At 42.5% G+C, this 56,005-nt stretch overlaps 2 protein-coding genes across 2 annotated transcripts; both read right to left on the bottom strand.

Annotated features, from left to right (window-relative positions):
* Positions 1-1,695: 1,695 nt before the first annotated feature.
* sin3aa (SIN3 transcription regulator family member Aa) lies at positions 1,696-19,060 on the bottom strand. Its single transcript, XM_080476178.1, has 21 exons — positions 18,937-19,060; positions 16,180-16,396; positions 15,660-15,839; positions 13,895-14,001; positions 13,309-13,603; positions 12,978-13,226; positions 12,726-12,878; positions 12,386-12,538; positions 12,172-12,261; positions 11,593-11,711; positions 11,289-11,499; positions 10,972-11,088; positions 10,644-10,882; positions 10,261-10,444; positions 8,901-9,480; positions 8,427-8,596; positions 8,167-8,340; positions 6,335-6,427; positions 5,994-6,088; positions 5,663-5,855; positions 1,696-3,641 (listed from the first exon to the last, which is right to left on the bottom strand). Exons 2-21 carry the CDS (start codon positions 16,363-16,365, stop codon positions 3,411-3,413), a joined length of 3,819 nt encoding a protein of 1,272 aa, XP_080332304.1. The 5' UTR covers positions 16,366-16,396; positions 18,937-19,060; the 3' UTR covers positions 1,696-3,410.
* Positions 19,061-24,016: 4,956 nt separating this feature from the next.
* Positions 24,017-52,715, bottom strand: ptpn9a (protein tyrosine phosphatase non-receptor type 9a). The gene is made up of 13 exons (XM_080475117.1): positions 52,108-52,715; positions 41,702-41,845; positions 37,322-37,411; positions 35,262-35,386; positions 34,392-34,497; positions 33,624-33,734; positions 32,737-33,053; positions 31,546-31,633; positions 30,240-30,309; positions 29,360-29,438; positions 28,340-28,490; positions 27,063-27,270; positions 24,017-26,655 (listed from the first exon to the last, which is right to left on the bottom strand). Exons 1-13 carry the CDS (start codon positions 52,138-52,140, stop codon positions 26,465-26,467), a joined length of 1,713 nt encoding a protein of 570 aa, XP_080331243.1. The 5' UTR covers positions 52,141-52,715; the 3' UTR covers positions 24,017-26,464.
* Positions 52,716-56,005: the final 3,290 nt, after the last annotated feature.

Consider the following 56,005-nt stretch of genomic DNA (forward strand, 5'->3'; position numbering starts at 1 on the left):
TTGCATCTGATTCCTGCGTCTGTTAATCAAATGTGCTATGGAGCAGTTTGACTTGGTTTTTTTTTGTGTGTGTCTATTTTATGATTCTGCTGCATTTTGTGGCAAATATTCATATTAAAATATATTGTCCAAACATCATATTTGCTTTTAGGTTTGACACATTCCCACTTTAGCAGGACTTACTAACCTGTTTTTAACCCATTTTCTCACATTCTGCCGTCTTTCTGTTACTTTTAAAAGCTAGGACAAAACCAAACTAATGTCTAGGATTTGTGTCATCGTCAGCGAGTTACATTTAACTGCTTAAAAATAAACAAAATGCTGGTTTTAGGTGTGAAAAAGAGATGCGGAGTTCTGCTTGATGAGTTATGTAAAGATCACCTTGTAACTAATGTTTAACGCATCAAACTGCTGAAATCTTTCATTGAATGTGAAGTCCTTCCGAAGCGAATTAGATAAACCCATATGTCAAACACGTGAACTTAAGATACCTTACTCACCTGTACTGTGAAGTAAATGTATGTTTGGACTGACCTCCCGGTAGAGGATGTAGAGATGTCGCCCTCTGCTGGACATTAAGGGGAAAATCATCTTCGATGATGGACTTCCAAGACTTACCGGGGACAGATCAATAACTGAAATAGGTAGAGGGCGTTGATTAGAAACATTTCAGATGACCAAAGGTGGCCAACTTTCTGCTTGAGTGTATATTTGTAAAAGTGATGATGTGGAGTTCTATTGTTGGATTCTTGGTGGGAGAGTGTCGTCTATATCGAAAATGTAAAGATGGTGATGGTGAAGGTTACCCGAATGAGGCAGCATGTAGAGCAGCTCCCACTCCCACAAGTGGAATATGTAAAAACTTCAAATTCAAACTGTTAAATTTGACCCATCATAATCACAAGGTATATAACAGTACTGTGAGACTCCACTAAAGGAGCTTTTTATAGTTCTTAAGTTAAACTGCTGTGTGTTAGTTTTGGCAAGACTAAATGCTTGTAATTTAGCACCAGCATTAACAGTCTATGAGAAGCGGCCATAAGTTTTAAAGCCTTCATAAATTAAGATACACATATTCCTAGTTTTTAGGCCTCGTCACGACATTAATCATCCATTGATTTGTGCTAGATAAACCGTTGCTTCTACTAATTTATATACAATAGAAATATTTCCTAAAGTGTTTGATTTGTGGGGTTTTGGCTTATAGCGAATATCATTACTTGATATTTTACACATGTTAAGTATGAAACTTTGCCATCACGTGTGGTAAACTAGGTTTTAATTTGATTCATATTTTTGTTCAGTTTCGCTGTGAGGATTCCTCTGTGTGCTCTTGTCTACTTGTGTACCGTTTGAAACGAGCTTGTGATGACGAACTCCTTAAGTCGCAGAGAACCGTCAAGTTCTTATTTACAAATTCCAATAACTCCGATTTTTTTCTCAACTTGCACCCCCCCCCCCCCCCCCGAGGGGGACACAATAAAGTGTTTTGTGTCGTTGAAATGATGACCTGAGAGCCAACGGACAAAGAAGACAAATGAATCACTCGACTCCACGAAGAGCTCCATAGGCTACAAATGTTTTTATTATTACTTTAAATAATGTCTAAATAAAGGGACTAAAGACATGCTCATGTGACTTCTTCCTTTATCAAAAATATGGCGCGCGCGTGTGTGTGTGTGTGTAGTAGTGGAGGGAGGGAGGGAGGGAGGGAGGGAGGGAGGGAGGGAAGGAGGTGAGGGTTCGAAGTCTGCAGCAGAAATCTATCCAGAGAAGGGAAGTGGGTGAGGCTGTAGTGAAATCCATCCACCATCCACCATGGATGGAGTCGTGTGTCAAGAAGGGGAGGTGGGGGGTTGTGTGTGGTGGGCGCGGGGTGGGGTGGGGTGGGGGGGGCAGTGTTTCTTTACCCAACAAACCCAAATGTCACATTCAGAAAAGTCTCCCTATATAAAAACTGAAAGGCCTGGATACATTTCTAGTCCGCGCTCCCTCCCTCCAAATGGTTTTACTACAACAAATTAAAAAGGCAAACACATGAAGGGAACACAAAGGGGGCCAAAACAGCTATTTCTTTTTTTTTTTTTCTTCCTTTTTTTTTTTTTTTTATAATCAACTCCCTTTGGTAAAAACGGTAATAAATGGTCTTGCATTTGTCTTTTTCATATACATACTAATTTTAGCCATTTATCAGTAAAGTCCACAGTAAGCTTGGAAAGTATTACTAGCACAACAACACAGATCTGTCATAAAAAGTCTGAGACTATGTACAGTGTATTTACAGGAGCGGCTTTTGCGGACAGTCTTCCCAGAACGAGACGCGCACGGCTGCGGGTTTCTGTTTGCGTGTGTGTGTGTGTGTGTGTCTACAAGCTGGTGTATTGGCGGAGGGCATCTTAAAAAGGTTGACTCCCAGGGCGGCGAGGATTGTGTGTGTTAATAGAACTATATATAATATATATACACAACACATACACTGGAATACATGTCAGTATCTGACATTCACAAGCTATACAATTTTACAGTCTGAGACCAAACAGTGTTGTGAGGCTTTTTGCTTTTTACATTAGATCCAACAGTGTTTTCTTCTCGAAACCCGACAATACAGTTTGGGACTCAGGCACAGTTTCTAATGACGCTGCCATGGGTTTCGGGGTTAAAAAAAGGAAGTGTGACCCTCTTTCCGTCTAGTGAAGATCAATGATTGCGATTTGGCCGCAACGCAGGAATGTCTGAACCAGGTCTTATCGGACCCTCGCTGAGCTCCCTTCCCAAAACCTTCAACCAAAGCTCCTGCAACATTCCTCCCCCACCCCACCCCACCCCCCACCCCCACCCACTCCTAAAATAAGTGCACTTGTCCATCATATTGTTCTACAGAATAACACTGTCACAAAGGAATCCCTGCACGGTTCATCTCACCCTGATGGCTTCGGGCCAGATGCTTGGTGGAAAGCTGAACTCAAGCTGCGGTTGTTAGATAGTACAAAAAGCACCACTCTTTTTTTTTTTTTTCTAAACAGACTTGCCATGTGAGTCACCAAATCCTGTCGAGACTTGGGGGAGGAAAAAAGAAAAAAGAAAAAAAAAAAAAAGATAACAGACAACGGCTTGAGGAGGTTTGTGGCGTGGCTCTGATTGCTGGTAAGAGCTCAGGTCTGCGACCGGAACAAGACCATTCCTAAGTTTTGGCACCGAAAGGCCCTGCAAAAGAAATGGGGCCCAGCTAAAAACGCTGGTAAAAAATCTGTAATCCTGCCGCCCCGGGGCAACGTACAGGGTAGCTAGCTTAATTGTGCTCCCATGTCAGCCTTAAAAACACGTCTAACCCCAACCTCTCCTCCTGACCTGTTAAAGTTGAGACCAAACCCCCCCCCCCCCCCCCCCCAAGGAGTCCGTCCGTCTCCCTGCTACGGCGCCTTGCTGGGCGTGCCGTACTTCACGCGGTACTTGTTGATGTTCATGAAGTGGAGGATCTCGGGGTTGCGGCTGGTGGTGCAGGGCAGCAGGCCGTCGCGTCCCTCGCCCATCAGCCACTTGTTGGTCTCGCCGCTCATGTCGCGGTTGACGTGCTCTTTGACCCACGAATCCACCCAAGCCTGGAAGCGTTTGTGCAGCCGCGTGCTCACCCGCTCGTGAGACTGAAGGATGGCGAGGACAAACAAAAAGAAAAAAAAGAAAAAGAAAAGTGTCATCCAACTGATGCAGGGAGACACAGAGAGAACTTTTCCACAGAGGTGCAATTAAAAAGAACTTTAGTGTGATGTAGAGCGACCATCAGCGGCATGTTTGCATTCAAACGACTTTTACAAGCGGAATCAGCTAAACTGTGATATTTACCCTATCAAAGCAAAATGATCAAAGACAAATGAATATGTCGTTTTAACATCTGAAAATATTTTGTTCACTTCAAGAAACCGAAAAGTCGGAGCAAAACAATAAATCAAAATGTCTCATTGTAACAGCGGTGATCCAATGTGTCACGATCAAGAGACTAAACCTGGAGCTCCACACATGGGATGAGAGCCTACATGTTCCCTAAAGCTGCAAAAGAGAAATATTTCTCAACAGATGGGGGCTGGTCATACTGCAATATACAAGTATATCTATCCAATCAAACCTACATACACACACATCCAGTATATCTGAATGAGCCCTCGGGTCTTTCTGGTAAAAGCTATATTTTTGTTGTCTTTAGAATTACTATTATTACTTTTGTTGTGTTTTTTTTTTTATAATAAGCATTTCAAGCCCTGTTATCTGAAAAAAGTTTGCAAAATATTAGGTGCTTATAGATTGTTTTTTGAAAAACCAAGCAGCACATAGTTTTTTTTATGATGCGTGACATTAGGGATATTACACTACTGTGGTGAAACAAGGAAGTTAAACTTCATGACGCATAATGAAAACAGGAAAAATAGCTGGTCCATGTGTGTAATGCACAAACAACCAATGACCTGCGAGATGCAAAGCACTCATCACCACAAACCAATCCACATTTAATCAGACAATTGCAATTAAGTGCCATTTTTAAATGACAAAAATATATAGAAAAAGAAATGTTTCATGCATGTAGGAACTCTGAACTTGGAATTGATGCAAAAATCAAGCTGTATGAACTGTTTGTGCTAAATCTGAGAGATCGGCTTCACTTGACTTGACTTGCTGTGTCAATAATTACTTCTGAGTAAGAGATCGATTGAGGTCGACATGTTTGACCCACATCCAGCTTAAAGTTAAATAAAGTCATCAGTCTGGTGACTTTTTGTTGATTCATTGCTACAAAATGAGGTCTGGTCAAATCCAACATGCTGGGAAAAAATCTAAAAAGTAGCTTAATTACGGAGGAAAGCTGCAGATTAGGTCAATCCTGGGTATGGCTGAGGATAAGGGACAACACTGCCATCTTGTGGCAGCAAGTGGGAGGGAATCTTCCCGTTTGAGATTTTTTTCTCCTTTCAATAAATTTCAATAAATGGAAATCCAAGGATGGATAAACCTATTAGCCAAAAATGTCTCACTGTTCTTATTGCACAGAAAGAGTTAAGTATCGGTCACAAATATATGTAAAATTTTGGAACCTACAATACTGGACTCACTTTGTTGTTGCACTGAAACTAGTATAGAAAGAAGAAGTTGCTTTAAACCACTACAAGTTTAAATCTAATATTTTAACATAGCGAGTTTTAAAGCTTTAATGTTTTTTTGTTTTTTTTACTTTCAACTTGGGAGGCTTTTTGTTGTAAATCTGCATATAATCCATGGTGCAGCCCAGATTTACAATTTGTTTGTATTTACACCCACGACATCCAAATCTGAAAACATATTGTATCTCATATATTAGTGGTACAAAACGATGCACTTCTACCAACCGAGTTACTAATGTTTACTTCAGTCGACAAGGATTCGACACAAAGAGTCAAATGAGGTAAAACCGCAGTTTGGCAATTCTAGTGGACAGGCAGAGAATAGTTAAAAGACGAAAATAAAGTAGTGCTACTTCTTCTAACAAAAATATTAATATTATGTTATGTGTACACTGTTTGCCAAACCGAGGCAAACGCAACACTTGTTTTTCAAAGTGGCAGTAATACACAGGGCACATCAGCTAAATGGAGAACTGGAGCCGAGTGAGATTTCAGGTCTGAAGGCAGGAACATACCTGGTGAGCTCGCAGCAGGGCAGTGCGTCGATACATGTAATCCTCAGACTTGAAGACGTAGACCATCTTGTACGAGTTGAGCTTGAACATGCACTCCATCTTCTCCTTCTCCAGGGACTTCTTGCCCCCCTCACAGGCCTCCTTGTCCAGCTGCTCGCGGCCTTTCTGGTACTTCCTGATTCGCCTCAAGTTCCTGGTGCAGAAGTGCAGAGAAGCAGATTAGAGCAGCTTGAAAAAAAACCCCCAAAAAACAAAGTGATTATGGGTAATTGTTTCGTCAGTTGGACTTGTGCTGGAATGCGAAGCTTGGCGAGCAGATGGGACGACTCACCTGGGAAGAAAGACTGGCTTCTGGGCGAGGTGCTCCCTCAACTCGGGAGAGGTGGAGTCGGGGTTCAAGTAGCGTCCAACGTAGTCCGACCAGCGCTGCGAACGCAAAACGAAAGTTTAACGCAAAAAGGCAAATATTCAAACGGGATTACAACGCAAGCAGCTGGTCCTCACTGGCGTGAACAAGAACATGTGCTGCATATTAACACACAACATGAGGTTAAAGGTCACAACGTGAATCTGGAGAAAATAATGCTGCAATTAGCAGTTTCAAAACACTGCTAATGCTCAGCGCAGACACCTTAAATTAGACTGCTTTCAGGCTCATTAACAGTGTCTCACCTCTGCCTCCATGGGCTCGTCTGAGTTCTCCTCCTCGGTGTCGAGCAGCTCCACCGTCAGCTGCACATGCCCTCGGTTTCTCAAGAACATCACCTGGGAAAGCGACAAAACAACAAGTGTGAGAGTGAAATTAATTACAACGTGTGAGCCATTGAAAGTTCAGCACCTGAGCTGCTGGCGCAGGTTTTGAATGAAAGTCTCATGACTCTTCTCCTGTAAACGTTCAGAGTCTCACAGATAAAATGGGGAAGAAAGAAATCCTCTGAATTAGATTTGAAACACCAGCAGAGTGAGATGGCACGAACAACATGAAGGGTCTGGAACATCACTCAAACAAAACAATGCCACAATCTGTAGCAACTTTAGGTCCATATCCTTACGGTAAATCCAGGGCAGCTTCAAGTAAAAACACCGTTCATTTTCAAAGCGGCTGCATGCAGCGTGCCATATTAACATCAACACTGTATATGCAGCCAGTGGCATTTCTAAATGTAAATACTTGCTGAGGCAAGATTTTATTTCAGGTCTAGTGACACCACTAATTACCAAAGAAAAGTGGGTGCACAACTTTTTAGCCACGACATTATGACAACCGCACAGGCACCGGTCCCGTGGAAAAAGTTGAGCGCTGAAGAGAGCCGATCAACCACAAAAAAAAGAAGGTTTTTTTCTAACGAGGTCAGGAATCGAACCTGGGTCAACCGCTTGCATGACAGGATTTCTACCACTAGTCTATGAGCAAATTGATGTACTCTCAGTGAGTTAATGTACATATAAGATAATTAAAAAAGTTTTGTCACCGTGTCACTCAGTTTACAACCAGTTACCTCCATTTTCTCCTCTAAAGTAAGAGTTTAAACACCAGTAAATAAACAACCCAATTCATTTGGACTTTTAACCGTTTGCTCCAGCCGTGCATAAGCTTACATTTGTGACGACTTGCCCCATCAAGCAGCGGATACTTGCTCCAGCCAATCAGCTCTGAGCTGCCAAATGACGTTGTTATTGGGGCTTCGGGCTTCAAGCCCCACTAGGCTTAAAAACCCTGTGATCTGAATGAATGGAGCCTGAGGACTTACATTTTTATTGCATGCAATTCACACTGCACTGTCAGAGAGGGGGAGTCCCACTCATGGAACCATCGGTGTGGATCAGGAGGAAACACAGCCAATAACCAGGAAATAAAATCCTCACACAAAATCATATGCCATTTAGGAGGAAGCTCTATTCACAGACAAGAAAATATATAATCTTAAAGAATTAACAACATACGTTGCATGCAGTCCTTTCCGGTGACACCAGGTGGGGCTCTGCCCCCACCCACCCCTTATGACCAGTCGCCCCTATATGCAGCTCTGCTGCAGTGTTATTTTGGACTTTCATTGTTGTGAATTCCAAGAGGCAACTAGAAGCAGCACCACACAATTTGGTTTCTTCTTGTTTTGGCCCAAGTATTTTGGAAACATATTGCTGGTTTCCGATTCAAAATGGGCATGCAAACAAAAACAAACCTATACATTGAGTTGAAATTTCAAACAACATCCCAGATTATTAGGGGAATTATGCTGGCATGAATGCATGCAGAGTCTTGTGATGTTGTGATCAACTGGTGCAACCCGGTTTTTCCAACTGAATGAGTTTGGAATTCCCGACCTAAGAATGATGTCAGAGGCAACTGGAAATCATCCCTTAATATATTTCAGCTGGAAAAAGCAAAGAATGGAATTTAAACTTTCCCCGGGTGCTTCAATGAACTCGCTTACACATTTCCAAAACTACAAAAGCATTAACTCTAACAATTATTAATATCTCTAAAGCCACGACATGTTTACCTTGAAGCAGTTCTCATCGGACATGAGCTGCTCTGCTTTCCTCTGGTAGATTCCCTCTGTGGAACTCCTGGAAGACTGTGTGGACATGGCTCCTCCGCTGGCCCCGTTCAGGCTCTCCGCCAGGTACAGGTCTGTTACCTGCACGCAGATCTCGTCACTCACGATGTGTTGGAGCTGGAGGGAAGAAGGAGGGCGTTGGTGACTTACTGCTGCTTAAAGAAACAAAGCACCAGCTTACGAATCTGCAGTCGGGATCTTACCTGCCGGACGATACTTTGAATGAGCTTGTCCATGGTGAAGGCGGTGTAAGCGTGAATAGTGAACATTTCCCTCAGCGAGTCCTCGTATTGAGAAGCCTCCATATTACCATCCAGCAAGTTCTTAACCATCTCCAAGAAGGCAGAGTAGTAATCTTCCACCTCGATGTCCACTGGAGAGAACAAACAACGTTGAAACATTTGGTGGGGAGGCAGGACCTGGACGATAGCTTCAGGGGTGGTGGGGGGGTGGGGGGTGCGGTGGCAGAAAGTAAAAGGTTACAGCCAGATGTCATACAAGAAATGAGCATCTCATTAAATTATAAATAAAGCTGTGGCACAAAAGTACAACAAGGTTTTTTTGCAATTGCCTGTGGATCCACACCACTGTCAGTATTGTTATCTGATATGATGTAAGCTCTTGAAAACAGCAAAAGTAAAGTCAAACGGGGAAGAAAATAATTGGCTGATACTCACTCGGCTCCTTCAGTCTCAGCTGGATGGCCGGATTGTCGTTCTTCTCCTTCTTGAGTCCGAGCACCTCCCTCTCCCAGTCTCGTTCTCGCACATCCTCTTCGATCTGCCGCTCCGCCTGCCCGTACAGCCGAAGCAGGCGCGAGCACAGCGTCTGGTGCAGCCGCAGGAAGATGTACCAGTTGTTATTGACGTAGAAGAGGTTGTAGGCGTCGTCGCAGCTGCGCAGCTTCTGCGCCGCCGTGTTGCTGAACAGCAGCTTAGACTTGGAGGGGCTCCCGCTGCCGGGGACGCCGTTGTGCTTCTTGGAGGCGCCTTCCTCCAGGTCCAGCTCCTCCTCCTCTTCCTCCTCCTCCTCAACGTCCGAGAGCTCGCCCCGCTGGGAGAAGAGCATGTCGGGGATGAAGTGGTAGATGATCTGTTTGATCTTGTACTTGTCCTCCTTCTGAATGCTGGTCTGCCGCTTCACGTGGTGGATGATGAGCGCCGCGGCGTCCTCCAGGATCTGGCTGTCCTCGTAAGCCAGCGTCATGTGGGGGCCCGTGAGCGGGTTGGCATTCTCCTCAGAGGCCTGCTCCTGGCGCTGTAAAGAGGAACAGGTTCATTGATGTGCAGAACTATTGAAGTGCAGCTCACCATCAAACAGCCCCTTCAGGTCACTGATTTATCTCAAAGTGCAGCGGTAACTGTAAAATTCTGCAAATGGTCAAATAAGGTCAACATTGGAGACTCGGAGAATGTCAATTTGTGTCTGCACATGGTCAAGTAAAGTATCACATGGAATATTTTGACAGTAGACCTGTAAATCTGGAAAAAGATTATTTGGATGGTTCCTCTTTTACCACATTTTCTTCCCTACTAGTGTTTGACTTGACTCAAATATATCGGATATATAAAGCAGACACTGAAAAGAAAATCTGCCGGAGCTAAAATGGGAAAAATATGTCATAACATCTCATCTAAGAAACGACCACAATCTTATTTTTATTTTTTTTTACATATTCTTCTCTCTAATTATTGCATTTGCTTGTCTTTATTGTTGCTTTAATCTTCAGAAAAGGCGATAATTAAAGGCATTCTCATTTCAACATTTTGCTCCCTTCGTAACCCCTCTAAAACAAAGATAAAATAAGTATTTGTGAGGAGTTGTTGTCCCCCGCCAAACATTAAAAAGCAGCATGTTTGGCAGCAGGGGGCGCTCCACAGGAGACAGTGGAGAGTCTGGGTAAACAAAAGAACTTTACACCTAAAAATATTGGTCAGGTTGTGGTTAAGTCTTGAAACAACTGAAGAACTTGATACGAACATCCAAATTTAAAAAGATTACAATGACAACTAAGACGTGGGGGACCTTAAAGAGTACCTCATCGTAAATGCTTTCGATTTCATTCAGCAGGGACTTGGATCGGAGCACTTTGGTGTCGTTCTGTTTGAAGTTGATGCCCTGGTGGTCGAGAGACTTGAGGTAATACTTCTCGTTCTGCTCCCTCCAGATCTTGTTGAAGCCTCGCTGGGCTTCCCGCCACTCATCCTCCTTCGTCTTTAACCTGTTTCAGAAAAGCCGGTGAAGTCAGGTGATGTTTAATGACTTTCTTCTGCAACTTAGACGAGTTCGTTCTGGATTTTGCAAGTTCTCCCTGCATGCGCTTTGGGATTTCCCCCCTGTTCTTCAGTTACCTCCCACAATCCAAAAACATAAATTTGAGGACAATTGGTGACACAAAAAAAAACAATTCAGAGTTTTACCTTTTTAACACGATGGGTACAGAAACGGCAGGATTCTTCTTCAGGCCATCGAGGATGTCGGGGGCTTTGTCTCCATATATCCTCTGGATGGCTTTGCGGTGAATGACCTCTGAGGACCCCCCCAGCGTGTTGTCCAAGCGGAACTTGGCCTGCTCCTCAGCAGACATGCGGGACAGCTTCCGCTGTACTGACTCCAGGACTCGGATTGTGGCCAGGTTGGTCTCCAGCACGACATCCAACTGTGGTAAAATTATTATTATTATTTTTTTTTTTTTTAAATGACATTTTCCTAGCTCCAGACTGTTATATCTATATCTGTTTCTCTTACCTCAAATCTCTCATCCTCACACCTGTAGATATGCTCTTCGTACTGAGTCTTCTTGGAGCTGACAAACGTGGAGTCTTCAGACCAGGACGGGAAGGAGACCCAGGTGTCATTTAAGACCTGGAGGATTCAGGAATGAAAAATGAGCCACACTGAAGCTGTGCACCTTTTATGCAACACTGCTCCCAACAACCAACAACAACAACAAAAAAAAAAAACAGTGGATGAGATGTTGAGAGTACAACAAATTCTTCATGCTGCGCAGTTTGTGAAGGAAAGCTCATATTTTTCTGCACGCTTGAGGTCATTTCGTCTCTCACCTCTTTACAGAGTGGAGTTCTTCCCGTGCACTTGGGCTGCTGGTAGCTTTTTGGCAGCGCTCTGTAGCTGGAGCCTAGTCTCTTACAGGAAGCATAGTCGATCTCCATGGCGATGCCCTCGGTGGCCCGCTCCTTGGGGTACGTTTCAATGTGGGACATTTCGCGATATCCCACAAAGTTTTTGAACCAGTTGAACAGTTCGGGGAATTTTCTATACGATACAGTCAAAGCAGATAAAGAAAATGAAACACAGTTTTATCTGCAGAAAGACTCCCGCTCATGAGCGGCGGCTGAAGCAACTCACCCTAAAAAGGGCAGCACCAACTGCACCAGCTCAGCCCTGGAGATCACCTCCTGGTTAAAGATGACCAGGCAGCGCAGGAAGTTGTCATAGGCCTCTGCACTTCGCAAGGCTTTGCGTACCTACAATAAATGTAACAATTAAAATATAAAAGGACAGCAATACATTAAGACAATTCAGATTGCTGTTGGATTAATGTTTCATTGCACCTGTTACAGTAAATACCTGGAATCAGTTAAACTGGGTCTAACTGAGTTTTATCTTTATCGTATAGAAATGTCTCAATTCTGTCAGTAGTTACTTTATGAATTATGTTCATGCACTTTTAACCCAACTGATTTAAGATTAAGCCTCTCCATACGCATAATTAGTTTATCTTTCAATACAGTTGTGTTTATTTGTAATGAAGACTTGACAACATCTGTTCTTTTGACAATAGTTGGATAAAACTTTTTCAGAAGTACCTCATTCATTACTTTGCATGTAACATTTAGGAAATGTAGCCATGTTAACATCGTGCAGGAATACTGACCGCAAGCCTTTAAAAAAAAAAAAGAAAGAAAGAGGAAGATATTAACTCACCTTATCAAAGAACAGAGCTTCTGTGCCGACCCCATGCTTGCTGGCCTCTGCCACCGAGGAATCTTTCAAATTCAACAACTTCGGCTTCTTCTGTAACATTACCGCAACAGCAACAAAGACACACAGGTACAATAATTACACCACCAGCTGGAGGACTTCACAGACCTAAATGAAAGGACAGCCAGGACTGGTAACTTCGGTTATATGTGTGTACCTTGATGGGAGGCGTTCCTGGGGTGGGATGGCGGCGGATCTGACAGCCGTTCTGATTGGGCCTCTGTTTGTTGTTGAGCTGCAGCTTTTTGGCAGTGCCACCGTGGTCATTTCGTACGGACTCAGCCTTCTCGGCTGTGGTCTTATTCAACAGCTGCAGAAGTAGGTGCAGAAAACGGAGTCAGGTAAGTAGAAACATACAGAACAAATACTGTTAAAACTGCATCGACAACACAACTGAGTAGATCACTAGTTATATCCAGTTACGCTACACATTTCTGGTAGTTTGAGAGGCTGGTTCCGGTGGGAAAACTTAGTGATTGTTTTGAGTCTATTCTCACCACCGAGCTGTTGGCATCGGGGAGAAACTGCCCAAACTCTGAGAGCAGGTCCTCTTGGTTCTTGAAGAGCCGTGCCACCTGAGCATACACCTCCTGCTCCGTCAGGGCTGGTGTGTAGTTGCCTCCAGCCTCCTTAGCATTACGCTGCTCCTTCTGCAGAGGACAAACATATGCATACATATGATCACTTGTTAATTATTTTCCAGACAGCACTGAAGTAACACTGTGCACGCTTCCATTTGCGGCGCTGACCTGGTACGTGTGGAGGATCTCCAGGAAGGCTTTGTAGATGTCAGGCTGGCCTTGGAAGCGGTTCTTGATCTTGTTGACGTAGTTGATGGCGTGGTTGAACTCCACGGGCTGGTTGTTCTGCATGGGTGGCCCCGTGGAGTTCCCGCTGAGGGGCGGGTGGAGTTGCATGGGCGGGGAGCGGGGGGAGGGGTACGTGGGGATGGACGGATTGCTCTGGCTGCTTGGCGTCAATGCCTGAGGCTGAAGAGGCTGAAAGGTTTGAGAGTTCATTTAAATACATTGAACTCAAAACAATCCATCAGTGAGCTCCCACTCCACACTCGCTTCTTACCTTGCTCATTTTAGCAGGGGTGGGCTGGGTGGGAGGAGGCGGGACGCTGGTGGTTGCAGCAGTGGGGGCCGGGGGCAGATGTGGGGTAGGCGGTCCCGTTATGGGGATGTTCTGCACCGAAATGCCATGCGGGGTGATATGGTGGATCTGACCCGGCGTCGTCACGTTGACAAGATCATTGGTCTGGACCTCGATCTTGTATCCCGGAGGCAAAAAAGTGTTAAACCCCATGATGAGGTCAGGATGACCTTTGAAGAGCTGCGACACTCTGCTGATGACCCCCGGAGTGTCAATACTGGAAACAACAACAGGGAGAAGGTAACTCATTTAAAGCAGCAAACGTTTCACTCAACTCGGAGAAGCCACAGAAAACAAGTCCCGAAGAATCATTCTGATTAACTAACATCAGGTGTCCTGAGAGGGTTTGTAGTTTAAAGTTCATACTTCAGCTCTTGCAGGCAATAACACACAAGCTACAAATACAGTGTAAATAAGTGTACAGCATAAATCGCTGGAGAGAAAAATGTGAACCAAAATGGATAATGTGCACACTTGGAAATACAAAGTCTGAGTAAAACTGGCTCACCTTTGGGACTTGAACTCTTTCATTATATCTAAAAAGTCGTTGTAGACCTGAGGCTGGTTTCCAAACTGCAGTTTCACTTGATCCAAGTAGGACAAAGCATCTTCCACCTTGGGGACAAAGATTTCAGAAGTCAATATAATTTAACAATCTGCTCACTTTGTGCAGCTGTGTTCTTATTGAGGTTTTAAAAAGCATCCTGACCGGGAGACAAAACAAGCAGGAGCGAGTCTGCTACCTCAATAAACTTCACAATTCCCCCATGTGTTTTCATAGTAAATTATCTGCATGGCTATTTATACTGACAGCTAATTTTGATGAGACGTGCAAAAATAATGAAAATGTGATCACCCAGAAGCGATTTAACAAAGCTTCTAGTATCCACAGCAGCTCTTCCACGATTAAACCCATCAAACAGAACCACAACAAGGTGAAAAAACTTCAAAAAACTGTCCCTTTGAACACATTTAAAACCATTCCCTGGAACCTAAAAACAGCAGCGGAGTAAAAACATTCAAACTAGGCAGCAGTGAGGTTGAAACTGGATTTCAAAAAAAAAAAAGCAAAGCGAAACCCAGCTATAGTGAGTATTTAAAGTCATCCACCTGCTGGATGCCCCGCCTACTTTTCCTCTCACTAAATAAGAGTGGCAGTTTCAAAATAAAAGTGATAAAATAATACAATAACTAAATGAATATTAAAACAATTCAAAAATTACTTTGAACAGCCAACCCAAATTTAAGTGTAGTTTTACACTGAACCAAGGTAGGGCTGTAAAATATATAAAAGCAGCCCAATGTACAGGTAGTCACATTTAAACTGAAAGAAACATGGCATAATGACTTTTCACTGAATTCTGCAATAGCTGTAATAATTGTTGAATCTTAGCTTAACTTTTTCAAGTTTTATAAAAATATGATGTTAAAAATGTTCCAAGTATTTTGCACTATAACAAATATAAAGCATTCAGAGTTGTGATTATTTTGGAATCATTAATCCAACTCATTCTAGCTCAAATTGGGCTTTATGTGGCTCATGAGCTGGAATGAGTTCGACATTCCTGATCTAAGTTGTTTAACGAAACTAATCTGAATTCAGTCACAACCCTACTTAACTGTGAAGAAAGACCCATATGATGTTTCTCCCCAAAACTTGTAAGAACATGTGTAGATCAATTCCTTTTACTTCCAGATAATTGTTTATGAATTTCCCATGTTTCATCCACCCATCCAACTTCTGTTTACATCCAGTTCAAGGTAGCAGGGCACCGGAGCCAATCACAGCTGATTATGGGCGAGAGAGATGGGAGAACATGCAAACTCTACACAAAAAATCTCAGTCAGTATTTGAATCCAGGCCATCTTGATGTGAGGCGAGAGAGCTAACCACCGCACCACTGTGCCCAATATTACTGATAATATTAACACCTCTGCAATTTCTGTTAGGAAAGAGAAAAAAAAAATAATCCCATTGCATCATATTAATTGCAGTGCGCCAATTTGTTGGCTGTCACTGTGTGGCATAACAGCACGGCCTTATCTGTGTACAGCAGGGATCATAACTGAAGAAAAACAATGTGTTTGAAATCTGTGTTTTGACATGTGACAATTTCTCAAACACATACATGTTCGAGAAAGATTAAAATAATCTATATTTGAGGGGGAAAAGTGCAAGTAATCATGTTTTTGAGGACTTAAACAACAAAAATAGCCTGGAATAAATTGATAAAATCTTAGGATTCCAAGTTCTCCAATGAGTGCTAACAAACCTTAAGCCTCTGAAACTGTTGGCCCTGTGCGGAGGCCTGAGGAGCAGCAGTGTGACCATGGCCGGGCATCACCGAGGGCCCGTGGGACTGAACTGCTGGGGCGTGGTGGTGGGACCCGCCATGGACGGCCTGGCTGGGGGTGTGACCATGCCCGCCACTGTTCTGGGCGACCGTGGGGACCTGGAAAAGCAGAGAGAAGCATCATTAAGATGGCAGCTAACAGCAAAAATTCTAGTTGAAAAGTGATCTGACAGCTGGCACTGTGACCTTGTCATAAAAAGAGGAATTGCCGTATAAAATGAGTGCACAGCAATCCATCTTCATACAAAGTAGGATATGCTGATACAGGCAAAAACTTAATTCATTCATTGTAGCTGACAGGCAGCAACTACGAGGGGTGAGAGTGAAAAGCTGAGTTGGAGAACAAAGTGAATACGCACAGCTGACTTTTAACTCTTTACCATCCAGTGCTTTCAAACACACCTGAAGTGAATGAACAGTGTGGGTGAACAGGGTGTACCTGGTATCCTTGTGGGACGGAGTACTGGACGCCTGCTGTGGGCTGCATGTTATCCGAGACGGCCTCATACACAGCGGGTGCTGGAGCCGGGGCCAGGACGCGATGCTGGAAAGCCTCAGCGTTGCCAGCGAGGCGCCGCTGCTGGGACGCAAAAACCGTTTCCTGATCCTCCAGACGACGCTTCATTATGAACTCATTCTCGTGAGAGCTGTGAGACCTGCAAACAGAGAGCAACATATGGGGGTCATTCGACACTGTGGCAGACCTCCGTCAAAACGTATCCAGATCAATTAATCCTGCCTCTCGATTTCATGCAGTAATTTGTCCAAGAACATATGGCAATAATTCTTTACAACTTCTGCTGTTAATTTATGGATACATACAGTGCCAGCTTGCCACTTTTGTTGTTTGGCTGATCCAGAACAACAGTCCCTGTCTACGGCGCTGATAAAACATCCAAAGCTTTTAGCAGCACAGGGAAGCCAAAGAGTTAACCGAGGTCCTCCACTCAGGACCTTGATGATTTATTGTCAAGGGATCGCGCATGTCAGTTTTATTACATGTGATATTTTGAGTGAAGTCTTTTTTCTGAGCACCCCTGTGGACTGGATTCAGGTGTCTGATTACATTTTTTATTTGAACCTCACCCACAATGTCAAGCCCTGAACTGTACATAAAACAGATGTGCCTTCAGACTGAGCAGTGCACACGCACGGAGAGAATTACTAACGAGGTGTGGATGACATAAAAAATAAAATAAAAATTTAATTGATTAAAAAATGTTCACAAAATCCTCCATTTAATTGAGCGCAAATACAAGAAAAAGTTTATTACAACCATCAAACTGGGTGGATGCATTTAGGGGCCATGTCATGAACCTTGTAGAAAGGGAAAAAATATAAAAATTTGGGTCTGTGGTGGCCTAGAAGTTAGAAAAGCAGACTTGGGATTTGGAGCTCACGGGCTTGATTCCCACAGTGGACAGGTCCCCACTGTGGCTCTCTGAGCATGACCCTTGACCCGGAATGCGGCTGTGCCTCATCATAGACATAGGATGGGTAAATGTGGAAACAGCAGCTTCTGTACATTAGGTTGTAAGTGTACCAAATGTAGGAGAAGTAAAATGATTTCACATATATAGCACTTTCCCACTGCTTGAACAATCCACAAAGTGCTTTAAACTGTTCACATTGAAGCTCCAATGGAGGCGACTGCCTTGCACGACACTCAATCCATCCATCAGGAGCAGTTTGGGGTTCAGTGTCTTGTGCAAGGACACTTCAACACAGGGATGTTGGGACTCAAACCTACAACATTCCAGTTGAGAGACTTCACTCTACCAACCGAGCCAATTGGCAAAACAAATTGTGGGGAAACTGTGCACCTTGTGTGTATTTATGCCACTTTGACTGATTATTGTCTTTCTTTGGATTGAAAGAATTTACTTTGCTGTACTCTCTATATATATTTATACTCCCGGACTGTTCGACTGAAAGCAAGTGATCTGTTCTTTTCTTTTTCTCTATTTCTAAACCTTGAACCCCACCGATGCATCCACAAAGTTTTGAAAGTCTTTCCTGGTAGAAAGTGAGTTGTCTCCCCTTACACTCCCCTTTCTGCTCATGTGGAAATGTTGTATTAGTGCAAATGAAAAAAAAACAACTAAAGAACAAGACTCGGAGTCAGACCATCCATGTGAAGCTGACTTTAGTGTCGATATAGATGCAATGCCTGGCTGCACAGGGTGCTACTGTTTCCCTCTGATTGTAATTGCAATGCCCTCACTGCAGAGGATCTGTGAATGTATAAAACTCGCAGGCTCCGCGCGCAGCCAATCAGACGCCGCCGCTCTACGTCAGCGGTGCAACAAACAGGTGCTGTGAGAACGTGGGAGCTCGCCTACCATTCACAACTTCCTCGAGACGGAGGCAGCAACGGCTCCGCGTGAAATGAACACATAAAAGCTAAGACCCCCCCCCCCCCCACACACACACGCACACAAAAAAACAAAACAACAACAACAAAAAAAACAAATTACATCTCAAAGCCTGAAAGTGACACAATGCCAAACTGCACTGCCCGTGTGTTACTAACGCCTCCTCCACTGACACCGGAGCTCCACCGAGCAGCAAAACCCCGCTCCGAAACAGCCCGCGGAGAACCAGGCCAGGGTATTTATAGACCCGCCGTCCATGCCCGGTGCAGTAACGTTATAGGCGCCTCCGGGCGGACGCGGCTATGTCCGCCGCATGCTAAAGAGCCGAAGACAGCGACTCGACATACCGTCTGTGGCCTAGCAACAGAAGCACCGACCTCGAGTTACAGCACGACGCCTCCCCCCCACCGCCCGCCATTTGGAGCGTGGCGCAGGACTCCGGCTGAACACTCTCCATTCCAACCAGGTGAGCGCGGAAAGTGGCGGGACGGCACGCCGCCCCACTGCCCTCCATGCACGGAGCATTTCGCCGTGTTTATTTTAATAACTTCGCCCGGAACTTGTTTTGTCGAGCTGCCAGTTAGCTTGCGAGCTAATGTAAACAACATGGGCAGCCCGACCCCGAGCAGCGTCCGGGGCTGGAAGGGAGCATTCGCAGCGACCCATTGACCGTCGGGAACCGTATTACCGAAACACCTTTTACGCTCGGTTCGTCGGTGCTCTCTAATGGGAGAAGGGACGCGGACCCCCCTGTTTAGTTTACTCCACTGCTAACCGTAGTTAGCCACGTTAGCTCGCTGAATGAATCCAGCTGAACTCACCCCTCTACCAAATAGCCAGCAGAAGTTCGCAGATGATTTGATAATCCGTTATTCGTGGGCTGACCGCTACACTTCCGATTGCAAAGGGCTCCAAAGCGATGTTGGTCTGGGTATCAACTTATCTGTAGAAAGTGAATTAAAATAAACAATTTAACGGCTACAAAGTGAAAATCTACCAGAGAGAGGAAAACAATCTCCGATCGGGTAGCTGTATAGGGAGGTGGGGTTTTTGAAGATAGCTCCGCCCCCGGAGAGACACTATTGGTGGGTTTGCGCGGAGGTTTCGCTAAAGGGCGGGGCGAGAGATCTGATTGCACATTCCAGGTGTCAATCAAGAGTTTATCGCGCAGTTGCCAAGCACGCCCAGTTTGACTTGACTTAGAGCGCCACAATGCTGAGCTGGGTCTCCAGCCCGCATCATGTGCAGGAGGTTGAACAGCAAAGTTCAACATTCTCCTGCCGTTTTGTCAAAGTCAATGTTCAATATTGATGGACACTATCTTTTTTTTTTTTTTTTTTTTTGCAGACTCCACAAAATAGCTTTGAGTCCGCAATATTTTCCTCTTGTGTTTATTTCATGATTGTTTTATTCATTCGCAAGTAATGTCTAAACGTTTTGGGAATTACTTAGCACAGAATGTTTTCCATGTTTGTCTTCAAGGGATTTGCATTTTATAGCTATCCTGCAGGTTGGGGTGAGTGTAAGCAAAACAACAAGGTATACAAGTTTTAAGTATGGTAATGATGTAGTAGTGCATTCTGATCACAATACTATGTTGTATGTCTGTTCTTATCAAGTTTATTGAATAAATAGTATCCACTTGCAAAATGTAAACCACACCTTTGTTGTTTTTTGATGTTATGCATTCATGGCGGCAAAAATTTGCTCTACATGCACTACAGGTAATAGTTGTGTAAATATCAGCTCGGCATCTGGGTTTCTGTAAAAACAACAAATAGAAACTAACATTTTGAAATAGGATAAAATATGCAACAACAGACTACATATCAAATCCCAAACTTCAAGTTATCCACATAGTAAATCTGCCTCTTTGCATTTATGTAGAGTTCTGCATGTATATAAAGATTAAGCTTATAGTAACTCCTATAGTGACCATGTAAAAACATAACAGAAACTACAGGACTTGTACCTACAATGCAAAGTGTAAGATACTACCAACCAGAACCGGATACTATACTTTTAATTTTATGTAAGCACGGTTTGCAAAAGAAATTGCATGACAGAAGGTAGTTTATAGTCATTTGATTAAAGTCAAATGTAAGCACGCTGTTAGGTTGATTAGAAAAAAGTTTGGGGAAGCCTTTTTGCTGTGTTTCTTCACAGAGGACAGCTTTGTAATGTAGCATAGTTGCATATCCATTTTTACATAACAGTTCATACTTATTTCCATTAAGTTGATTTGCCAAGCAGGCTGAAACATTCACACTTTCTCATTAATGGAATGACTGTGAATGTCTGTGTATAAAGTTTGGTTTCATATTTACTGAACTTCTATCCATGTCAAGAGAAGTGACCTGTCCTGCACTCATGTGGTGCACATTCCAAAACACTGTCCTTAAAGTTTAGTTTGTGGTTTTATCAATATATTCTTCAACATGTTTAAGACTCGGCAGATTCTCATTCGAGATTGAGCGAGTACTCTGTCATTCCACCATGAATCCCCCCAATTGGACGGATTGAGCTCCATCCACATCATTAGGCGCTTCCTGGGTTTTGGTGACACGTGACTCGGTGGGCTGGACCCTGCTTTTGCACTGGTGTCCCCGCCCCCTTGGATGTGTTAAGGACGACACAGCAGCCAATCATCCTGCAGAATCGCCATTACAAATCCCCAAAAGGTGGAACTTCCAAAATAAACCATCGCCCACGACAGGCGGAGCTGCAACACCAGCCCGGGATTCCTCCTTCCAGCCCAGGCAGGGAGGACTCAGCAGCGACCGTAGGCTGCACCACACACACACACACATGAATACACACTCACGGTGTTCCACGATCCTGACTGGTTTCCCCCTACACGATTGCATGCATATTCATAAAAGCTGATCGAAAACAGCGTTTGACCAAACGACGCCCCCGGTTTTTATTCCACTAAAGAGCCAATAAAAGCAAAGTCAAGTTTCGCGCATAAAAGCATTGCAACACAACGCACTGCGGGCTGAGGAGACACCCCCTTCTCTCCAAGCGGAGCTCGGAGGATCACCTCGCCCCCTTTGCACAGTGCGTCGGTCGACGCAGGCTTGCAGACTCCAAACAAAAGAGTCCGCGGCACTAAAACGGATCATCCGGCCACCGCCGCGCCGGCGGACGCGGGGAGAGAGCGGCCTGCAGGCGGGGGAAGGAGCGAGGAAGATTCTGCCGAGGCTTCTGGAGCCCGATCCGGCTGCCCTTACTAAACAATGCCAAAGTCAAACCAAACGGGAACTACGGCCGTGTGGAAACATCGGAGCCACGCCATTCTCTCCGCCTCTCGCTCCACCACCCCGTACAAATAAACAACAAAAAACCAAAACACCCCACAACAGCCACATTTCGCCTCCAAACAGGGAGGACGACCGCGGGCTTCCCACACAAATCATATTCTTTGTTTACTTGAACAGTCGGGAGTAAAATGTCTAACCTGCCTCACCACAACAACTCCCTCCCCCTACAGATACATTTGCAAACAAGCGCTACGCGCTCAACACAACGCTGCAGACCAAATGTTCCCACTTGCAAGACAGCGGGATGCCTCCGATCAGCGCCGCACAGCCCGGGGAGACTGTTTACCAGCCGACATGATGACATCCTGCAGAATTTTTCCCCCCCTCATCTACCACGTTATGTTTCTGCCTATTTACGAGCATAAAAAAGCCCCGCTCCAATTCATGAAAGCGCACACAAAAGGCGCGACTAAGCACAAAGCGCGCTCCGATTCATTTCTCACCACCGCCCGCTTATTCTAGCAGCAATACTCTTTATATTATATAGTTTAAACAGCTGTTACATACCCAGGAAAAAGACTCCTTACTCCGGATTCGTGTTTGTAACAAAATAGTTGGAGACGCCCCCCTCCGCTGGCATTGGCGCACACCGCCGTCAACGTCACTTTATTTTAAATATGACCCGCTAAAACCAAGGCAGCTCCTCCGAAACAGCCCCGTCTGCATCAGATAAAGCCTCAAGTGCTGGATGCCATCTCCTCCCCACATCTCTGCACTCTGGGAAATTTATGGGGGACAGTTCTGGGGGAGTAATCAGATTTCATCCTGTCCGCTGTAGTCCAGATGCAAATGTGCAAATGAAATAGATAAAAAAAACAACCTTAAAATCCAATAAGGCTCCAGCCATTTTATTTTTTCGATACAAGTGTGCAATTTAATGCGATCCAATATGAATGCCACATTAAATAAAAGCAATATTCAGGTATAACTTTAGGTGTGTGTGGCACAAGCCCTGGCCCTGATAGAACTTTTAAACAGCTTCCCACTGTGGCCTCAACTATGTCAGATCGAGACTCTTCTCAAGCTCCAGCCCTTCACTGGGTTTATTAAAAACATGTCTCTGTATTGTATGATCATCTAGGGAAGTATAGCATCAATCGATCAAAGAGGAGAATAGTTTGAAGTGCACACTGAACATCGGCTGGAAATTAGCCCAAAGTAATACCAAAGTATTGGCTATAATAACACAGTAATGTGTCCATGAAGTAATCATACCACTGCCTAAACAATGCCAATCAAAGTATTTTACCTTCTTGTAAAATACAGTATAAGTTAATCCTCAACATATTATATTTTAAATGCGTTGAACTATTGAAATGCTTTTTGCATTGGAGAGGCAAAGAGTCATTAATTGTCATGAACAGAAGCAAATATATATATATACTGTGTGTATATATATATATATATATATATATATATATACCCAGTATATACTGTATAAGAATCGGTAGTAGTCGGGGTAGTTTAAGAGTCGAGGTGACAGGAAATCATTGAGTATAGCAGTACCAGATCATCAGTGAATCTATGGCTGAAATAAAATGTTTTACAGTAACTTTTATAATCAAAAACCATATTTTGACCACCTTTCTTCAGAAATGATATTCTGCATCAGGTCTGATGAAATTTGAGGCCTGCTAATTTAATACTTGTTCGCAACATAATTATTAGACCCATTTGTAACTCCACCCCTCATTTATTCTTGTATTTGGTCATTCTTAATGTCTAGAAAAGAGAGACGACCAACTTAAATGCAAATGTTAAGGACTTTCTTGGTTAAAATGCTTTAAAAATATATTTTTCAGGAGCATAACAGGTTGAAAAAACAATCTTAAAGTAATATGAATTTCAGCATCGTGAGGCACCATTGAGTGTTTATTGTGTGCAGTCTGCCAACAGTTTGGTTTTCTGAATTCTAACAATTTGACAGCTTTGATAATCAGCGGTCATCTCAAGTCATGTTGGGTTGAAGGCCACTGAGCTGTCAGAGTGATTCAATACTCCAGTATGTGGTGCAGAGTGGTGTTATGAGGCTTGAGGTATTGCGTCTAGTCGATGTGCTTGTCAGCTTCAGCAAAATGGGATTATGTTTTTGAAACAATAACTCTAGCTTTCGGAAGAAAAAAAAAAAGACATTTCATGAATGTCCTTGTCACTCTTCAATGTTAAGTAAAAGTTCTTCATATGTATGTTTTCCATCAAAATATGCTGAAAATGAAGATTTTCTTGGTGTTGGTTTCTATCGATAGTTGATGGGAGAACGCTGCCTTCCTGTCACTCTCTGTTGACCTCTGGTCAGGTAATACTGTAGGAGATGTCCTACAATGGTCCTGGTGAAAAACTGCTTTCAGCTATTGGAAATGAAGTTCAGGGCAGCGACATTAAACCAAAGTAAAACTTCAGATCTTAAAACCAAATATATACAAACTACCCTCAGTTTATAGAAAAACGACGTGTAAGTTAAAAACACATGTATTGTAATGGAATGAGATGTAATTTCTGCCACCATGTATGGCTGAATTTGGATTTTCTTTAAGAAATCTGTACGCTCTCCCAAATCAGACAACTTTGACAAAAGGTTCACAATGAAGTAGTTTGTATTTGATACAGTATAGCTTGAATCAATAGTCATACGAATGATAAAGTAATAGGTTATAACAAGAACAAATATAAAATTAATGTAGATAACTGCATAATTCTGGGTAATCGTAAGAAAACAGTTGTTGAATATAATAGAAAAATAAAATAGAGCACATTTCGTGTCCACCATTGAAAGGAAAAATAATTTTAAATCAGATTACATGAGGATGGCAGACTTAAAAACGCTTTGCCACAAGCAAATTCAATATGAATTTTGTAGTAAAGCAGACATTTTTTTTTTTTTTAACCTGACAACAACATAACGTAATGCATGACACACAGACGCAGTTTTTGTACATGTACTCTAGAGTAATGGCAAGATACTGGGTCCAGATGAAAGCACGGGTAACAATCCACAGTCTATAGAGCTTAACCACAATGAAAATATCCCTAAATGTCTGACAGCCCAAGGACTTTATAGGGTGTAGGCACAGATTTGTGCTTATTTATTCAACTATTCCATCACCAATTTCTGATTTCCGTGTGAAACCTTCTTCGATACGTCCAAATAAAACTCTATGCAGAGGGTTACAGCAAATGCCATTAGGTTTTATATGCACCACTTAATTTACAATAACAAGTTATCCCAGCATCACACGAAGACCTACAGAATAACATGTACGTTGCATTTATCCTCCCATCCTAACGCCACAATGACTAATCTCGGAGCACATTGGGAACAAGTTATTTCAAAGTGCTAAGGCGTGATTTGTTTAAAAAAAGAAAAAAAGAAAAAGTATTGCACTACTCATGAGGTCTTAACTGATCAAGTGGCAAAGTCACTGCAGCACGAACCGGTGAGGATGTGTGCACAAGATGTGGGTTTGGGGATCTTAGAAATGCTCTCCCATGACCACTTTAACAAGATGGCACGTCTGACAGACATCACTGTCATTATGTAGGTGAAACAGAAAGCGTTGGCTATAGGTGGACTCATTGAGAGATACAATAAAGGCAAATCAGGCGTCAGATGGCATCTCAGTTTGGATGTGTTTTAACCGGCAGAGCTGAATGCATCACAAAGGAAAAGGGGGTTGGTTGTTTGCAACAAAAGGTGAAACTAGCTTGTACCGTCTAAAAATGTACTATGGTGGATGCAGCATTTACGAGACAAAGGAGAACACAACTACCCAGTTTAAAATTGCTCAATAGTGACGACAAGGGCAGAAATTCCATGTCAATGTTCCAAAAATTCCACCAATAATATATCTGGATGGCACAATTCTCTTTTTCCCCAAGGAGGGAGATTGGCTGAGACACGCCGCCACCACATGATTACTGCGTTTGAGTAAAGATCAAACTTCCTGTTTGCAACATTCTTGGTTCTGGTTGAAATGAACGTTTAATACCTCAGTGAAAACAGCGAGAACATTTTGTGGATTGGGTGAATTAGTTAAAGTAAGAATACAGGAGAATTTGTCCAAGAAATTGCAATGCAAGTTATCAGATTTGTTTTCGCTGTTTACGTCTGTCATGGTTTAAAACAAACGCAAAGAAATCAGCCATCAGTGGAAAATATTTGACCGACATTAATTCAGGTGTAACACAGTGCTTTTGCTTCCGAGTGGAAAAGTTGCTGACAAGGCGCTACAGAGCATTTGCATGAAGGGAATCGTAATGCAAACAAATTCATTTTCAAATATCTGTAGAATGTATTATACTTAGCATAAATAGATAGATTTGTTGGTAAGTCCTGCATCATCAGTGTTATTGGTCTGGATCCATGTTATGGACTAAGGGATTTCAGGAAAAAAAAAAAATGGAAGTTATTTTTTATTTTTAGACAAATGATGCAAATGATGTTGGCGGTCCAAACAAAACAAAACCAAAAAAACAAACAAACATGGACTCTTATTTTACCAGGATACACTTGGTTGCACTTCAGCAGCAGCAGACAATCAAGCTTTTATTAGACTGTGGTGGTCATAAGTTTGAGAAAGGATATTTATTTTAGCTGCAGACCAACTTATGTTGGGGGGAGAAGTGTTCCTTGAAGGGGCCACCAGTGACTAATAAATAAATGGAAAAGGCGAAACAACCTTACTTCTCTTCACCCAATGTGCCACCACGCACGCACGCACGCTACAACACCAGTTGTTGGCAGATGCTTCACTCTGCCACGTATTTGTGAAGATATGTTCAGCAAAAGAAAAAACAAAACATCACATTGTCGACTGCCCAACATGTAATCACATTAAAATGTCATGTCAACAATCAAGGCCTTCCATTGTTACTGTCCTGTGTTGGCCTGCCCGAGAGGAATGGCAGAGTTTCGATTAGACGGGCACTGCGAGGAGGTTTCTTCTTCTGGGATAATTGGTCGCGCAAGATGGCTTGGGACGAACACATCCGCGGTGGAGGTCCGAAGCTCGTTGGACTGGTCGGGAGCTCACTGGTTGGCTGGGAGCAGGCCCTGTCTCTGGGCGTGCTCCAAAATGGCATTGTAGCAGAAGTAGTATTGGTCGGGGGTTTGGATGCTGAAGGCCCTCTGTGTTCTCATGCGCCGCACCGTCTGACACACGTTGAGTGAACCGACGTCCTGTAGCTGGGACAGACAGATGTCCAGCGCGCAGAACGTACCTGTCAACAACAAGGCAAATCATAAATCACTTGGGGGGGAGGGGAACGTAGCGATTGCACGAGTTTTCAGCTCCATGAAACCCTCATAGTTGTCCTTACAGGCAGGAGTCTCTCTTATCAAATATTTTAGCAGGAATAAATTGGATTCACTCTTTTTGTTCTCCCACTTGAAAGCCTTGCCGCTGAAAGTCAGTGCATGAAATGATAAACAGCATCCACTGTAGTGGCTGATGAGTAACCACTGCATCGAAGCCTCACGCCATTATGAGTAGGTAGTTTCTGAAGTGCTGCACACTTTAGTGACCTCTATGCATGAAGGGGTTACACTTGAAAATAATGTGTTGAAGAAAATGGCAAACTGAAAAAGGGTCAGAAGCTTTTGGGAAAAAATACTCTCGTGGCCTCACCTGTTCTCCCAATCCCCGCGCTGCAGTGGACCACCATCGGAGGTCCGAGTGGGTGGCCAGTCCACTGAAGCCCCAAAGCCTTCACTGTTTTCCTCTGCTGTCTCTTCACAGCTCCCAGAAAGTCAATGAGAGTCACTGCTGAGGTGGGAACGCCATAGTCAGGCCAGCTGAGGTACTGGAAATGACTCACTTGTCTCTGTTCACATGTCTGAATATAAAGAAATATGACAGTTAGAAACTTATCATATGAAGCTCTTTGTTTATGTATGTATGTATGATGTTTGTCTTAGGATAGGGATGGATTTGGATGTTTTATTTTTTTACGTGTTTATTTTCTCTTTTTATAACTAATCTTCTCATGCTCATTTTATTTTTTAATAATAAAAAAAAATGATACCACGGACCATTACAACTGACCTGTAAAACTGTACAATTTCACCTCTGAAATTTCAATAAATAAAATTGAAATTGAAAGTAGTTAAAGCGTAATTGCTCACTCAGCAAGTATTTGAAGTGTTATTTATGAGTCTAAACACAAACCAAACCGTAAAAGATCTGCTTGTTTCAAGCAGAGGTTTTTCTTTTTTGCTGTAGAATAGTAGAATGTAGAATTTTTTTTTTAACCAACAATACAGTTAACATTGTCATTATACCAAACAATAAGCTTTGGATTCAACAAAACATTTTGAATAAACACAAGAACTTAGAAGCTAATGTAAGGCTCATAGAAGTCATGACTTTAACGTCACCATACTTTTAAATAAAAGTGTTTCCACTTAGCACTACCTTAAACACAATGATGCACTGACAGGTTGGATAGTTTGAGTTGGAAGAGCAACAGTGCAAATATACCCGAATTCAGGGTGTGACTTGCAGACGGGGATTTCATGGGATAGAGTCCCCTCTAGTCTGCGCATCACCTACTTCTGCTGAACTCCCCGGTATAGTAATTAAATCTGCTTTTCTAGCTGACTGGACCAAAACAGTTTGAGGACATATCCTAAAAGTAATGTATTTATGTGGCAATAGTGACCAGAAATCAGTCCGCCAAGTGGTAAAATCCTATTCTTCTACATGATCAGTCATTAATCTCTGCCTGGACAGCAACAGTCAGAACTGACCAGCTTTCAAAAAAGTAAACAAAAAAAGAAAAGAAAAGGCAACAAAAATTCTAGATTTGACTCAGCAGTGCTTTTGTGATGACAAAATACTTTCATCTCACAGTGGATGACCAGCAATTTGAGGAGCAGAACCTCCGGTGAACATGGTGGCTTTACCTCAGTGTTGTGCAGTTCAAGGGTGGTGTGGTTGTAATGGGTGTGGTGGTCCACCCTCTGGTTCACCACTGCCATATGGCCATAGACCTCCTGCCCACCTTCCTCCAGAGGCCAGTACTGTCCACACTTCCTCCGACTGCCCTCGTCAGTCCTGCAGCGTCAGTCAACAACATGTTTGATTAGCTTGCCAAATGGGAGTTTTCCTTTTCATCTATGGCCTTTACTTGATTATGTGGGATTGATGGGTTTTTCCCGCTATTTTTATTAAAGCTATTCATTTTCTACATCTGCTTTATCTAACTCAGAGGCTAGAGCCACTACTAACTGACTACATGAGATGGTTGTATGGAGTCTATTTACAGTAATCTCCAGACTACAAGCTGATACTTTTTTCACATGCTTTGAACCCTGCGGCTTATACAATGACGTGGCTAGTTTAAAGATTTTTACGTGTTAACAAGCTTCATGCTGCCAGATCCTACTTGCGCTGTTTTGAGCGCCTCTGCTTCTCCAAAATTTGCCCTAAAAGTTATATTTCTGTCTTCCTGACTTCGTCATGTGCTGCTTTATGCGCCCCAGTCTAACTCCAGCAGCTGACAGCTCTGAGTGATGCGTTCAGGTGCATTATGTAACTCAGACACGCTGTGCTCTGTGGCTCCGTGGTTCACCAATTAACCAAAATAACCGATAAAATGGTTTTATCAACAGAGATGAAACTCTATCTCTCAATCCCCGCAATCCCGCGCCCTGTTACAACGTGGGAAACTGCGGCTTATAGACAAATGCAGCCTATATATGTCAAGTTTTATTTTCTTTAAAAATTTTGTGGGTGCGGCTTATATTCAGGTGTGCTCAATAGTCCGTAAATTACGGTAAATGTAAAACGCTCAGAGATGACACTGTTGTACTTGGTACTATGCAAATAAAAGTGAATTGAACAGAATAAAATGGTAACATAAATCTGACCAGCTCTGTCAGAAAAAAAAAAAAGAAATATCTTGACTCTTCAAATCTAAGTACCTGGTAGTCATGACGATAACAAGGACATTTTGCTCCCAGATCATTCTCCAGAAATCACCGTAGGTCCTCTCTAGTGGCCCTGCACAGTGCGACAGGAGATCAAAAACAATTTAAAATTACTACAATCGACTGGGTTGTCAATGTAATGGGTGTTCTCCACTCGGTCACACTGAGGACGCAAATAATGAGTTGCACTAATCTGTGATTAAATTTCTACGAGTTCTTCATGTGCAAACGTATATGATTTTATTAAAAAAAAGTCAAAACAAAACCAGAGCAGCTTCGTTGTTTCTGGCAGCTCTTTAACACTCAACTGCAATGCCCTGAAGGCGGCTTTATTTAGTCACATTGAGACGGTTTCCTCAGACTGTATCATCGAATTGCTTTATTCATCGAACCAAGACTGATCACTGATGAACTCCTTCTCTGTGTAACGCTTTCACAAGCTGGTTTTCCGTGTAAAAAAAAGTTCTGAATGCAGTAGCAACCTTTCCTGTCCCTGCAGACTGTGAGAGACTTGGCTAGTACAATCTTGATACAAAGCATTTACGTGTGAGTGAACTTCAATTAGCAAAGAATTTTCATTCAAAACCTATGTAATTGAAATAATCTCTTGACAGACCATTACATTAAGGCATACGCCACTGTTGACCTCTTCCTCAGGCAAAGATCACATCCTGATTCAGACAAATCTGCTTCTAAGGGCAAGTAATGTACGACTGGGGTTCCACAAGGTTCTGGTATTGGCCCACAACACTTTACTCCACTTTTAACTTTCATTCCTTGTGCCGAGTAAATAAGATGAGTGTCTTCGATCAAATTATTAGATGACCATACATTCCTGAACAATTCCGGGGCATTCACGTGAACAGAGTCGTACCTTGAGTACCGATATACGCATTCCTCTGTTTGTAGCCGTCCATGAAGCTGGCATTGATGTAGTCTGATCTCTGTGAAAACAGTAAAGCTTTGTCACGTAGACGGAAAGAAATTGTGCAAAATATGAAGTTTGTGAAGCGTGAAAAAAATATGACTTGAGTTGCACTGGAAAACTCAAATGCATTCATTTTGAGGGGTTCCTATAATACAACCTAATTCATCTGGTTAATCCACACTACATCACGAAAAGTGAGCTTATAAACAGTTATGGAAGTTTTGTTTTAATTTATACTGGTTAGATAAACTTGAGGGCCTAATATGCTGTCATTGTCCTCTGAAATGTTTTCATTTGTAAACTGAAGGTAGCATCATAATGCAGTGCAAAGCGACACCATAGAACCGAGACGGAAATGTTATCAACAGTAGTTAAATGAGATGCTACAATGTTGTACTGAACGTCTTTGAATCTATTTTAAAATTAGAGGTCAAACAAGATGTATGTGTGTGAAGGCAGCAGTTGGGTAGAGATTCAACTGTGTTTTACTTTATCACTTCTGATTTAATTAAAAGAGGTTTACACCTCAAACTAGCCTCGGCTTTGGCAAAGAAAAAGCGCCTTCCTGTTTCTCCCAACTATTTTTTTTTGAAGATGAGGTAGGATCATGAATACAACCTTCTAAAGACTAGTATTTCTGTCCTCGCTACTCTCTGATACTGATCAGCTGTTTCGGGGAGACTTTATCTTCCTCTTAATTTTAGCTTCAGCTCCTTTAGCTTTCGGACCGAGCACACCAGAGGCGAAATGCAAAACTTGATTTGGCATATGAGGAGCTCCAGAATCTATTTGTCAGCTTAACTGCAGTTGAATGTGTACATTCAATAACACTTCATACCACTTGCAGTAAACTTTAGTCTGCGCTTGATCCCTTGCTAGTCTGTGTACAACACAAGCAGTTAATGGCCACTCATGCACATGGTCAAGCAAATGCAAACTATCACCATCAGCAGACTTAAACAAGTCGGTAAGTTACAAACAGTAGATTTGGCTGGAGAATAGCTGCTGCACGTCATAGGATGAGAATACCCTGTAATGACTCCACCAGGTTTTAAAATGCATAAAAACCAAAGTTTTCCATGTTTGGAACAATGTATTTTGATTTGAGAGACAAATCATAGCACATGAAAGCCAACATGTCCATTTAGTATAAAGTTATTTTTCTGAATTGTGAAACCTGGCATATTTCCTGGCAGCTGAGGTTTTGCATTTGACACGAATGACAACAGCAATTAATTGGAGTAGCCTTTACCTCGTTTCTCCTGGGTTTCAAACGAACTCTTGTTTGATCAAGGCACAGCACGTCTCCGTAGCGATTCCTCTCCTGATTGTAGGCCGCTCTGGGGACAAAGAAGCAGGAGAGGTTCATGGCTGCAAGATGGTTACAACAATCATGGATTAAAATGAAATTATACATTCAGTCATGTTAGCTGTTAAGACTACTATTAAAGAAACTAAATTGCCAGACCTCATGTTGCAATAATACAAGGCGTAGAATTGCAGTGTACCTCGGGAAAGTTAATGCAAGTGTGGAAGCCAAAGTTGTATTGTTATATCAAGAGGTTTTACATCATGGATGCATCGTGAAACCACAGAAGCCCAACACTTGTAAGCCTATCCCACAGCACTGCCATTGACAAATGTGTCAAAATCTGTCTTAGTGAGCAAACTTCTCCTTTGCCGAGATAATCCCTCCACTTCACAGGTGTGGCATATCAAGACAGCAGGATTATTGCACAGGTGTGCTTCGGGCTGGTCACAATAAAAGGCCACTCTAAAATGTGCAGTTTTACTGTATTGGGGAATCCGGGGTGGTCAGAAAGCCTGTCAGTATCAGGTGTGTCACGCAGTGCAATGCATCTTCAAATAGAGTTGATCAGGTTGTTGATGTTGGCCTGTGGAACATTGGTCCAATTCTCTTCAATGGCTGTGCCACGTTGCTGGATATTTGCAGGAACTGGAACACGCTGTCGATCCAGAGCATCTCAAACATGCTCAAGCGGTGAAAATGTCTGGTAATTATCCAGATTCTTGTAACATGCTGCCGTGCATTATCATGCTGCAACATGAGCTGATTGTCGTGGATGAATGGCACAACAATGGGCCTCGGGATCTCGTCACAGTATCCCTGTGCTTTAAAATGCCATCAATAAAATGCTCCTGTGATCATTGTCCCTAACATCTGCCTGCCCATACCATAACCCCACGGCCACCATGGGCCACTCGATTCACAACGTTGACATCAGCAAACCGCTCACCCACACGCATCCTTAAAGCTTGCGACGTCTGTGGCGATGTGCTGTGACTAATCAGCTGTGCCACACCTGTGAGGTGGATGGATTATCTTGGCAAAGGAGCAGTGCTCACCGACACAAATTTAGACAAATTTTACATTTGAATGAACTCTGCACGTGTGTGCGTGTGTTTATTGCAGTACGCTCACTGTGCACAGTGGAAGGTTCCAGGCGGCGCCTCTTTGCGCAGCTCCTCGTACTCCTGGTGGATTCCCGAGCGCTGTAGCCGACCGAGGTGCGTCAGCAGCTCCTGCGGGCGCATGGACTCAGGCCCGGGGACGTGGATGGAGGAGTCCTCCAGGGGGATGCCCACCAACTCATCCACGGGGTCCACTCTGCCATTCTGGCCCGCCAGCAGCTGCTGGTTCCAGCTGTACGCGTCCAGCGGCAGCAGACCACCGAGGTGCTGGGGGAGACAGTCTCTGGGGAGGTGCTGGCGCAGCTCGGCCATTTTCACCATCTGAACCTGAGGGTAGACGAGACAAGGTTTACAGGTACTAAACACAGATATATGAAAAGAAAATAGGATTCTTTAAACCTTTCGGTGTCAGTTTTACAACAATAACAACAGACTGTTTTCAAAAAGTGATCAGATTTAGTTTTTTTCTAAAAAGTCTTGAAATAATTCAGTGAGTGTAAAAGGTTTAAAAAAAAATCTGAAAGGTTTATCTTCAAAAAAAGCAAAAAACTAAACTTCAAACACATTTTCTTAACTGAAAGTGAGCATTCAACACTTCACACAGATCGAGCCCCTCACAGTGACACAGTTTCTAAAAAAAATCCATACCAATTAAATTCTTTGAGGGCAGTAATGTGGAGGGGTAATCGATTCTAGTAATTCATGCATTAACATCCCGGGCATGCGTGAGGCAACAGGATGTATGAGTGATTACGAGATTCTTTCCTCAAGCCATCACTTGCAACAGTCGGAGACACTGAGTCACCTGCTCAAACACTTTGTTATTTGAAGATTTATTTTTCCCGGGAAAACTCAAACACGACGCTCGAGATGCTGCATCGGACACCACGAACTTACCCTCTCCCTTAGTTTCTCTTTGAGAAGCAAGCTGAGCAGGTTGTATGGCACTCGAAACCAAACTGGAGCCCCGACAATCAAAACCTTTTTCAGCCTGGCAGGGAACGCCCCCTGGTGGGCACACAGACAGAACAACTTACAATAAAACACTTATTATACCTATTTAAACATGTTCAGTTCAATAGTGTGCGACACTTCCATCTCAGACTCTCACTTTCCCCCAGTTTGTCATTTCTCAGAATAAACCCAAAGCAGTTCAAACATATTTAATTCTCTCTTTTTTGGTGCTCCTCCCGAGTTCTGGGTTGAGGTATTAAGCAATCATTTCTACCGCTCCAGTTCATCTTTTCGAATCAATAAGGTGACACAAAATAGATGCCTCTGCTGCCGATGTGGCCACATGAGTGAGCGCCTTAACGGACTCCAGCTGACATCCTGCTACATCCTTAAAGCATCGCTCATGTAGATGTAGTGGAAATGGAGGCACCACTTTGAGCGTTGTGCGGCCATGGTTTATAGATGAAGTCATTTTTGAGCCTGTCAACCTCTTTGTAAAGCCATTCATTTTAGCATTTTGGCCTTTGGACAAACACTTAAATCCTGGAAGACACGGGTCCCATTTTAATCAATCCACTTCTTCACTGATTAAAGTACAAGACTCAGCAAGTTAATTAATAATCAAGCACAGGAAGCCACTAAAGGAAAAACCTTCCCGCAATAAGTGACTTCTACGCCTCGATCTTGTGATAACGGATGTGGATTTGTAACCTTGAGCAAGTTGAGGATCTTCTTGCTCAGGTCCAGCTCAAAGTTGGTGTAGTTGGAGCCCGCCATGTCGTAGATGAACACCAAACCATTCCTCTGAGTTTCAAAGCTGCAGAAACACAAAAGGCCGTTTAGAAATACGATAGACAAGGCAACAAAAGAAAAAGAAACAAAGGGAAGTAAGGGGAAGGGATTGCTAATTTCTGCAAGCAAATAAACAAACATATGTTAGACTTCGAATGCATTGAAGCAACATTGACAAACATTGCAAGACAATGTTGTCGCTTAATTGATCTGCACAACATTTTTTTTTGGGGGGGGGGGGGGGGGGGGGGGGGTATGAGGGAGAAGTCATCCTCCACATGGAGCTTGAATCCTAGCTGCCCCTCCAGGTTTTGTCTGTGGTCATTTTTGGCCAAATGCCAAAAGGAATGTTCCCCATATTACAAGATATTATTGTTAAAGTGTGCTGGGATCCATAGACAATATTTAACAATTACACCCGGTTTTCAATTTGCAATATCTGGTAAGTCTTTGTTTGTAAGTAATTGTCAGGGCTATTAAACCCGTTTTCCATTAAAACTTCATGTGACAACGGGCGCTTTATTCAATTATGTGATAGTTTATCTATCCACTTATTTTTTTATAGTGATTTCTTATTCTCAAAATAAAATAAAAAAAAGAAATCATGCTGGAGAAGGTCTGAGTTGTATTTCCTGCTGTTGTATGATGTCCGCCCCATGAACAGGTCCACCCCATATTTTGATGGGCACCGACTCACAGGAGTCCTTCACTAACCTTCAAATGTTGATCATTTCAATAAATTCCTTCCAAAAAAAGGAAGCTGTAATATTTTTATTTGACTTTGTTTACCTTTCCACAGCTCGATCCAGGAGGTAGAAGAGGGCCTGGAGCACCACATGGTTTCCTGTCTTGTTGGGGTGGTGAAGTTTGGCTGTGTACAAGGCGATGGAAGCTCCCGAGGGGTCTCTTACACTCTGAAAATACAAAATACGAACACAATACATTGGCAACAAATATTACCCAATTGTTTCCTTTTCTCATATTCAGTTAAAATTGAGTTTGAATTAAAAGTATCATTTTATTTTTGAGAAAAACAGTAAGAAATTAGATAATGATTCGATAATGTAACTTTTACAACACCACCCAAATGGAGACTGCAAAAAAAAAAAAGAGGCATGAGCAATGACCACAGGGGGGCACTTCAGTTCAAATGCTGCTTTCTGGCAGGATGCCAGTTTAAAGAAAGGCTGTCAACAATTCAGCAAGAGGAACAAATTATGTCAATACCTATGCTGCAGGTCTGACAGGTCTGAGTGCGTTCTTCCTCAGAGAACACTTTTTCTTTTTAAACAATAATAAAAAAGAAAAGCTGAGCAGTGTGAGGACAGTGACTGTTAATTAAAAAAAAAAAAAAAAAGACCAGAGGCTCTTTACTGGATCGAAGCTGCTGACCAAAGGTACTCCGGAACCGTCCTTTGTAAGTAAATAAGCTCGTATTCTCTGGCATGGAGGGCTAAAAATACACCAGACAGGATATGAAGCCCACTGCTGAGGCTGGAGAGCTCAGACGTCAGACCAGAGGATGTGCAGCATCAATGCCGCTGTGGCACGTCAGAGGGGAAGGAAGAAGGGAAACACAGGAAAGAGGGAGTGTGAGGGAGTGTGAGGGAGTGTGTGTGTGTGTGTGTGTGTGTGTGTGTGTGTGTGTGTGTTACAAGGGGGGGATCTTTTATGGCTGAAATTTGAATGACAAAAGGCTAAATTTATCTGACACAGGAAACCCACTTCAAACATTAGTTACTTGCACCACCCAAAAGAAAAAGCTTTCTTCCAATGGAATTACATAATTTCACATTTAAACAAAATAAACCCTTATGGCTAGTATATGGATGCAGAGGTCCATTTTCTGCTTCATGGCAGTGAAGACTTGCATGACTTTTCTAGATATTATAAACAGTCTAAGAGTTATTTTCTATGATAAGTACGGATGTCAGATCCTGTCAGCTTTTAGGAACATACAAGTTGAACACAAAACAATTCTTAAAAAGCTGGGAATTGTGAATTTTAGATTTAATTACCCCATGGAGGGAGTGTTTTTAATCGAGTGTTTTTCAGCCTTTTATTGGGCGAGTGAGCAGATTTGGTAACATTCGGATTAGGTCGTACCAATTTAAAGCAATATGTTTATTAGTGGTCCTGAAAGATAAGTACAGCTTTTGCAAGAGTTCTAGAATTAGTGAGGATTATGAGAATGGACAACACTCCTGCTTTACTCCTACAACAAGCATAAACACAAATGAGCTTTCCCTTCTTAAAACCAGATTTAATGGTGTGCACTTTTGCATGCATCAATCCTCAGCAGTGTATCAAATGGGAAAAATCGGGATATTCTATAAGACATAACATATGAAACATATTCTATTTTTTATAAAATACAAAAGGGCAAATTACTATTTGATTTTTTTTAACCTGATTTTAATAGGCAACTAAAGTGAAAAAACTAAACAAAGCAAAACAAAAAATCACAAGATAGATTAAAAATACAAGGTTTAATGTTCCAAATTCTAAGTTTTTTTTTAAATGTATAAGCTGTGGATTAAGACACACTTGATACTACAGTTAGTACATATGTGCCAAATGCAGTCATTGCAATAACCGAACATATCACTGGTTAGAATAATGTGTCAGACTGTTGTGTCATTAATAGTCTCACTGCAGAAATACAGCTCATTGGCACAGAGTAATAACTGCCTTTAAATACACGCACAGTGGTTCCGCTGGTATTATTCCAGAGTTTCATTTATTTATTACAAGGAAACTGTAATAAATTGTTCTGTAATCTAGGATTTAGCCTGGACTTTTCCATTTAAGCCACGCCACATGTGGGGAAGATTTAAGCGCTCTCTTACCAACACAGTGAACTTTCCACTGAGCAGCTCCGAGCGCAGAGGCTCCTCCTGAGGCTGCAGCCGGACAATTCCTTCTTTAAGACGCGTTTCCTGGAGAGAACAGATCACAGCAGGTGAGGTCGGACCGCGGGGTAACTATAACAGCCCCGTCACTTTGAGGCAAATTCCTCCCCGCGAACAATAGAGAATCACCCGGCTTACTTTCCTGCCAAGAGGATTCCTCTCTGAGAGGTTTCCACTCCCTTTTTTCCTCCCTCCCCTCTTTCCTCTTTTTCTTGCCCCCAAGGAGCTTGTGTGGGAGTTCTTGAACTTACTCTTCAGGTCGAGCTTGGGAGGTTTTTATTTCAGTTTACCACTCTACTTCCTGACTTATCATAAATTAGGGTACTTTGAGCATTTTTTTTCTTTTTTCTTTCATTTGTCAACTTTTCCCACCTGAAACTAAGAAAAATGTCCCTTTGATGTCACTTCCATACATTTAAAGAGTATTTCTCATGAATTTTAAAGTGCTGTTCTTTTTAGGATTTCTTTCAGAAAGAGCCAAACTACATAAGAATGTACAAATGTAAAATGCTAACATTTCTATCCTCATTATCTGCTTTATCCTTATTATTTGCTTCAATCCAGGGTCACCACAGAGTACTCCAGTTACCTCCCACAGTCCCCCCAAAAAATGCATGTGAGGTTAATTGGTGACCCTAAATCACCCCGGGGTGGGAATGTGAGCGTGTGTGGTGTCTGTCTCTGTGCGTTTTGCTCTGTGATGTACTGGCGACCTGTCCAGGGTGTATCCTGTCCTCGCTCATTGTAAGCAGGGATTGGTTTCAGCGACCCTGCACAGGATTAGGCGGTATAGAAGATGACCTGACGGATGGAAAAGTATGACACTCAAGCGGAACCCATTCAAATGTCCTCTGACCAATAAATCCCTCCCTCGTGCAGCGGTGTCCAATCCTGCTCCCGAAGTGAATTCCCCTGTATACAATATGGTGCGTGCAAGAAGCCGGGACAACTTACCCGAAAAAGTCTGACTCCCGAGTTGGGAGCAATCATAACACAACACAAATAAAATTAAGTAAATGAAATGTGTCTAACTGTGTCTCATATAGATGCACAAATATTGCTGTTTTTAAGGAATGAATTTCGCTTTTTGGAGCTTCTTATCGACGATAAATCAGATGTCGGAGCCTTTTTGACGCAGGCAGATTCAGCCATCGCTGATCAGAAACAAGTTAGTCGTTTCCTTTTTTTCCTTTTGCTTGTTATATAAGCATATTACCAAACGTGAAGCATTTCTCTGGGCGTACTGTATTGGGTGCATAACATGATCCCCTTTTTGCTTCCTGTTTGTGTGGTATGCTCTTAAAAAACCTCCCAAGGGAGAAGGACAACGTGGCCAGCTATTTAAAGAAGGAATTTTGTTATCACAATAGTGTCCTTATCCAAAATGGACTGAAAACAGTCTTACATTTCAGTGTAATCACTTTGTTACCACTCCACATGGATCCAACCAGTTTTAGTACTTTTCTACTTTTAATCATGTTTGTAAATGGCATTTAAAAATAAATAAACTCGTTTGTAGGTCCTAGATGGTCATCAAAAATGTGTTAAATATTACAATAGATTGTATTTACAGAGCAGTGAAGATATTAGTGTCGCCGACCTCATCAACCTCCGTTTTAATGCCACCCCTTGATGTTTCTGTGCCCTTCCGACAAAAGAAGCAGTACAATGGAAACTTCCCCCCCCTTAGTTTGTTCAGACAAATGACTTGTCCCCAGCCTCCGTCCTGGCACTGACACAGCAATAAACCGAGTTAAATGAACTGTGGCGAGGCAGGGGACGCTAATCCTTCTCAAAGTCACACTCAAGGCATCGGTGAATGAGTCGCAGTTCACGCAGGCCGCTTGTTGAGAGATGAGCCCAACTTGATGACTGCAGAAGTGACTTTACTTAAAAGTCGAGGGGTAAAATGGAGCCGTGTCTCGAAGTCAGTCAGGTCGCTGAAGCCCAGACGAGGAGGACTTGAACTTCACCACGCAGGTTGGAGAAACCGGGGCCGATCTGAACTTTGAAATAAACAGTTTTTGCATCCTCGGTATTTTGATTGCGGAAGCTTGAATCTCGTTATGCCACGCATACTCACACAAAATAGTAATATTTGGTCTAATACTGGACTTTCTAAAGTTTTTCTACAGCACAAGTTCTGCTGTATATCAGGTGAACATGAGATATGCAATAATGTTAAGAATTGCAATAATGACGTGACATTTATCTACGTAATGTTAATGTCTTTGACATTTGTTCTTTCAAAAACCAGTGCCCTTTCTCTTTCCCCCCAGTTTCCATCAGCCGTGACTGTTTTTTTTTTCCATCATATGTTCCAAGCATTTTAGAAACTTGGCAGGTAGTTTGTGTATTTTGTTATTTTTCCTTCATTTTTCTGTATCTGTGCTCATGATTTCCTCTCTGAGCCACCAGGTAGTACATAAGAGCTGTCAAGCAATAACACTCATTAAGTAATTATTTTCACATTTTTCACACGATTAATCAGATTCTTCTTTCACATTAAATTACCTGTCATTTTGACTTTGCACGGCTTGAATTCATGATGTATGGAAACATAATTTGCAATATGTATATTTGCAATATGTACATTGCACATATGGATACATTTGAGATATATTGTGCAGTCTTCATATATAGTATGCATCTGTCATGACAGGTAAAATTGTGGTTCTACTTTTTTTTACCAATTCTATTTGTTGCCTTTCTGCTTACAATAAATTCAGCTTTAATACAACTTAAAAGCTTCAACATTTTGTCCTTTTTGGCCACCAGGGGAGCCCAGCCCCACACTTCAAATACAACCTCTGCACACTATTTAATAGGGGAAGAAAATTGACTTTCATCTTCAACTCCCTGCTGACCCTTACCAACCGAGAGGGAAGGTCTTTATTATGTCATTATCTCTTTTCACTTCATTAAGTAAATAGGACCTCCAGTTGGTGCTCCTGCCTGGGGTGGGGTTGGGTGGGGGGTGGGGGATCAGTTTAATGGTTGCGCAACTCAGCCAAGGTCACCACCTGCATTCTCAGTGACATGTGGCAAACAGACATATTTCCTCTCTTGCATTCGATCAGGTTCTGTCCTTCAGTCCTCGCACTCAGTGTGAGGTGAGCTCTGGAGGAGACACTCGCAGTTACACTGGACGTACATCAGAAATGTGTCCAACACTCACACGCACACTACAAGGGAAAAAAAAAGAAGATCAGCAGTATTCACGTGGCCGTTAATCGCATGTTTTTCATGCTTCGAAAGCCAACTGCATTTCATCTCCTTTAGCTCATCACACGCTCGCTAATTGAATCCAGTTGTATTCTTGGGTTAATATTGTTTAGCATGTGAGATTTCATTTCCTCCATTACACTAATTTAATAACCCCAGTTCTACCCAGAAATAATCCTTTTGTTTTGAACTGTTTCCGAGATAAGCTGCAAGTTCTTGGAGAGGGTGAAACAGCCTGCGTGCTGCTTCTTGAAATACCCACCCAGTGTGTAATTCCGTGTGTGCATGTCGAAGTCGTTTTCTTTTTGTTTTTTTTGATGCATCTGTTCAGGCGATCTCTCGCTCAGCTGTAGCCTCTGAAGAAGCATGTTCAATGAAAAAGTCCCTGTGCTTTCTGCGCTGTGGGTGTAGTGAAGAGACTCCACACGCATCGGCCTGTTGTTTGTTTCTTCTTGTGTTTCCAAAATGGAACTCTAATTACTCTGTATCTGGTGCGGAAATGTTCCTAGGCATTTCAACGTGTCAGTCTTGTGTGGGCGTAGTATTTCACAACAAAGTCAGAAAGACAACGTTTAGACTGACGGGGTTTCATGCTTTTTTCTTTCTTTTTTTTAAATGTTTTCATGAAACCAAAGTAAGTGATCTTCACGAGTTGGCTCAGACAAGACAAGATACAGATTGTATGAAGAAACTAAGTTGAACCATTTACAGTGTTGAAATGTTTAGTGTTTGTATGAAACATAGATAAAGAGTCAACTAATGAGGTAATGGTAACTAATTCAATGAGAAGGCTCGGGTTCACAACTCATTACAGATTTCCTTATATGGTCACCTGGTTCTGTCTTAAGAGAATGAAGCTGGTGCCAATTTACATGCATCTAAAGCCACAAACTTTCTGGCTGCTGGTTTATTAAAATGAGTTCTGCATCGGTACAGTTTATCTCAATCCATGAAAAGAGAAAAACTCACTGTAGTTAAAACTTTGTCCAGCCTTTTTGTCTACTTCAGCTTGATGTTCATGGCCATGTTGGTGAGCCTTTTGAAAAAGGCATCGGTAACAGTGGCAGCGTTCTTCCCTCAACCCTTCCTTACCCTGTAACTGTGGAACAGCTCGATGGCTCGGAGGACGTCAAACTTGCGAGCCATGAGGAACTTGACAGCCAATTCCCTGGACAGCGGTGACACTCCATGCTGACTGGTCCACTTGTTGATTTCCTCCAGAAACTGCCTGGTGGCCTGAAACAGACACAGATGTTGTCACAAACTTTGTCCTCTCATAATCGCAGGGTCAAAAGGGAAGGAAGTGAAACTGGGCTTTAAACTTGATACATCCTCACAGGAAACGCTATCTCACAGAATAATTCAATTTCATGGCCTGGTTAGAGGTTCTCGGTGGTGTTGCTTGAAGTGTTGAGAATGAGCGTTGTTAACACTATAGGGTACAAAAATAAACCGTGTGCAGCCTATTAAATAGTTTTGCACATCTGGGGGAAGTCTTAAAGGGGACATATCATGCTAAATCCACTTTTTTAGCCCTTAAATGCATTTTGGTGTATATTTAGAGTGTTTAGAAGTACAGAAAAGTTCAAAGTAGTCTCTTCAGGTGCTCCGTTGATATCTTTATATTCTGTTTTGGTCATATTTTGCGATCGGTTTCGATTTTTCTATTCTCTATTACGTTTTTTGAACAATGACGTCACAGTATTCTCAGCGGAACTGCCAAATTAGGACATCGACGTTTCGAGCAATCCGCCATTTTTGTTTCTCGCTGCGATTTTGTAGTCCAACCGAAGTTACGAGAGGATAAGTCGAAATGTTCGGTTGTTGGATGTAGTAACCCACAAGCTTCGTTACACCGTCTCCCAGCATCAGAACCTTTTCGAAGTGCCTGGTTGAGTTTTATTTTTCACAGAAATGTACCCACATCTGTGGGTAAGGTCATTTTTGTGTGCGCGAATCACTTTAAGGACGACTGCTTCAGCAACCTCCGCCAGTATAAAGAAGGATTTGCCGAAAGACTTCGTCTGATTGAGCGGTCAGTTCCTTCTATCTATGGAGACGACGAACAGAGCACTTCGGTAAGCTGTATATAACGCTAAAAAGTGTGATGATAAGACGTCCCTGTCATTGTTTTGTTAGCATTAGCAGTTGCACCGTCTTCATATGTCAGCGCTGTGTGCTCGTTTTAGATTATAATGTAACTTCTGTGTTAAATAGTCGTTGTAATACAGGCAGTATTGTAGTAGTGGGCATGGATGGAGAAGTTAGTGTAAATATAGTAACACACCATTGCGTTACATCCATATGAAGACGTTGTTCTTCAGGTGCATCATCGTCATTTTCATCTCGCTCCGCCGGGTCCGACTCTGGCTCCAACATGTATGGCTGGATGGACAAATCTTCCGTTGTTGACATTTTGTAAATAATGTGTGAATATAAAGTTTCTGCGCCGCTAGATAATTGTATCTGTTCTATCAAACTACAAAGATGGCCGAACAGGGTGACGTTGAACCGAGTGTGACCTCTGCAACCTGGAGAGGAGGCGGGGTATGAAGTGTGTCATTTGCATTTGAAGAGACCGCCCCAAAACGAGTTGCTCTCAGAAGCGCATCAGAAAAGGGGTAGAAAAGGGGCCTGTGGAGCTCTAATAATGAGGAATTCAGACCCAAGCATTGCAGTTTCGCGTTGTATAGACCACAACTGTATGATTTATATGTAAAAAGGAAGGATTTAAAAGCATGATATGTCTCCTTTAAAGAATATGATCTAGTGCACTGAGAATAAATGAAATGTGGCACGTGGCTGCATGTTTGCAAATTTGGGAGTTTGTTCATTTAGGGAGAAGGAGGTATCCTGCCGAACTGGTGTTTATGACCCAAAGCTGGGATAATGGCGGGCCTACGCACTTCAACTTTTTAATACTACCCAACCATAAAACCATTGGTGTAGCTGGCGAGAGCCGAGATCTTAACCAACACATGCAGTTTTCATGCCGACTTACTTGGAAGACGGTACGTATTGCCGCTACATTAAAGGGCAGGTTTGTTTGTGAGAAAACCAGAAAGTTTCCCCTGGGGACATGATTAATTAGCTTGGTAATTCCTACATATGAGCATCTGACATGTTTTAGTTGACGTTTCCATTTAGCGCCTTGTGAAATCCACAGGAAAGAACCCCCGAAGAGCAAAGCAGGATGGAAAGCAGCTAAAAACAATGACTGGTGTTATGATTACGTGGCATTGCTACCTTCATATTCACTCCCACATCTTGTGGTCTGCATTAACCCCATGAGGGAAACATCTGGCATTTTGGTTCTATTGTCGACTGCGTGCCGTTTTGGTGCTGAGCAGGTTAAACACCGCGGGTTTCCAGAGGTTCAGAAGTGGCTGAAAACAATGACGTGATGCAGAGAGACAAATGTGAACCAAACTCTTGAGCTATGGGCCTGAAAGTAAAACAATGGCGTGAACTCCTTTGTGGAGATGATCCACCGTGTATATATATATATATATATCTATATATACACATATATATATATATATCATTAAACCTACAGAAGAGCAAACTTCCTTTAAAAACCTGCTTCTGTTTTACACTCGCAAAGAAACACATTAAGGTACTCTAATATATCGGTTTTGAAAATGTATTTCCCACAAAGGCCTTCCACACACCTTGTAAATAACTTATTTCGCCAGCAGTGGCTTGGGGGCCATCCTGCCACTCAACTTTTATTATACATTCCCTCGGGGAGCTTTGCACACACTCCCGCCCTTAGCACACGCAGTTAGCGAGTCAGCACCCAGTGAATCCTCAAAACGGCGACACAGGAGGCAATGAAAGCCGGCGCTTTAAACACAGGGTTCCGCTTCTCTGGTCAGGCACAGTGGTGGCGGGGCGTGCATGGGAGACAGGAAGTCAAGTTCTGGGAATCCGCGGCTCTTCAGGAATACAAAAACGATCAGTGACGAGCACCGCGCCTCAGAGACAGGATGCCACTGTCCCTCCTAAAGAAAAGCCAGCGCTTTCAGAGGCATCTGCTCTGTTCAGCATGCAGGGGATGAGGGATGGCTGCACCTGACAGGGCCGAGGCTGGCTAATACCCCGTTCTCATGGGGTGAGATGATGAGGGACGGGCTTTTCTGGATCCTCAGCTTATCCATGCATTCAGGAACCAAATAAAATATAATTAGTGAGCAATTTCAATGCGACGCAGGAAGTCACAAGTGAACCATAAACAAGATCCTCAAAGGATCTTGCAGACACCACTGCTATAATGTGTCTGCAGGTGTCTCTTTTTAGCCTTGAAGACCTTTTTTCACGCACAATACAAAAACACTGAGCAAGCTATGTCAACCTAGGAACCAAAGGGTATTAAGGAGGGCTGCACAGTATATCACAAATGAATCATTATTGCCAAATCAACACGCATAATACACTGCACATCATTTTTAAAAATGAACAGCGAGGAATTGTGTTTCCCTGCAATTTGCATTCATGCTCTGCAATGTCAATGAAACAAATGTGAAAGAAAAGTGCAATTAACTGTGATTAACTCACAAAAACGGTCCTAATCTTTTCCTACTTTTGGCCATAGGGCAGAAGTCAGATGTACCAAGACACAAAAATAAAGAAAGAAATAACCAAAACCAAAAGAAGCAAATGAACTTTTCCACTTCTGAAATGGTACAGGTGGAAACAGAACAGAAAAAAAAAGCTGGGCCCAGCCACAGCTGGTGTAGGGGCAAGAGAAAGAGCAGTGGTATTTGGATGAATAAATCCCAAAGATATAAACACCATATACTTAAGTGCTTGTTCATTACTTGCAAATCATTTTGCCATCAAGGTACTAAACAATATTGTTGTATATTCACCGAATATTGTATATACTAGTATAAAGATGGAATTTCTATGTGTTGGTAAATGGTCTCGTGTGTTGTGTTATTTCATTGAACATGCCGAGAAACTAACTCTCCATAATAAAGATTTTAGGTTGTTTAGGGTCACAGAAATGTGTCAGGCTGCACCTTGCCATAAGAAATATCACCTGGGTCAACAGTCTGCCTCTTGACAGGCAGTGCACATATTTAACTTAAACCGTCTGTTGTTGGACAGCGAAGCGTTAATCCCTTGGTGTCGGCCAAAGACAACTTCCCGTCAGGTCCGCTGTCAGGTACGCTCAGGTTTCCAAAATTTCAGCGCTCTAATAGCTTCTCTTTCGCTCTCTCCCTCGCCTTTTAAGGGCAGACTGCCATCTCAGGCAGTGACCCTCTGTTCCTGTAGAAGCCAGTCTTGTTTGGGTTTTTTTTTTTTTTTTTTTTCTGCACTGGGGGCCACTTCCGTCAGAGTGGAATTTGAGGATGAACCAGTTTGTTTTCACGATAGCATACCAGAGTGCAGCGAAAGACTTGCTGCAGAGGAGTCACTTGCTCAATTCCTGCAGGATGCATAAATATTTGCTCGGCTTGCTCCAGTCCTGCGAGGACTGGAGAGTTTTTCCTTCCACTTCTTGAATATTCACTTTGAAAGCACTTAATTCCAGCTTATGCTGCCCGACACAAATCTAAATAAGCTGGACGGGTGTTTTATATGTGGTCGCAGGTCACTCTCAGCGCTGAGAGAGATGTTTCACGCAGCAGGTTCCTGCCTTTCCGATACACCGCTGACGTTACATAATCCTGTTTGCTGTCAGGGTTGTTGTGTGGTGGTGTCAACAGTGCGTGCCAGCGATTAATTGATTGGACGCACTGTGGTCTGGACCCGTCGTGTCGGGGGTTAGCGAGTGATGCCGTATTGGGTCCTTAGCCTTCAAAACCAAAAGGCCCACAGGTACAGAATGTAATTGCCACAGGAAACCACAAAGACATCATAGCAAAGTCTTACTACAGTCAGGCAGAGGACAAACTCACACGTTTTTTTTTTTTTTAAACATCCATTTCCTCCTATATAGTTCCTTTATATTGAGTATCTAAATATATGTATATATAATAATTCCTGTGCTCAGACATTGTGTTAACATTCAATATGTTTCAAGTATCAGTTATAGTTAGTATAAGTTTCAAGTGTTTCCAGGATAGGTAATCATGTTTTTAAGGCTGCTTTCTACACAAAGGCCTCAAAACCCTTTTTTTAAAGGTTTTACAGTACATTTCTGGGGCTTTTTTTTTGTGCCATTGCTGAGATGAAAAATCATTTGCATTTGCTATTTTCCCTTCAAATACACACATGAAAGTTAAAGTAAAAATGAAACAACAACAAAAAAAAACTAGTGCCTCAAAACATTTCTAAGTTTTCAATTATGATGTCTGAAATTGTGGTTTATTGATACTTTAGTTGACATACCGTGATACCATCACTTCTTAACTAAATCAACATGGCCGTACAGGATGCTCTCCATCCATGTGGTACCAAAGGACCCTTCAGCACTTGAGCACAATGCGATAGAGATCAAGTCACCAAGACTGGAATGTATCAACTCTACTAGCTGACCATAGCTGCACCAATCTGTGTATATTGCCTAGGTTTTTTTTAATGATAGTGTTTCAGGCCATAATTAAGTATACCTGAATATGCAAATTAAATGTTATCACATCCTTTGTAATTAGCCTTTGTCTTTTTGCATTAACAATGAGAAACACTGAAAAATGCATGCTATTGACCTAATTACGATTTTCCTCAACGATGTCCTCAAATGACTGTTTTTGCTGAATAAAACCAGAAGATATTCCGTGAAGGAGACAAAAACACGACTGTGGATAAACACTTGAAAATCTGTTATTATATTACAAGTGCCACAGCAATGTGTCAGAGTCAGCTTTTCAAATTACTCATGATTACTTTGTGGGAATTAAGATTTAATTGGATATAATAACCTTGAATAATTAATGTTTATGCAACACAATATTCTTAGTTCCTCCAACACCACACTCTCCTTTACTCATCTACTACCATTATAAATAGTTGCCTCCTGCACACTTGATGGCGGCCTACAATCTTACGTCTTCCACTCAGGCGCCTTTACTCCCACAACTACCCACACTGCTGGCACATTAGATCCTTATGACAGAATATATCTATATTGTTGATTCATGCTGCCCATTCTTTTGAACAACATACTTTACAATATCTGATCATTCATAATCTACATTGTTCAGATCTGCGATGTCATAGTACCATGACTTTTTATTCATTTGAGGGGTTTTGTTTTTTTTAAATCAATGTCACTCTTGTGTGAATTATTTCTGGATGGATTAAAAGGAACTGACGATGCTCCTTTGTATTCTCTGACACACTTAAGTGTTGGCATGAAGTCTGACAAAAGGGTCCAATAATACACTTAGAGAAAGATACTCGAGCCTCAGATTGAACAAACTGACATCGGCCTGCCATTGATTTTCTATTATAGCCATCTTCTGCCGACACGGAGGTGAAAAACTAATGAAGCAGGAGTCAAATTACAAGTGCTTGATACTGCATACAACCAGACGAAGTATTCACAAAAGAAGAGTCTAACTGGAAGGTGGCCAATGGGAAGAATGTGGGCTTCCAGGGAGGAGGGGCTCAAACACACAAACGCTAAAATGAGTTGTTTTAGAAAAAGGCAGCATAAAAGGGCTATTATGAGATAAATGGGCTACGAATGGGAAAAAGTATCCAGCCAACTTCATAGCTCTGAGGTAAGGCTGGGCGATATATCGAATAAACTCGATGTATTGCGGCTTGTGTGCGATACAGAAAGTGACTATATCGTGAATATTTGAGTATCACACTGTAGCTTTTAGCCGCAGGTATTAAATTGCTCTCAGGGACAAAACAAGCGCTCCTACAGACGCGAGCACTACGTAATACACCTCAGCAAACAGAGTACTAGCCATAGACATTATGATGGATTAGATATTATGTCTATGGTACTAGCGGGTAGCGGAAGCCGATTCCGCCGGCACCCATCGCTCCGAGGCAACACCTCCGTCCGGTCCACGCTCCGGTAACCCACCACATCGCAGAAAGCGGGGTCCCAGTTAGTGTGGTTGAAAAGACCGGATTCAGAAAACACACTTGACCCAAGATACAATCTGCCGAGTCGCAAATATTTTGCAGAGCGTAGACCTGCGTTGTTTACTCAAGTGAGAGAAAAAAATGACAAGTTCATGATGGTGCTGTTAAATAAATACTGCTTTGGCAAGATTCCCTTTGTTGTGATTTCCCCCTTTTTGCATCAAAGTTAAATATTAGTATATGTTATTGTAGTTATGAACTCGAATGTTTTAATGTAGACATAGAATCCTCATACTAGTGTGATTGCATGCATCAAAACTGTTGATTTCAGGCTAAGATAAAATAGCGAGATATATATATATATCCTGTATTGTGATATGGCCTTAATATCAAGATATTGATAAAAGGCCATATCGCCAAGCCCTACTCTGAGGGCAGCTCTTCATGACAACGCCGAACCAAAACACCTTTGCCGAGATATTGATCAATCATCATTGTACCACTGTCCATGTCTGCAAATGATTTATGCGAGTGCTCGCAATAAGTAACAGTTTTCAGGCATCGTTTTAGCAGGCTGAGAAAGAGTGTGAATGTTTATTTCCTGAATGGACTATTCCTGTACCCGAGATATTAATGCAAAGTGATGCAGAGTGACTACAGTGTCACGATTACGCCTCGATCCTGCAGACAAAGCTGGAGTGCTTCTTCTCAGGGATGTTTGAAGAGGACTTGTGGCTGCCCTTGGCTGGGACCTTCCACAGTCTCTTCGATTACAGTGTCGATGCCATGCTTATCTATTTACAAATGTAGGACTGCTGTTGCCAAGTGCTTTCGTCTCATTCCACTGAATCCCATTTGGCACAAGTCAATACCAAAACAGGAAGTCAATAACGTCACTATCTCCCCATTTACTACTTTCTCTCACTCTGCTGCTTCCTGGGAACACACACACACACACACACACACACACACACACACACACACACACACACACACACACACACACACACACACACACACACACACACACACACACACACACACACACACACACACACACACACACTTTCTCGAAAGCACATGATAGACACATGCACTCTGTAACTCATAAACTCCCCCTTCACCCCCCCCCCCCCCCCCCCCACCCCCCAGTGGAGTGGAAATGCTTTTAACAGCTGCCTTTAGAATGAAGTTCCACTACACCAATGCATGCTCCCAGGAGAGCTACCCCACTACACACACACACACACACACACACACACACACACACACACAGCCCCCCCCGTAGATGTAATGAGGGCGTCCGGTACCCGAGCAGGGGCCCTGGCTCACACAGGAAATGGAGTAGGCAGATAAGGAGCTCTCTGCTGTCCAGATGATGAGAGGAGTCAGCAGGAAGAGGAGAGCACACGGGGCACGACCAGCGCCGAGAAGACGGAGTCATGAAACAGCCAGCTCATGCAAGCCAATAAGTTCTTCCAGCTCGTGTTTGATATCATATGGTTGCTTACTGCTGATGCAGAATGAGATTTTAACTGGTAGACTAACAGTTGCTGTGCCCAGTTTATCGAGTAAACATGGCTAAATCTAAAGCAAGCCAGTACTACTTTACCAAGAGTGAAGAAACTCCCACGTTAATGAATGTTTGTACACAGTTTTAGTGCTTTTTATTTGCACTGTATTACACTGAAAAGTGTAGAGGTGGAGTAATACTAGAGTGCCACGAATGATCCAGGGAAAATTCTTGAGAAAATTATCTGATTTTAGATGACTTCATCAAGGTGCTTCCTTTTTCATGTGTTTTTCTGATGAAACGTTTCTGATAAATAGGCTGAACATCTTCAAAACCTCTCACAACTTGCTTTTGTGATACAATATCTAACATGTCCTGGATGACTGAGATTCTTCACAGCCTTGAGAAACGTTTCATTACTATAAAGAAGAAACAGTGACACGGTTCCCAAACATCCCTAGAGCACACATCTATATTAATGTGACTGATCCACCTTTGGCTATAACTGTGTGTAACAACAGCACAAACTGCAGCCATATAAATTGCATGTCATCGCCTTTTCATCACAAAATGCCTTATTGGAGGCCTTCAGTTGGCTTTAGCAAAATGCTACTTCAACTCAGCACATGTTTAGCAAGACTGCAACTGCATTGGAACTCTACATTCACTTTCTCAAATTATAGTCAAGAAAATGTCAAGATGAAGAATACTTTTTACTACAATTATCTTACTACCAGTACTGATTCTTGCGAGCACTTTCCCCACTACTTGGTGAGAAGCTCTGCATTATCTGGACTATGATAATCAACCTGTACTTTCACTTATATGTGAAATTGTGTCATTTAGAACATACCGGACCTTTAAAAGCTCATTTATCAGCTTACCTTTAAAATGTAAAACTACTAAAAAACATAATTTTAAGGCTGTATTGGCTAATGTCAATAACATCCTGTTCACATAATGCTTCCATGGGCAGAACCAAGTAAAGAAAACCACTATTGATTCCTTCAAGGCCATGGTGAACCTTTGGTTTGGTTTGTGTGACCATCGGCCTATAACTGTCAAGCAAACAATGTTCAGGGCTGAAAAGCTGAAACAGGACAGCAGAAGGATGTCATCTTAAAAATGGATCTGTTTGAAAAATAATTGTTAACTGGATATCTGTAAATAATTGATCAACTAGTTCCTCCTGCTCTAATAATCACATATTATTTGCTGGTAGAAACGTTCCATTCTCTTAACTCTGGGCTCATGGGGTTCAAAATTAGTTTACCACATTCATCTAGAAATTATGTATTATTAAATTAATAGAGCTGAACAAGTTTCGGAAAAACACACCCAAAAAGTTTTAGTTTTTAGTATTGTGTTAAACCAAAACCTTTTTCCTACTGGGGTGTTTTTAAAGACAGGGTAACTTGTTATAGCTATATTTACACGAACACACACTCCGCTGTGTAATAATAAAAGGGGGTTATTTTAAATGTTTTTATGACAAGAAGGTGAATGCATCTGCACTGTGATGGGGTTTACAGCCTCCATTCTGAGTGAAGGCACAGCCAAGTTTGTACTGTAAACAGTGTATTTCTGAATGACCCAAATGAGGAATCTGGCAGCCACACACGCACTTTTTTTTTTCTTTTTCTTTCCCGGTAACGCCACAGTGAGTCTGGAGCTCCGCGACACCGAATGACCGCTTCACATCGTGATGAAGCCGAGCTCGCTCGGCCTGTGTGTCGCAACACGTCAGCTCAGGAGGAACCGACAGCGATGCAAGCGGAGCAATAATGCGCCAGAAATCGATACAATATTTCCGCTCTGCGTTTTCGGGGCCGTTTCGCAACAAAAATCCACCATTACGCACGGGGCTCACGCACGCAGCTCGCCGCGGTGCGCACACGCAGCGCACAGCGGCCAGAATACCTCCAGGTAGAGCCGCTAACCGAGGCACGTTGGCCGAGACACACACACACACAAAAAGAGTCCGAAGGCCTACCTGTTCTTCCTCCGCCGATAACGTAGCTGCCATGATTCCCGACAAATCTCCGATCACCTTTTGCCGAGACGCGTCCTTTTCATGAAGTGAGGAGATGACGGAGATGCCTGTGTGTGTGCGTGTGTGTGTGTGTATATATACGAGTGTGTGTCCCTCGTGTAAAAACGGGGCTTTAGGGGTTGTCCCTCTGGCTCAAAGTTGAAGGCATCTGAAAAAGCTGCAGATTGAGCTTTTTCTTTTCTCTTGCTGCTTTTGGATAAAAAAAAAAGAGAAAGAAAAGCCAATTAGCACAAAAAAATAATAATCTGCCGTCCAAAGGAGACGGATCAGCCGCTGATCTTGTGTCAGGTTTCACCGAAGAGAAGAAAAATAAGAACGGGGAAAGGGGGAGAAAAAAAAAGGAGGACAACACTCGAGAAGCCAGACGAGGTTTTTTTTTTTTTCTTTCTCAGAGCATGATCTGAAGCTCATCCACCCAACCTGGCACAGATCGGAGGGCTGCAGCTGCCCGCTGACTCCTCCATGCCATGAATCGCAAGTTTTTAGCTCTGAACGTCGCCTTTATGCAGTGTGAGAGAGTGACACACACACACACACACACGCTGAACAATGAGAGAGACTGTGGGCTTTTTCTTTCTGCATGTTGCTGTACCCCCTGGTGGCTGAAACCAGAAAATGACAAAAGCTCGCTGACCTCCGCCTTCATTCATAAAAAAATGGGAAGCCAAACAAGAAAATCAACATTTTGATTGTCGGGAGCACTCTGACACACAATAAGACTTTATGATTTCTATAGAAGAAGCTAGTATTTTACGTTTTACTACATATAAATCAGTGTTTTTGGTATTTTCATAAAACTTAATAGTTGATGTTATATGTTTGTGGGGAGTATCACATTACAAACACTTGTATTGCAGTAATTAAGTATTATTATAAGTTACTTGGACAGGTAGGCAGTATATCATTCCCAAATGTAGAGAGAAAGCCACATTAAAACATTAACAGGCAATTTCAGAGCCAAAAATGAGCCTCAAATGTTGCCCTGTGGGCGAAAGCCAAGATTCTTCCCTATGCGAACTAACCACTGTACCATGTGCTACTTGTGTCTTTTAAAGTATTGTTTCCAAATATGTAATTTTGCTCATACTGTACACTTTAAGTAATGTAACTGTTATACATTGGGTGGCAGTGTTGAGTCACCTCGCGGTTCTTCATTTTGGTTGATATTTGGAGGGGTCCAGATTGCGAGGGAGATGTGCAAAACTTTCCTGACATCGGGGCTCAAACCTGGGACCCTAAACCGATGGCGCAACGTGTTTCAGGTCCTCTGAAAATAAGGCCCCGTTTACGATCCAATTACAAGTGGCAAGACTTAACGACTAAAGTGTGAACTGGCACTAAAGTGCTTTCAGTCAAACTGCTTCCCAAGATGGTCAGGGAAGCATCTGACCACATCATCTTTGTAGTGTAAACAGCATGCGTCACAGACGCATCCAGGGACGATGGCAACGCAGGAAAATACATCAAATGTGTCTGCAGTCGTTGAAACTTTCCAAATTTTCAAAGAAACTAGGGAAAACAACGTCGAGGTAGTAAAATAATCCGATCTCAAGTGGTTAGCCTGAAATGCATGATACAGACAAGCGTAAACAGCCTCAGGGCTCCCCACAAGTGATCGGATCATCCGAAACACATGTTAATGCCAGGTCTGTCTGAATGTACCCTGAGTGTCACCCACTAAACTGGGTGATGCATTGAAGGACTCCCTGCACCACCTTGTGGTCCAAACTTGTACTGCAAAAGATAAATGCTGAGGGAGCAAATTGTAAACATCCTGACTTGGGTTCACACAATTGTCTTGTGGGTGATGTGGTGACTTTCTAATTGTTTTTGGTTAATATTGATTAGAATTGAACAAGAATAATACAAAATATATTTAAGCTATATCATCAACTGTGAGGCGAGAGCATTAACCACTGCGCCACCATGCGGCCATTTATTTATTTATTCAGTATTTTTATTTTTTTACAAATTTATAGTTTGTCCAAAAAATGTGCTTCAAACAATGCTATTTCATACTAGTAAACTGAATTGAATGCATGTAACTGACATTGTGTTGGTGTGGTGTGGCTTTTGTTGGTGTGTTGTGTTGTTGGCCCTTCTGGGCCACCGTAGATCAGTCTACATCTTGCTTCTGGAGTCAACATGTAAGGATAGCCACACTTCTACACTGTGTAGGGGAAAACCCATGCACACAAGGAGAAAATGCAAACTCTGAAGAGAAAGGCCCACACGCCCAACTTTGGATATTCTTGTTGTGGAGCAACCGTGTTAACCACTACTCCATAGTGCAGAAATATCTATGTATACTACTACATACTAAAGATACTATTGTGACAAAATGTTGTGCTATTACCCACCATGATAGTTTTAAAAACATCTGACAGTTTTGCAAACAGATAAAAAGTTTCCAAGACTGTTGTCTCTTCTTTGTGGCCATAGATCATGTTTAAATATACAGCTGATACACAACTTGGCATTGCCTCTGAGTTTATATGGGACACACACGCTCCAGACTCTTAGTGTACGTCACTAATGCATGAAATAAAGTGAGAGGAAATAACTAATAATAGAAGCAGGGCCTTCCGTAATAGTTGGTCGCAATAATGCAATAATGATAATGCAGTTTAATTAGTCAATCTCTCTACCCAAGCAACCCTCCCAGGCTACAGTATAATCCAGTACAATTTACAGGAATGGCATGACCTCACAGGGAAGACAAAGCACCCGACAGTATGATGGAGTCATTGTAACTGGAGCCGCAGACACACTGCAGGTCTCACCAGGAATATTAGAGGCTCCTGATTCATTTCAGCAGAGACGTTAGTTCCAAGTGCAGCCAGGAGACTGCACTTCCTGCAGGACTATTGATGACCCTCACTTCAAACCTCCATGCATCTCAATGAGACCGTAATAGTTAGACGGTGCAAAGTAGAGCCAAGGGCTGGAGATAATTCACCGTGCAGTGTTAACCTTGTGATGGGAGATGTATGAGCTGTCGCAAGTTAAAAAATAAATAAAAAAAGGAAAACCCAGCAGACTATTTGTTCAATGTTTATTGTGGAAAGGTCAGCATATATAGGTACACATTTAAATGTGCTCGTTCTCCACAACAAACAAGGTCCCATAATAGGTCCAACTGTAAATAATGAGGCGTGAGAAAGTCTGGCTTGAAAACCAGGGGGAAAAGGGAGTGGACAACAATAGACTTCCTGTCAAACCTGCTGACATCACGTCCTTTGGGAACCAGCAATTGGTAAATCCTAGACCCTGTGGTCCGGCCCACACTCTGTCAGTCCTGCAAAAAAATAAATATCAAACCAACAGAAAGCCTGCATCAAAGCTTGATTCAGCCCAGGACAAGAAGATAATTTAATTCAAAGTTATGCTGAATTTAAATGCATTGAATAAGGATCACATATGTAGTGGTTTTGTGCAGCCAGTGCTGCGCGAGGACATCATGTTCTCTGCATCGTGCATGGGAATTTAGAGGATTTAATGACCCAGTGAGGAACTCACATTCTTCACACACGGATATAGTCGTGCACAAATGTTAAGTAGGCCAAAAACATTTTTTTTGTTGTTGTAAGAGTCTGCTTGGACAAATACTGGACCAACTCTATAACTGTGTGTATTGATAAAGTCGACAGTGTCAGTGAAGGAGGAGCAGGAGGGGCAACCTGACAACTTATATCAAAGTCAATAATGATGTTAAACTCAGAAGTATGCCACCTCTCCTGCATCCATCATCCATGAAACAATGAACCCTCGACTCGAAAACTAGCAAAAAAAAAGGTTGGAGATAGGATCAGGCTGACATTGTCTCTCTTCGCTCAAC

Source organism: Lipophrys pholis (genome assembly GCF_963383615.2).
Source record: "Lipophrys pholis genome assembly, chromosome: 11".
NCBI lineage: Eukaryota > Metazoa > Chordata > Actinopteri > Blenniiformes > Blenniidae > Lipophrys > Lipophrys pholis.

Coding starts and splice junctions, on each gene's coding strand:
- sin3aa (XM_080476178.1), bottom strand. CDS start 16,365: ATGAAGCGTCGTCTGGAGGATCAGGAAACGGTTTTTGCGTCCCAGCAG. Junction 11,500..11,592: donor TTGGTGCTGCCCTTTTTAGG/GTGAGTTGCTTC, acceptor TGTATCGTATAG/AAAATTCCCCGAACTGTTCA. Junction 8,341..8,426: donor TTCAAAGTATCGTCCGGCAG/GTAAGATCCCGA, acceptor TCTTCCCTCCAG/CTCCAACACATCGTGAGTGA.
- ptpn9a (XM_080475117.1), bottom strand. CDS start 52,140: ATGGCAGCTACGTTATCGGCGGAGGAAGAACAG. Junction 31,634..32,736: donor GGAACCTTCCACTGTGCACA/GTGAGCGTACTG, acceptor CTTTGTCCCCAG/AGCGGCCTACAATCAGGAGA. Junction 28,491..29,359: donor GTTATCGTCATGACTACCAG/GTACTTAGATTT, acceptor CTGACGCTGCAG/GACTGACGAGGGCAGTCGGA.